The 72,089-nt window shown below is 45.0% G+C and overlaps 1 protein-coding gene across 2 annotated transcripts; it reads right to left on the bottom strand.

Annotated features, from left to right (window-relative positions):
* Positions 1-22,748: 22,748 nt before the first annotated feature.
* LOC120957291 (uncharacterized) lies at positions 22,749-63,140 on the bottom strand. Of its 2 annotated transcripts, none has more exons than XM_049608496.1 (3): positions 62,758-63,140; positions 59,769-60,001; positions 22,749-32,817 (listed from the first exon to the last, which is right to left on the bottom strand). In XM_049608496.1, exon 3 carries the CDS (start codon positions 31,689-31,691, stop codon positions 29,064-29,066), a length of 2,628 nt encoding a protein of 875 aa, XP_049464453.1. In that variant the 5' UTR covers positions 31,692-32,817; positions 59,769-60,001; positions 62,758-63,140; the 3' UTR covers positions 22,749-29,063. The 2 variants fall into 2 exon arrangements, with proteins under 2 accessions (XP_049464453.1, XP_040235345.2); XM_040379411.2 differs by having other exon boundaries at positions 59,769-59,998; positions 62,758-63,139.
* Positions 63,141-72,089: the final 8,949 nt, after the last annotated feature.

The following is a 72,089-nucleotide window of genomic DNA, read 5'->3' as shown; positions in this document are numbered from 1 at the left end:
ACCGCGCCAAGTCAAGACGCTAGGGCCGTTTGGTCGGTCCCCATTCGCTTCTCGACCTCTCCCGGAGTTGATGTATTCCCGGGAGCGTAGCACGGAAAGTGTGCGCACAAAACCAGGCGCAAAAGTTTTGTGAATGTTTTCTTTGGCATAGATTTTTCCACACCGTGTCGGTGTTTTTTTCTTTCTTCCTTTTCTTTTCCTTTTTTGTTTTTTTAAAGAGCACAACTTTCATTAGTTGCTTCACCACGGCGCAAGTAGCATCCGGTAGGAAAAATTGTCGCTGTCAGAAATTTTTGAAAAGTGTTTAGCCGAAAGCGCGGACTGTTCCGTTTCTATCGGTGCTTGGGGATTCCACACCGTCAAGGCATGGGATGTTTATTTGAGTTTTTATTACCGTTTTTGTTGTTGTTGCTGTGTTGCTGCTGCTGTTGCTGTTCGTCATTGGTTTTGCTTTGCCCCAAACGTCGGGCAGAAGAGGTGGAAAGTGCAATCAAATTTGTCCCTAATAAGCAGCCCTCGGTGGCAATTTGCTTTGCCAGTGGCAGCTGCGGAACGATGGTCCAGAGGGAGTTGAACAGCAAGATTTGTACACGTTGTTTGCTTTTGCTACTTCCACGGAAGAAGCAGACATGTGCAGGGCGAACACTTACTATTGAAAATTAAAGGTACGAAATGGTGTTTCTGGTTCATTAGAATTCGAGTGAAACGAGTCTATGTGATTTGGAATTATTCCCCCAGCTAGAAAACTTCAAACGTACATTTATATGTAAATGAAATCTTTTAACATGTTTCTAGTTAACGGTGCTGATAATTAGAAATTGATTCATGTGGCATTGGGGATTTATAAATTTCGTTCAAATTCAGTTTTGGAAAAGCAATCTCAGCAATTCTTTGGGGAGACGTTCACTTACTTTAGAAATGGTAGAACAAAATACACAGAATATCGTTTTAAGCGCTCTTTCAATAATATTCTGATAAAAATGTATTTTTTCCGGTAATGATGTTGAGTTTTATAATTCAAGCGCAAAATTATGCAGTTATCATAAGCATCAAAACCAAGACTGATCAACCAAGGGATGGGCACAACATTGAACAACAAAGTAGTTTAACAGATTTAATGGGACATGGTATGATTAAACGGAAGATATAGTTTACATTCAGATACTTAACAAATTAGAACAAAAAACTCGTTTTTAACCGTTTGTAATAAATATTTTTGGTTGTAAACTACTTAACTTTTTAAAAGTTTAAAATTTTGCTAGTTATGGCTCTTCTATTGTTGAGATGGCGAAATAAAACAACTTCATCACATTATTTTATTGAAAACAGCCATCGTATTGTATCAAAACCATCCCGCTGACCTGCAACAATCGTAAAGATGCCAAAACCCACCACCGCAGGTAGCGTAGCACCATGCCGTCAATTTCGTATCATAAATTTTGCATTGATCGGTGAAGTTGCTGAAAAGTTGACGGACCAACTCGGACCACCGACTACGACTGGGGCCTAATCTCACCACCGCGCCATTATCGGAGTGCCCGTAGAGTAATCCCCAAAATGGATCGTTCCCAAAGCGGGACGGAGGGGAACAACACCAAGGGTCGGAAAGGAACTAAATGGGAATTTCATCGCCTTGACACTGCGATTGTGGGAGAAAACGGGGGAGACGGAGGATTTTTTGGCGAGATAAAGCGAAACCGACTGAAACCGGTAATGCTAAAAGTTTGCCTCGTTTTCGGGAGGGGCAGAAAAGGAGCAAGGAAAAGGAGCATTGCAACAACAACAACAAAAAAAAGGGACAGCTGGAACACTCTGACAGTGGGCAATCCCAACAACCATGGGGGTGGGGAGGTTTAAGGACGGCGGAAACTTTCTCTATTTAGCTGAGTAATTGATCAGGTGGGAGCGATTGGATCGATATTTATTCGTCTCCCAGGATTGGCTCTTGATCCTCCCTCCCGACCCTCTGTTAAGAGGAAAGCGATGGCTGACTCCCGGGAATGTGGGGATGGCTGAAGAAAAAGTTTCGCCCGTTAGCTTGAGGTTGATGTGCTGCTCGATTGGAATTTGTTCAACGTCACCGTGTTTGGCAGTGGTTCGATCGGTTTTTGGAAATAAATACATTCAAATGCGCACGAGCCGAACGTTTTGCGGGGGTCCTAAAGCTGAACAACAAACCGAGCAACAACTGGCTTCAAAGAATGTTTGAATTTTTTTTCTTCTTCTTTGTGAACACATCAAACGCCACTGCGACGATCTAAAAAGGGAACTTGGGGAGAACTAGGTGCAGGAGAGGGGGTAAGATTTGCTGTCGTTATTTAGAAGCATTTCTTGTACGCTTAAGCTGATGTAAGCTGCAGCATATAAATTGGTCCCAAATACATCAAAGACAGGCGTTTGAATGAAAGTAAATCATCTTAGTTTTTTTCTTCTTTCCACTTCAAATGCACAAGTGTTGTGTATTTTCACAAGATGTTTACAGCAAAATAACAAAACCAACAATCTGAATTCAGAAATTCAGGCTTCAGAATTAGCTCAACATAGCATCCAATTCACTATGAATAGCTGTTTTCGCGATCATTACAGAGAGCTGTGCTTACTATTCTTACCCCTCGCATACATCGCACTCTCCAGCAGATTTTACCCCTGATCAAACCTGCTAAGATCGCTCGAGATGCGAATGGCCGCCACTGGTCCGAGCCGAACGTCTTTAATTAAAAAGGTAAACAACTTCTGGCAATCAGGAAAAATTACACAGACACCCTAATTGTATTAGCCACAATTAACGAACGAGCAGCACCCGAAACTAAGAGAATGACACGCCCGGCACACCAACCGGACAAGAACAGCACCCCGTACCCCGTACCTGGACCCAAAACCCGGTCGTTCTCGGTTGAACGAGCAGCAGAGAATCGGAACGATGATGCCTTTTTCGATGCTAACCCGTGGGCTATACCACTGTGTCTCTGTGTGAATGTGTATGTTCCATCCTGCCGGAGACTCACTGCTCCGGAAACCAGTTTACGGGAAACTACAAAATGGCTGGCCGGATTTAACACACACACACACACTCGATTTGGCACACTGTCGTCGCCGTCGTCGTCAACGGTGCCAAAGCTTTCGCCGCACCGGAGGCTGTTTTATTATAAATTAAATACAGCTTCCTACGAGAAGACGTTTGGCTTTGGGGCACCTTTTCCAGCTTCCCGTACGGGGTTTGTCTCTGCTACCCTTTTTAAACACTTCCATCTGAACCGGAGTTCCGGTCAAGCTTTTCCGCTCACGAGTAACAGAGCCCATCTGTCAAACTGGTACCCTTTAAGCTGAAGATATGTTTCTACACTTCCACCTACTTTCAGAACATGGCCGGCATAGCATCAAGGTGGTGTTGTGCAAAAACTAACAACATCTACCGGGCAGGGGCCGGGGCCCATCACCGCGACCGCACTAGAATCTTTTCAGCATTGGGGGTTCGTGTAAGCGCATGGAAGCAGCGAAAAAATGTTTGCTACTACCAGCAAACGCTCCAGCTCGGTACGGAAGCACACACACACACACACACCGGCTCACGCCCACTTATAGATAGCCTCGGGAAGGATCTGGCACCTTCAGTTTGCACACCGAACGGCAGCGCAATGCAACGAAACCAGCCATAGCGATGGGGAAGGGCAAAAAAAAGCACGCAAACACGGTTGCAGAAAGCGTACTGTGGTTCGCTGCTGGTAAAGGAACGGAAGGGGAATTCCAAACAACGTGCATGGTAAGAGCTGGCAAGATTGTCCAAATTTAGACACATACAAACCCCAAACCTCCTGGTCTGCTTTTTGTAGCCATTTTCCAATTGCTTCACCTTTGGGCCGACAGTTCGTTAGCTTTGCCTGTTGAAGCCCTCCATTGCACGGTGTTACGGTTGTACAATGCACCCACACAGAAGTGCATTAGAAGAGCATCGGTAAGTAGCATCGAAACGCAAGAAGATAGTACACAATAATCAAGCATCTTTTACCGTAGATTGTGATGGAAAGGAACTAGCAATGGGAGAAAAAAAAAACTACGAGCTGATGCTACACTGAAGGAACATTCGTGGTTTCAGTACAAACTAGGGCCTGCGCTAGTGCTTGGAATGCATAGAACGAGCGCCAAATCAGACACAACGCTACCCAAAAAGCTATCGTAGCGAGAAAATGGTACGCCCCCCTCGAACCGACAGCCTTCAAGCAAAGACTCGTAGCTGTTTTGCAACCATACAGCAGCAGCAACAGCCGCCCGGTGAATGTATTTCAACCCCAACAGTTGACCCCATCAAACCGGGTCGGCAACGATCGAGAAGCGCAAGGTTTAAATACCACTCCCGGGGCCTCAGCATCACCCGGCACACAGACACGGGCGCTGCAAGTATTAAAGCATTGCTTTGGGAAGGGAAATATTTCTTCGGTAACTCCCAAACAACCCCGAACACATCAAACAAACGAGTGAACGGGTAAGGCAAAACAAGACAAGAAAAAATGTTATACCATTCACTACACTACAAGCCTTTACCGGGAAGGTTGTACCGGTCGGGTTGTGTAAACACATGTTCCGATCGTAAATGTCTGCCTAGCTGAAACGCTGGCAGCTGATGATGTGCTTCCTTCGTGAAGTCACTGGAAGAAAACACAGAACGCGAGCGGATTTAGCAGGAATCGATTGATACTCGTACACTGTACGTTACCGCTTTACGATTTGGCTTCCGCTTGATGAGCAATTCGTGAGATGAGCTACGTTGCTTCGGTTAACCCCAATGCACGCGCTATCACTTATTAATCTGACATACTTACTATTGGATTCGTTTTTACGAGCAGGAGATGTGTTTGAGCTCGCAACGATAGGTGTACCGTGCCATCATTAACATCAGATAGAACCTGGTATCAGTTGGGTGCATTCGATGCACCAGTAATGTATAACATTACTGTGTAATTTACGCGGCGAAGCGTCTTCTCTTCTTTTGGCGAGGAATTTGATATCATTATGCAATTTGGTTGATAACAGCGTGATTTGTTTCGCTTACACAATCCACACGATTAATCCGGGAGAGAGTTTTGAGATTTAAAGTGTACATTTTGTACAAAGAGAAGCAAATAATTTATCATAGGGATTATCCATCAACTACGTGACGCTTACGAATACTTATACTTAAGAGTACCATTTAACGTTACGATTGATTACAAAGGTGGGAGGGAAAGCTACTGTTTTAATAAAAGACAAACAGAAAAATAAAAAAAAATTGAAAAAAATCCAAAAACTGCTTATTGGTATAAACTATTGTATTATTCCTTCCATGAAACGACAATAGTCCTATGACATTTAGTTTCAATATATTTCATACATCCACGTAAAAGGATTTCCAAGGATTTTTGGTTCTTCTTCGAAATTATTTGGATGATTCTCACATGTTTGTTTGAATAGTTGCCGCGCTTTATTGAGAGTTATCCAGATTTAGTAGGATGATTTATATTGGTTTTCAATACTACGATGACCAATCACAGGAACCAAACAAAACTATGAGATACGGTGAATAAGTCGTGAGAAGAACAACATAATTATGAGAAACAACTAATGAATCGCAATAAAGTAAAGTAAATGCAGACATTCAAAACTTAAAGAATTAAGTAAAGAGTTGATTCTCGACGAATGATAAAACTCTCCAGAATCGCGCTAAGTAATTTGATCACTTTAAGCAAGTTGAGGGTGTGAGTCCGAGTGCTTCATGCAATACCTTTATTAGTGTTACTTAATTTCTTAATTTGTTGTTTCTTATTTTGGAGTATTTGACTTAAATTTGTACGTTGTTAGCAGTAACGAATGCGTTTAACTCGCATCAGTTTGATGGTAGAAATGATATTCAACGATTACCACTCACTTGCACAGATTGCTTGTTGCTTAGGATTCAATATCCCCCTTTCAATGTGTATAATTCATCAAGGATGAAGCTTTTCTTCCTGCAAAACAACCACGCCACCGACAGCAGCAGGTGCGTTAGAGAGATACATTCACCGGAACCATGGTCCCAGCTTGTGTTTCTTCCACTACAGTGCTTAGCATATACACGCACAAACACACTTGTGCATCGCCCAGCCGAGTACGATGTGTACTCCTGCCTTTGCGCAGAACTTGTTGTTTGTTTCCCGATTATTCCATTATAGAGATTTCGAAATTTAATTAAATGTTTGATATGACAAATCGTGCTATATTTCCGACACATGCATTTATTCAAGTTTAATTAGGTTTGCACCCGTGCGTCAAACGCTACCGGTCGCCCGATGCTTTCCATGCACCCAGCAACGTGCCGTGCGACGTGCCTTTGCAGGACGTCCAAACAGCCATCACTGCTGGTCGTAGGTAGAATAATAAATCCCACCCATTTCCATTTACTCGCACCAAACAGGCCGGCTCGAGCTGGAAAATCACGGTGCGATCGGGAGTGAAATATAATTTTCACGGTGCACGGAATTACTTAAGCCCCTCCGCACCGGTACCCACGGCTCGTTGCGAAAACGGATCCCATCGAATGGCTGCAATTTGAATGTGAGGTGCAAATTAGATGCCGGTGCGTGTGCATGCGTGTGATGCAAGGGATGCGTGTTCATTTTTCGAGGTCAACGATAGATTTGATTGCTGTCCAACGGTACACACCGGGATTCGTTCCGGTGGGTGCTGGGCCGTTGGAAGCTGCCACTGAAGCTGACAGCGAGCAGTTGGACAGATTTTGCAATCGTAATTTATCACATGCCGCACGCAAACAGTGCCCGCTGCAATGCTGGGTGAGGTATTAGAATAATTTGTGATCGGTAGAGAAAATAATGCAAGTCCCCCTTCGGAATTACTGTGGATTTGTTTTTTTTGTCTGTGTTGTATTTTCCCTACCCGCCATTTAAAAATCCAATACGAACTAATTTTGAATGGTGCTGATTTAAATAAAACCTGGTATAAATTTAACTACGAATTATGGTAAAACATTATCCATACAGACTACTTAATGCTGCCGGCATTAAGCAGTAAAGCTCCCGCCGGTCCGTTCCCATCCGGGACCACTGGGGCTTTCATAATAGATTAGCGTCTGGTCGGTACCATGACCACTAGGATTAATTGAATGGATTTAAATGATTGATGAGCGTGCGTTCGGGCTAAGGGCCGGTCGTATCGTGCAGTTTGGCTTTTACTGTTGATACTATGATTTTCATGCTGGCGGCAATCCATCAATAGTTTTGCAGGAACCTGAACAAGCTTCCCGGTAGAAGAGTGTGTACTTGCGCTGACTGTGCATTGTGTATTTTTAGGGAACGTTCCTTTTATTCGAATTTCATTGACCAGCATCGAAGATTTAACAGAATGTTCCATATTTCAAACCATTGATTGTTTGATCCAATGTTCTATAAATGTACATGTGTGTGACTCTAATGTATTGTTATAGGTTATAAAATTATACATTTAGAATAAAATGAATTCTTTGGATTGTGAATGAATACTTGGAGCAGTTTGTAACCAAATAAATAAAACAATATTACGCAAAAATTAAGCTTTAAAACGCACTTAAAGTAAATGTTTGCATGCCTTCTTTACATTTACAAATACATTCAATTCATATAAAATAAATAATTTATTACCATTTGCGAGAAGTAGAGCACAACCAACACAAACATAACTTCAAAAGAAGAAAGAATCAAATACAAAATTCATTGGGTCCTCACAATATGATGTTTTATCATTAGAAAACTATATTGCAGAAATAATGTACTTAAGGAAAGTTTGCTGAACCATTTCCTACGTACCGTGATCGTGACTCTTGGGTAAGCGGCAAAAGCTCATTTAAGCTCACTCTAGCACCAGGATTAAGAGGTGTCCACTGAGAAACGGTTTGTTCTGCAGTGTTGCGTTGCAACGTAGACGGGACACCTGCAACGCACCTTTTTCTCGCGGACCAAAACCCTCAAGAGCTCATACTGATTAACAATGGAATGGGCGAACCTTGGTGGACTCGTGGCTTTCCCTTGTGAGCGCAGCCGGTGTGGCTCAAGTCACGTCAAAGTTAGCTCACACTAACGAAGCGGATTTCGAGTGGTCATCCACCCGGTGTGTTGCGTGTGCTGCCGGTGACGTTCGTGATGCCGTGGGCCGTGCGAGCCATCCATATAAAACTGCAGCACCGTACCAGGGTAGTACGGGTAGCACCGTGGGACACCTCTCACCTGAGCATGTCACTAAGAATCGTGCGTGTGTTACTGGCAGAGCTGTACGATCGCCGTACGCGGCTCCCGCGCCTGGTTCCCAGTCAACAAAGGCAATATGCATATAAAATCGCAATCTACATTTATAATCAATTCCATCGGGAGTGCCGCAAAGTACTCTACGGGGCCGGTCCATCCTATACTGAACCGAACCGAACCGAACCGTCCGAAGAAATGAAATGGCACATCATCGTCATCATCATCATCATCATCATCATCAACCTCGTCGTCGTCGTTGTGGTGAATGCAGCGGACCGATCGAGGTCCCGGAATCCCAGGGTCTCCCAGTGATTGTGTGATGCACGTGCTGCTAAATGAAAATTGTGAAAACTGGCGGCATTTTCTTTTGCGAGCAGCGAGGCGCAGCCTAACCTCCCAGCCCAGGTTTCGCATTGGATAACGCTCTCTGCATATCAATTAAGCGCTAGTCAGTCGGATAAATGGATACCTTGCGGTGGATTTCCCACCGCACAAGAAGCGCACTCAGCAGCGAGGAGCATTCGGGACCGGTCGAGAAGTAAGAATGCACCCGAAAGCAGGACATACCATTGCCCGTTGCGGTGGTTTAAGTGGCTTTCGAAGTAGACCGAAACCACCCAAAACGAAGTGCCCCTGTCCGGGGCAGTAATCTTTCACCGATCGTATTTGGTGGACCATAGCAAAAAATAAAAAGGATCCCTCCCGATTTGCTTACACAGACAGTTTTCTTTCTTTGCCGTTTTGCCCTCCCAATGTGGTTCGCGGTTGGTTTGTTTGCTGCTTTTGTCAGTTGCAGTCTTTGTTGCGCTGTTTGCCGGTCATTTGGTCACCGATCAGTTCGCTTCTGAAAAGTGCAGCAGTAGCATTTGCGGCCACATTTGCAACACACGAGCATTTGCATACGAGTAGGGTGCCTTTTTGGCTGGTGGGTTGTGTTGTGTGCAAAATATTGAGATACGAAGAATATTCATATCCCTCCGCTCTGTTCGCTCTTCCCAGCCCAGCGGGGACCGTAGTTTTCGCGGGTGTTTGCTGTTATTGTTTGTGAAATGATTTCATGAATTTATACAATCCACAAACATTGGGGTGAAAATAAAAGGAACACAAAGAGGAATGCTTCTTCAGAGACAAAGAAACCTCTTGCTTAAGGGAGGGCCAATGCTTCGCTGCAGCAAAATCTGCAAGCCAAAACTATCTTCCCGGGAAAGTGGATTAGGTGCTAGTTAATATTCTTCGATTGTGGTTGTACGGTTTTGTATGGTGAGATTTGCAGTGCGGCAATATCATTACGTTAAGCGACAGATGAAGCAGGTTGGCTTTATCCCGCATAAAACTATTAAGCGCAATGATCACTTAAATTATAGTCCCCGATGGGCTTTGATCCCTCTTCTACCGAACGGGCCCAAAAGTAGCACCGCCTTCATCTATTAACTTTCTGACACGTTACGACTTTGTGAATCGATCGTTTTTTATATCACTCCTTCTCCATTGGTTAACTGTGGACAGACCAAAAAAACTCTTACATGTGTCGTAACAAACCCAACAGTAAGGAAACATTCAATTCCATTTTGGCCCGCGCTCGGGTGGAACTTTTCTAGCCATTTTCTATCCGCAGTCAGTCCATAAATTGACGTGATTTATCTAAAAGCCAAATAAAAACTGAAGTTACTTCCGTTCAGTCGTTCCACCCCGCCCGCGGAACAGCCGGTGACAAACAGCAGCGGCTCCCGGGCTGAAAGTCAGCCGGCACATCCTGCTGCGAGCTGCGTAACTGACCCAGGACAGGATGAGCCTACTACTGTTAACGCTAACGTTGGGTGATTTCGGTTCGATCGAAGTTGTGTGGCGTTCTTTGTGGCGTTTTTTTTTTTTGTTATGCTGCTCCACCATATGTAGTCGTCTCGAGCCCGCTCGAGGTGTCTTATAAATGTCTTTTCACCGTTGCTTTCACTCTTACACCGTTACACACTCGATAGAGATGAAGCAAGGGGATGATTGTGATCCGATAAAGTTGAACCTTTTTTGTTGTTGTTATTGTGTTGGACTCTGGACTGCGTGTTATTGCTAGTCGCACCATTTTTCGACCTACGAGCTACGCTTCGACAGGCGACGGGGCTCAGTGGTAAGCGGTAGAGAAAAATCACCTCGTACGTGGCTAGAAACACAGCGAACCAATCAGGCAAAGTAGAATAGATTTTTTGTTTTGTAGTTGGAACGTACTATCGAAGGAAGGCAACCTCGGGACACTCTCGCTAGCCCGAGATTGTTCGAAGATAGAGAGGAATACATGGGACACCGGTAGGACAGCGTTCAATGCACGACATTGTTCCCCGAGAACGGACGGTATCTTCACCATCAGTGGCCCGGTGTGGCCGAGCGAGAAAGGCCTCCGTGCCCTAGAAGGAGCGTCCAGAAAATGTCGACCCGAAAACTCCGACCGTTCCCCCGGAAAGCTAAACCCGGAAAGATAGCATCGTGTGATTATGTGCCGGGCGAGCACACGGGCGAACAGAACAGAACAGCGGCAAAGGTATTTATAGACACCCGAAAACCCCGGACAGCGAATGTGTTTCTTTGGAATGTGTCCCCGTGCTCTCCGCAAGCTGGTTGCTCCCAATCGTTCAACGTTGCTCATAACTCTTCACGGATGCCCCGGCCAGCCGCCGGTCGGAAGGAAAGAAGGATTCGAGTATCAATTTTATCCGTATCGTGGCACAATCTGATCCTCCATTCATTTTCTTATTATAACATGCAGTGTAGAGACGGAGATACGGAGTGCGGTATGGTCCGTGTCCGAACATGCACGGATGGGGACACATACGCCGGATCAGAGGGCTAAAAGGCTTTAGCTTGTGGATAGAGAGTGTGTGTGTGTGTGTGACCGTCCCGGTTTCGCTGAACCTTCAGCTCATAGCTCCGGAGTGGACAGTTGCGGGGGAGAAACTAGGGTCTCCCAGTACGTTTGCTACCGAATGTACCACACCATAAGACACCTAAAAGAATGGGAGGATTAGTGCTGGGAGATCTCTGGGACTGTCTGCTCCCCCACGGGAGAAGCGAGTAAATACTGTTGACCTGGATTGGTGATTTTTTTTGTCTCTCTGGCGAAACAAACTAGCTTTTCCCGAGCGAGCAGAACAAGCCAATTTCGGGTGCCAGTTTCACCGTGATCAAGATGCTTGCGGACTGTTTTGCAATGTGTGATTTCTGTAAAAAAAACTAAATTTCATGTGATTTTTCACTTCCGATTAGGAATTGAGCGCTGTTTGTATCGCCGTGCCGAGTTCGTCTCTTTGCTGAGCTCTTGTTGGAATAGCAATGTCTCTTCTATTTTGTGCGATTTTTGTCACTGTCTTTATTCCATGAAAGACAAATAGCCTTTGGAACCTGTATCCTTTCTTTTTTGCTTAGAATCTGATCCAATAACCCGATGGATGAGCCCAGACAAAGCTGACCGCTCGCTAGGTGATAGCTGTCAAACAGTTCTCACAGTAATGGTTTTGTGGTGTTGTGACATTTCATACAGCACCCCAAAAGCCACCAAGTAAAATCTTGCGAGAGGGATGAAGAGACATCTGCCTAAGCCACTGTACGGAAGCAGACATGGCAGTCTGTCCGAGAATCATCGCTGTCGTTGGCGTTATTATTAACACGAGGCTACCATCCGCCCGTGCGGCAATCTTCTACCATCGGTAATGATGGCACGCTAACGCTTTCGGCAAACAAGCTTATCGAAAAGTTCTGGTCGAGAGTTTCCCTTCCCGAATGCTCCTCTTGTCATTGTTCGAGGCCTGCTGTCCTTCCCTACCATTGACGAATCCCACTCACAATCCACGGTGGAAATGCTTTCGACTGTCAAAGAAAGAAGCAGAAACGAGAGAAGAAATGGTGAACCTGGCAGGGGACAACAATTGACAACTTTTCCACCCTCGGTGCGGTTCCTTTCAGCCGGTGACAATGTTTGGTTTGAATGGTCGGCGGGAAAAACAACTCATGTGAAGCGCGCCTACACGACTCTCGGCTACTCTGCGCCGGAGCGTGCAAGGGACCTTCTAGTGACTTTTGGGATGGTAAATCTTTGGAAAGCGAAAAAACACACGATCGAACTCACCACACATCAATCTGTCGCATTCCCGCTGTTTTGACACACAAACGCTGGAGCGGTTCGGCGGACAGATTCCTTCGCCACGTGCGCCTCAAACTGGTGCCCCAAGCTGGCACACCCGATGGATGGAAAGGAAAGATCGATTTGTCTTTCTTTTTTGCTGTTGCTATTCTTCCACTAAAATAGGACACCGGGCCGACCGTTTCGGTACCGTTTATCGGTCCCACGCTTTGCTAAGTGGTTCAAACAGTTTTCACTTAATAAAATTGGCATAATGACTTTCGCGCCCCTCTCGGGGCCCCGTCGTTGGTGCTGGTGGTTGTAGGATGTAGTGTGGTTAGCGGGAAACAACAGGGGTTGTCAGTTTGGGCGCTGTCCGTTCAGTTTAGTCCGGTTGGTTTGTTTGTTAATTCGGTAAGAATACGTTTCGTTTTGTATGCTAAGCGGGAGCGGGATGAAGCTCTATTTGTGTTGCCTCTCAACCGAAACACACGGCGCTTATTGGAAGGCACAACATAAAGCATGCTAGGCGGGGGCAGTGGTTGCTTTTTTCGATGCCCCAAAAGCTTGGGAGGGTTCGCTTTCGCTCCCTTTCTTCTGACCGGAGGATCCTTACATCAGTGGAAAGTAGTTTGTGTTTGTGTCATCCGGAGGGGTGTTTTTATATTATTTTCTTTTGTTGCTGTCCAACTTTCGTCCCTGGCACAGAGTTTTGAGTGCTTTGTGTGTTTGTTGATTGGTGACCGAGAAAATGACCGTATCCCGGCGTATTTGCGGCGCAAGGAGCGTGGGCGGTGGGGTTTAAGATTGTGATTTGAATTGTGGACAAATCTTGAAGTGAAAAGTTCCACCCTCAGGGTTACGCCAACCAGCGGAGCTGCCTCACCCCGTTCTGGGGTGTGCGGCTGGTTGAATCCAATTCTAGATCATCTGCTTGCCGCCTTCAAATAACGAGACCGCTCGAATCGTATGCCATCGTTTCCAATTTCGCTCCCGTCGTTTCTTTCGCTCTTTATTTTTCTGCTCCTTAATTTACTTGTTTGGCTGAGAACACTTTCCAAACCTTTAGCCTTTGTGTCATGTTGGCGGTGCGAGGTCTGTTTGGGTGTCTCTTTTCCACGGTCTCTATTTTCCTACTGAACAACTTTCTAGTTTACGATCGGGAGCAAAAGTTTGCCCCCCCCCCCCACTCTAACAACCCTCCCGAACTTCATCCGCCCGTCCGATTTCCGCTGGGAGTCGTTAGTTTTGATGAAACGCTCTCGAAACACTGGAGACAACGTTAAGCTTCGGGCGCTTCCCGAGCGGTCGCTATCGATGTGCCGATCCTTCGCTAACGAATATCAATCAAATTATTTGCAAAGTTTTCTCTCGAGTCAATTCAATTTCGCAAAGTTATAGGTCAACGGGAGTGCGCGCTGAGAGTATGCGGGAGACAGAGACAGAGCGGGCAAGGATCGAAAGTAGCCAACGGTGGTGAAGGTGAAGTTAATTAAAATGTTTTGCAGTGAAAGAATGGCGAAAGCGATGGCGATGGGTTGGTGGAAGCTGAGGGCTTACTTCAATTTAAACAATTAATTTTACGATGTTAAATTATCTATCGTTTGAAATTTGCGCACAAAACGTCAATGTCAATTAAAAGAGCGCAAAGCTTTCATCATACGGAGCTCGGACGATGCTCGAAAGGTTGGTTTAAGTTTCTTTTAAGGTCAAACGTGTTCTTAAAGATTTCCGCATCCGAGCTATTTTCAAAGTTTGGTGCAAAGCATCAAACCATCAGCGGACGTTGTGGCTATTTATCAATTTACCCTTAACAGCTGCTGACACTTTGACATACACTTTATCGCATCGCAACATGCGCTGTTGTGCCGGCTACTACGGGCTAACTACTGTTCATGGTCATCCCGCAGCAATAGCTTCCTAACCGTCCCCGAACCGATCAGATCCAAATGGGTAGTGGGAAGTGGATTCTAGCCAACAGAGCTTCCAACCAAGAAATGGCTTCGTACGGTCGCTATTACAGCGATGCGAACTCTGGCATGCATCCTCGCAATCTCAGCGCTCGATGATGATAGATGCATGGCGTGCATCGGTTGGTCGAAGCAACGGTTCCAATTCCATCGACGTTGCAGCGGTTTGTCGGTTTCGTAGAATGTTTTACGGCATATTACGGCAAGCTCGCTACACAATGATGCTGCACCGTGCTGATGCAGCCTGCAACCCTTACCAGCTGCGAGAGGAAACAATCCTTCTCGCTGCCGCTTTTCTTCGGTGGTGCGCTCGCGCGCCCGCATATGTAAGGTAGATTCTAATGGAAATTGATATTAATCTCCTTGTTTATTAACACCGAAAACAGCTCTGCCGGTTGAGGGTAGCTGGTAAAGCACTCAGCAACGGTTGCTTATGGCCTTGGGTGCGCTGTTGTTGGGATGTTTCTAGCAATCGTACAGGCTTCTAGGACATTGTGATCGAAGTATCGAAAGAGGTGAAAGTTTTTAAAGATTCTCCAAAGAAGCCCATTATAAAGTTTGCCTTCCATGCTTTCCAAGTTTCTGGTAAGTCTTTACTACGATCTGAGCCAGTGAGAGCTTTAGACGTCTTGCTTGACAATTATCTTTGTTTGGACAAACATGTTAGCTTGGTAATTGTTAAGGCTAACAGGACGGCAGGTATTATTCAAAGTATACAGTCGTTGCCACCAAATTTTGGCTCTAAAGCATCAATTTTTGTCTGTAAGTCATCAATTTTTGACTCTTGTAGGAATAATGACAATTTTACAAGGTATTTAAGCAGATTTTTAACAATTGTTATTCCACAACTCATAAAAAATACAAAAACTGTGTAAATTGATTGTTTCTTGAGAAAAAATGATGAAATTTTAGAATTTCTAAAGCTTTTGTGTACAGCTGAAAATACGTGCCAATTTTTTTCACTCCATCAAAACTGCCAAAATTGGCAAAACAATTGTTTTATTTTAAATTCTATCAATAAAATTATTCACTATTTAACTTAATTTCAATCATTTCAGAACACACAGTTTCAGAAATTACATAAAATTTTGTAAATAAAGCGATTGCCTCACAGTCAAAAATTGATGCCTTCGAGGCAAAAATTGATGCGCACTGTCAAAAATTGATGCCTTCGAGGCAAAAATCGTGAAATGCTGTCAAAAATTGGTGCCTTCGAGACAAAAATAAGTGAGTTAGAGTCAAAATTTAGCGGCAACGACTGTAAGTAAAATATTTCAACGAAACAATATACCTTTAAACTAAACAGTCCATTTCATCGTTTTCTTTATCCCTTAGCTCCAATGACAAGGTAACTCGAAATCAATGTTTACCCAAGGCACCAACCTGTCAACTAGTGAACCCAATCACTTCCCTTACCCCAAGGTGTCACAATTGTGTATTTGTAATAACATTTCACCACGTGGTAGGAAAATTCTGAGCACAAATCAACAGCACACTTCCAGCAAATCGTTGTACAAACCACCAGCCTAATTACTTCCCGGATTTCAAAGTCAATTTCTCCCCTCATATTCCAAAAACTCACACACCAAACCTAATATGTGTAACGAGAAACATAATTTCCTCCTCCAACGCAGAAGGCAAACTTCTGCAAAGCAAGGTAGCTAGCAAAGGGTCCCTGGAAAGAAGCAAAAATAATCCTTGCTGGACTGGGTGAGGTCGGTTCACCTTCGTAACAACCACTGGGTTTGACTAGTTTTGGAAACGGGCCACCCCAAAACCCCAAACACTCGGCTCCCTCGCTGGCTGGCTGCCCGGGGGCCGATCGGGTGGATTTTAATAATTCATCACAATAATGATAATATATTTACGCCTAATGGTAGAATTATGATAAACTACCCGCAGCCGACCGGAATTTCACCGCTTCTTATACGCCAACGCAGCAGCGCTTGTGATGCGAGTATGTGTGCGTATGTGTGTATGTGAGAAACCCTTAGAGGGGTTCCGGGGCGTATTTTCGGCATCCTGCTATGTCTGGCACCACTTCCGGGACCGGCAGGGACTGTACCGTTTCGCTCCCTCCGTAGTTCCTTCCAGGCGAAAGAGTTTTGCACAGAAAAAGTGCTTCGCCGACGGGGGATTTTTCCATTGGTCTGCCCGCGTTTGGCGGCGATGCGTAAGACGAATTTCCAGCATTGCCCAAGGATTGTTTCACTTGCTGCTGAACGCATCGATATACACCCCGATAAGCCTGGCGGGTGCTTTGCTTCAACTCCCCCAGTTCATTTGTTTCCGCCAAGCATACGGATGTTGTGCCGTCGATGGTGGAAGGCTTGCGTTTGGCATACGATGGTATGCCCACGCACAGCAGCCACCCACTCCACTCCGGCAGTCCCACGAGAGTTCATGAGTGGGGTTTAGCTCCTTCGCTTTCACCCCCGCCAATGCTGCTGTTGGTTATTTTTCTTCGCTTATCAACACCATCATCATCATGCGCTGGGTGGGGACTGAACGTTCCTTATGAATGGGAAGGGGAAATGGGGGAAAAAACCCCGGACGGAACGTTCTAGAGTGGGGTGTGTGTGTGTGTTGTGTCGGATGTTGTGTAAAGAACATTATACAAAATGCAAAAGAAAGGGCACCATCCGAAAAAGGGCGTCCAGCTACGCGCCAAAAACGCGCGAAACGGGCACATACGCACAGTAAGATAAATTGAATTTCAAGGGTTTGCCGAAGGGAAATTGGCATATTTCGCTTATCCCTGTCTCAGGCTTGCCTTTTTACGGATTTTCTTTCGCTGCTACCGAGCAAGAAGTACACTGGAGATCTCTCTGTACGGGACAAACAAGCTGCTAGCTCCAGTTTGGGAGAAAACTGGCAGGGGACTGCCTGGTTTTACCAGTGAGCTATCCCGGGACCTAATCCCAGGAGCGCTCAGGATTAGGCCAGAACGCAAACGCAGCAGCTGGGTTTTTGTTGTTTTCCACCGCCAAAGATAAATGATGATGGGCTATGGTTGCTTCGTCGATGATTGGAATGTTATGATGGTTAAAAATGAAAACGCTTCATCGATCTTTGCGTGCGCGGTGCGGTTTTGGCGTGCCTGGAAGCAAGCGAAGGATGTGGCAAACAAATAAAAGCGGCACCGAGCCGTGGGTTAACCGTGCAAGGCGTCCCGGCCCTTTACGCGATGCGTGTTTGCAAATGCGGGCCAGATACCGGGAAGCGTAAGAAAAACAGTTCACGAAATTATTCTTGCTTCAAGGTACTGTTTTCGAAATGGAGCTTCCAGTAGGAGTTTCGCTGGAAACGATGAGATTCTCTTGGCTTACGATGTGGGATAATGAGATGCATTGTTGGGATGATCGGCCCCATCATTCTACTCAGTTTCTGTGGCCAGCACAGCCAAATGGATCTGATAAATCGGAAATAAACTACTAGCAGAAACAAGAAAATAATGATTCACAATGATTGGGTCCAAATCGGTGTCAAGGTCCAGTGTGTAGTAACCTTGACAGAGACAACCGGTGATGAAGCATAAGCTCTTTTCGTAGATGTAGATGTCATAGTAACATTGTGTGCCTATTTTGAGCAAAATAATTTAGAAGCATTAGACGATTACGGATTGAAATTACGAAAAAAGTATGGGTACGAAGAAATTACGAATAAATTATCAAATATACGAAATTGCCCAATTGACGTGTTAGCTATCCTTGAGGCTTGCTCGTGAAGCTGGTTGATTCTCTGCGCTCATGATTTTTTGGGTAATATTATTACTTGTAGCGTATACTTTAAAACTGAATTCTATAATGGTCACGCCTTTTTATAAACAGCTCATGCACATCATTATGCGGTCAGAAATTTTAAAATGATTTATTAAAAGACTGATCCAACACAGGAAAAATGTATCACCGTAAAAACATTTATATTGCCAGCGAGAGATATAACTGCAAACTATACGGCAGATTGCTAACTACTGGGATGCTTCAGCAAGCTCAGCACCAAAAATATTACAATTTAAGTCAATTGTGTAAAACCATTCCAGCAACCTATGTTACCAGCCATTGCCATTGAGCTGGTTGCAACATCTCCGTTTTGCAATAAAACATGTACATTTACTCTCCACCCATACGTTTTCTACCAAAAGCATCGAAATATGATGGGCAACTGTTGACACGTTACAACATGTTGCTTGATTCCTTCCCAAACAGTAATCGAATTCTTATCACTACTGGTCAGCAGCAGTGGAAGCATTCACCCTCAGCAGCCTTCACATATTGCACCTATAGCGGTAAACATTGTCAGGCCTCAATCTGCTTGCGATTGGCTACAATGTATGCAAGACAAACTTTCTGATCCCATAGGTAGGCAAATTTCGGCATACACGCCCAAGGTGTATTGGTCCGTTACGCTGCCACCTTTGCACCTGAAAACCTGCAATAGAGAAAACGGCTACGACATATCTTGCCAACCATTCACTGAAGGACTGCGGCGGAGGTGTTTTTGGTTGTACGGTTGTACTGTTGTGAAAACTCTCAACTCCTGCTACATACGGACGGGCTCGGCTCGAGGAAGAAGCCCATCGTTAGCTTGGCACTGCGTAACGAGAGGCTTCTTTGCACGGTGTGTTGCTGTTGTGCTGTGAGTGCGTATGTTGTTTGCTCGTTTGTCGATGTGTTTTGCATTGGGAACGCGCTAAACCTTCCCACCTTCACCTGCTTTTGCTGCTAACCAGTATTTTCCCACTCGGCCTTCCGTTCGAGTACAATCAGACGAGCAAATAGCATTTGGAGTGTTTTCGAAATTTAAATCAACACATACGGCTCTTACGGACACCCCTTTTCGGTTTGAAGGTTGTCGTGGCGGCTTCCCCCGTAGCCCGAAACGTGTTTGTGTTTCGGAAAAGGGAAAATGTTTTGCATCGGTAATCGGACAGGGGCCCGTGGACCACACATCCGGTGCTAGCCATTAAACAACCCATTGAGGGGCCGGCTGGCTGGCTTCTTCGGGCGCAGTAATCCTTGCGTTCCATTAGAATGGCGACTTTCGATGTGTGTTCGAGTGATTTTGTTTGCGCTGGGAAAATACAACGTTCTGGGTGCTGTTTCTGCACACGGTGACCTAATGGTTCTGTTCCAACCGTGCTATCACCGGTACTTCACCATCGGTTAATTTTAAAACCGAGCAACCCGGCAAAAGACACTCGTCTGTTGAAGCATAACGTGTCTCATCAAAGTGAATGTTTGAGGACGAGCCTCGTTCGAACGGTTCAAACTCGAAGTAAATTGAAGTAGAATTATTTACCTACGTAGCTTTAAGCGGTTGCTTGATCGGAGAAAGGGTTTGCATGGAGTAGGGTGTGTCAATAGCCCATTGCAGTACAAGCTTATTCACTTTATATGTTTAATCGTTATCGATTGAGGACACTGGGAGTTTCATCACAATGTCGAGAGCTGTCGCACTCGATCGAATGTTGACTGTGAGTTTGATGTTAATTATTTCGTAGAGCATTGGTGTATCATTCGTTGTCTGATGACAGGTAGCTTCAGAAGACGTTGAGGCACTAGATAGATCTAACAGTCAGAGACATTGCTGATTCTATGAATATAATTTAGAACAGAAAATTCCCAGTTACATATCATTGTTGGTAAAATTTAAATCTCTTTCTTTATTTGCTCTTTCACATGATGTTATGATTGTTTATGGTTTTTATTTAAGCCACTTGCTAAGCTGTATTAGGATCCTATTGAATTGTGCAGTAGTGTAGAACATTATAAGAATTTGATAGCATAACAAAACAGATTGTTGTTAAATTGAATTGAATTGAATTGAAGCTATTGATAAGAAGTAAGTAAGTAACGGCTATGAGAATCGTCTGAGAGACTTTAGACGACACAACATTTTTGCACACTTTAGGATGAAATTATACTTGAGAATAATTCATACTCAAAAATACAGAAAAAACATCATTACGGTTCTTTAAATTTTAAAGTTCTTTGCACTTTAAAGTTGCTTAGAACTCGTTGAAACCTTTATCAAACCTGCTGAAACTCAATCAGCCTGTAACTATCAACAAATTGAGCCTGTTGACAAAGATCTCTACCTTACTTTGTTTGTATAGCTCATCTTTTTTTAGCAGGAAATAACTTGTAGTGATGACTTTCATTCCACTGCACACAAAAAAAAAAAACAAACTTCTCAACACAAAAGGTGCAACAAATCTAACGACATTTCTCGGAAGAAATCGAGCTGATTGCTACCTCTTAACCAATCTGCTTCGCAGCTCCGTGCTTCCTACCCGAGCCGGATGAACGTGGCTTTACCGCAGTATCAGTAACCGAAGTACTGTTAATTCCTTAAATCTCGTTAGCAAAGCCGTTGAGATCCTTCAACACTCGTGCACACACACACACGCGCACGCTAGCATACACACGCACTGCCACGATCGACCGTTGCTGGGATAACACCCAGCTCCATTGGTGTATTCTTCATTGTCTGTGCTAAAGGCTCCGATGCTTTTAAGATAGCACGGACACGTGTGCGATGCATTTAAGAGCCAACCCGGAACAAAAGCTCTCTGACACACGCACACACACACACACACACCCACATACACAAGGGTAAAACACATACACAGTGCTTAATCCTTTGATTCACTCGTTTCGCCTACGTTCGCCTTATGTCTGACATTATCGTCTCAGCTTCAACATCAAAAGATTTGTCTTGGATTTCGGGCCCGACATGGAAGTGGTATCTTTTCCACAGTACCGCTTTATCGTCTGCTGGTAATCAAATTCATCAACACGATCCCGCAACAACGGAACAGCCAAGCGGTGACGTACATTGTTGTAATTTATCGCGCAAGCCAATCCACGGCTACGGGCCCTGCTGCACGTTACGTCTACCAAATCAAACAACAGATAGCGAATGTATTGCGTCGTTGACTTCAAAAGACGACCTTTACGCTTGCATAAAAATAACTCTCCTTCTTGTAGGTACGATAAACAAACGAGGCCATATTGTGAAAAGGGTGCACCTTTTTTTTGTTCTTCTATTTTAACCAATACGTCTTAACCAGAGCAATTTACGCTTTGCCGCAGGCGGAAGCAGCAGTCGATTGTTGTGCTCATTGTGGTGCTAAGGTCCTAATTTTCTTTGCGCTTTCCAAAAACGGGTTATCTTTCTTTTTACGCAATTTCACCCATCGCTCCCTTTGTTGACGATTTTAACAATCACTCGCACCAAACGGCGGTTGATCTGTCGCCGTGGCGAAACTTTGAGAGTGGGGCAAAAAACAATGACACCAAACGTGCGTGTGGGAGGTTAAAAGCTCGCATCCCCAACAACGTTTGCTTCCCTTTGGCGAAAATGTATAAATATATTTTATGCCGGTCGAAAAAAAAAACAGGCGTTTAATGGGCTTATTTTCTGTTCGGTACGCTTAGGACGGTGGTATGAAGAGACGCAGGAAAAGGAAAAGGGGAAAGAAAGAAGATGTATTTGTGTGCCTTCCCCCTGTAGCCCTAAGCCACGCACTGCTGTTTTATGCTTTGTTGCATCAATTTACGAAACTGCTGCACGTTTTTACAAGGCGTCGTTTGGCAGGGTAAGAGGAGTTAAGAAAAAGCCATCCACAGAAAAACGATCCATTTTCTACAGATGTTTTAAAAACCAAAATGAACACCAGAAGACAACAGCCACAATGGCCGAGTGTGTGTGTGCGTGAGTGCGTTTTGCAAATTGCCGTATGTCTTTTTTTTTGCATGAATCTTTTTCTCACCCAACGTGGTCCCTCCTTTTCCATAAAGTGGCTCTCGGGTGCTCTGCCGAAGAACTTCATTATCGAGCAAAGGCGAAAATTGAGACATAAACCATCGGCGTGGCATGGTGTAGTGAGGTATTGAGGTGAGGCAAATAAAACAAAGCACCACTAGGACGGCGCGAAACCAAGGGGCTGCTTTATCGTTACCATTTTGTTCGCTCGATTTGAAGAATGGGAAACAGATTAAATCGTAAATGGCAGCGAATTGAAAGAAGCTGAGCAAACATCCACAGTGTGTGCGTGTTTTTTTTCTTCTTTCTCTCGCCTGTTTCCGGCGGCGAAAAACAAAGAAAAATCAAATGAGAGAGGAAAAAAAGGAAGCACGAAATGAGCGCTAAATGATTCCGACCCATGTGGTTGTAAAAATGCGTATTTTGATTAAGCACAAAAAAAAGGAAACGTTAGAAAGAAGACGAAATGCAAGCAGAGAGGATCCAAGGGACAAAAAAACAAAGCTCCAGCGTCGGTTACTTCGTGTGGGATAAAGCTGTGATATCTTTCAGAAAAGAAGAGCAAAACGAAAGAAGAACCCCCAAAATCGACATAAAATCAAAAAAACGAAGCTGAAAAGAAAAAAAAAGAGAATGAAACGCTCACAAACGCCCAGGACATAAAACAGTATTTTTTTTATGTATATTTTGTTTCCAGTTTTTTTTGTGTTTCCTTTTTCTTCCCTCAATAAAAATTACCTTTGTTTTATAACCTATTTATAATTTGTGTTCAATTTTATCTCCCGCTTCTTACTGCAGTTTTCTTTATGCTTTATTTTCCGTTCTCCCTTTTCCTGCAGTCATCTGCACACGCATGCTAGTTTCTTTGTTTTTTCTTCTTTTTTTTCTAATTCAATGTTTGTTGTTATCGTCGTTTCGCTGTCGTTTTTTTTTTGTTGATTCTATTTCCTATATGCTGCTTTCTTTGTTTTCCGTCTTTATTTTGTTTTTGTTTTTTCTTCTTCTGTTGTATATCCACTAACTCCATCACCATTTACCATCGCTCTGTCTCTCTTTACAGCTTCCATGGCTTTGTTTGTCATTAGGGTTAGTGTTTTTGTTTCGCTTAATTTTACTTCTCCGTGTGTGTCTTTTTTTTTTACGTTGGTGAAGTTTTCATAACCTTTTTCGCTTACTGATTTGCTCTATCGTTTTTTTCTCTTCTTTTTTTTTTCCTACACGATTGAAACTCTAGTTTTCCCATCGGCATCGGAAGTATCGTTTCATTTTCTTCTTGATTTATATATGCTCTTCTAAATGGGTGAGTGTTTTTTTTCTTCTTTTTTCTTTCGCTTTGTTGCTGTGCAACGAATTCGATAGCCGTTTGATAGCTAATTTGGAATTGCGTTTGATTACCAGCTGCCGCGGGGGACAGGATTTCACGTTTATAGTTTCTGTGTTTCTTCTGCCGTCTTGCTCAGTTTTATTTCCTCCTTACCCACGCATTTACTTTATTACCAAATATATTAACAGCAAGGGGTTGGTGCGCACGCGCCTCATCTTTACAGCCCGGTGTGCATGTGTGCGTGAGTACGGTTTGGGGTTTGTTTTCTGTTTTTGTTTATCTTTTTTGTTTTGTTTTGTAGCGTTTCGCTTACTTTATATCATCGCCATTATCAACGGCTATCGTTATCGTTACCGATGATCATTCGATCCACGCTTATCGACGCTGAATCAAGTGTGCCAGCCGATTATCTTTATTTTTTTTTGCTGCTATAGATTATGCCACACGGACCTGGGGGGATTCGGGTGCAGGGGTTGTTCGGTTTTATTCGACTACCACAGACTGCTTGCCGTCTTCGAGGTCAATTGCTCATAATTTCTGTCAGAATAATAATCAGCAGTGAGTTTGAAGAAGGAAACAAATCCGAGGTCGAACGCATCCCAGCGTGTGTGTGTGTTTGTGCACGCATGTGCTCTGTGTGTGTGTGTGTGTGCCTTAAGTGGGCCGTAAGTTTTGTGTTGCCCAACGTCGAAAAAAAAAGGATCGCAATCAGGCTTTCGCAATCAGCCATAAACGGGGCCGTACATTTTTCGTTTACGCTCGGTACGCCTTTATGGGGAGCCAGCGTGTACACCTTCGTCTTGCCGCTTTCTTACCGACTCGGTCCTGCCCGGCACCGAAGACCCGAAGCCGGTGTAATCATTCACACATAAATGCTGCCAATTTGAGAAGCATTCCAAAAGCCCATATTTCTCGTTCGGCCATGGTCGAACGTTGCGTTAACACACACACGTGAGCGAGTGTGTGTGTGTGTGCGTGTATTTTCCCCGTCCTAATAATATATTTTTCCTACCCGAAGGTTTCCCGTTTTTTCCTCCCCATGCCGTTGCTTCGTTTACAGCCCACAGCCACAGCCGCTCTAATCGGGCCCGGTGTGCTCTTTTCGGTTTATATCCCACCGAAAAAGCTCCCTGGAAACGCACAAATCAACAGCATGTGTGAACAGCTTGGTTTGTACGCTAGTCCATCCGTTTTTCCTTCCGACTTGGCTTGCGTCACTGCAAAAGGAAAAAAAAAGGAAAAAAACGAAAGGCCCGGGCCTGATTTCTTACCCCGGACACACCGTAGAGTGCTGAATGTTTTGCCATGTTTTATGCGTTTTCCCGGGGTAAGTGCGCATTTGCAGAAAAGCAATTGCGTATCTGCAGCTAACAACTGTCGAGCGCCGGCCGCCGCTCCACTGTGGAGTGTATTTCGCCCGGGTTGAAACATGCAGGACAGAACAGGGCAGGCAAGAAGGCAACAAAAACCAGGCAGTGCAAGAAATAAGCATTTTTATGGCAATTGGCCATTTGGTTTGTGTTTGTTTTGTGTGCCCCAACGAGTGCTATGCCGAGAGAAATGTGTTTTCTGATGGACAGCAAAGCAGCCCGGCAGAAGCGGCCTGCGGCACGACAGCACGTTATGTTTGGCTTTTCTTATGTTGAGCATGTGCTTTTAGTGGCAATTAAACCGTAAATTTATCTGTTGCCCCACTCCAATCAAACATCAAACAATCGTGCGCTTTTGGACCGGTCAAACCATTGATTTTAAGTTATTTTTTCCCCCGTACCATTGACACAACGAAGGAAGGAAGCAAACATTGTACTGTGCACAACATTTTATTGCTTACACATTATCAAAATACCCGCCCCCAATCGTGTTGGTATGAGTGCATTCAATGTGCAATGAAAATCGTTCTCTGCAACTGATTACACACAGCAATGTGTTTGTGTATCTAAACAGCGTTGGCTGGAAAATGGGAGGTAGCAGCAATCCTATTTGCGCTGGAATTAGTGCAATAAATCAGCTAAAAGCACACGCGTTAATTATTGGCAGCCGGTCCGGCCGTTAATGACATTCACGCCGCTTGATGCAATTATGGAGATGCTTCAGCTCGAGCGCGCGACGGTGCATTGCGTGCATCACACACAGACACACACACACACACAAAACAACACCCATCACTGCCCACTGCCTAAACGGATGCAGATTGCATATCGAGTGAAGCGAACCGAAGCGTTGATAAATTAAAATATGATTTTAACAATTTTATCGAACACACATCCCACATGGAAAGCCCTGGACTGGAAGTGTGGGTACATGTGTACCGGACTGCTAATAGGCTCATACATCCATGCAATCAAATCGAAATTTGATCAATGTTTGTAACACTTTCCGATAACACCTGCACAATTATGAGCGCTTATGCTTAAATACTCAAATAAGCTTGTTCAACCATTGCGTGAAACATCGGAATCAATCACTGGAAGGATAACTTAAATATGTCTGTTTGTATGTTTCACAACGCTTTGTTTTTTGTCGGTCCAACCACCTCCACAGCCATGGAAATGTTTGTTTGTCCGCAATGGAAATGCAAACAAATCGCTAAATCGCATTAAAAAGTGTTTCGATTTACCGCGTCCCGTTCTTTGCGCCGATGCATTTTCCGATTAGCTGTGCAGCGGAAAACCGTCCACGCCACACTCCACAAACGCACTCAGAAGGAATTTATAATAATGGTAATGCAATTCTAGCCCCTTGTTGGCGAGTAGTGTATATGGAATATGGCTTTCATTAAATAACAGGAAACATTCCCTTCCCTCGTACATAGGTGTACGGAAAACATATTGAGCCTCTGTTATGGCTAACACAAGGTAGCAAGGGATTTAATTTGTAATAACGCATAAAAATCCTCATCGGGTCGTAGTTTGTATGATGTTTTTTCCTCGATGCACTGTTGCAAATAGTGTTAAAACATGTTCCAGACGGAATGCGCCATATGCCATAAGCCTTATGGATAAAAAGTTTCGAGTTTAGAAGCTTTTTGTTGCACTTTTGCTTACTACTTGATGGTTTTTCAAGCAATCACTGATAACATAGCGTGAGTTAATTCATGTATGTACTAAAAACACGAAATATCCAGCTTTAATACGTTTTCCCCTTTCGCTCCGACGCTGAAATTAATCCGTGTGTAACAAAAAAAAGAATATAAAGGAACAATCATCCCTTTGAAGCTGACTGGTACCATTTAGGTAACATTTTCATGAGTCACATATTTACTGCACTTTTCCACATTTTCTCCGTACCCCCCAGTACTCAGTGTGGCACAATCTAGCTCGCGTGTTGTGTTGCGACTTTTTGCTACTGCTGTTGCGTACATTTCCATCGGCTTATCTACAATCCATTTTCACCTGCACCACGCTCCCCGTTTTATTTACAATTACCCCTTAATGCATCTATTAATCGATTACGCATGCTTACCATTTCGTCCCGCACAAAGCGGGTGGCTTTAAATCGACCGCCCAAATGCACCGACCTCATACAAGTGCATCTCTTTCCGTTTTTTTTTGCTCCTAATTTCATTTTCCAAACTATTATGGCGGTAATTTGCATTTCCTATTTTTTGTTATATTGTTTTTCCTCCCTTTTGAAATCGCTCATGACTTTTTCGACCACGCAAACACAAACACACACATACAGGCCATGATGTTGGACATTCTATCACTCACGCCCGAACGGGCACAGCAGCCATGGGGAGGAGGGCGAAATGGTATAACAATGCTGTCGGCTACAGTTAAATTTTTCCTCGCGCACGCACACGCACACTCACACCGAAGACACTCACAGTTTGCGTTTTGCGCTGCATCTCGTCGGTGCGATATCAACGTCAACCATTTTACACATTCGTTCACATACATACACATACCCATGCACACGTTTCACACCTCTGTACAGTTTAGTGAGTGCTTGCTACAACCGGAACCGTGGCACTGTTAACGTAATTTTGGGTTTACATGTTTTTGTTTTAGTTCTGGGAGCTCGTTTTTTAGCTCGTTCATTTCCGTTCCACTCTCTAATCGCAAGCATGCTTCAAACGGCAAAGGGGGAGAGGAGGAAAATAAAGCAAAACCATCACACCGTTCTGTTCATTGTTTCATTTTTGCATTCGTTTATTCGACTCTTTTTTTGTAGTTTCTTTTTGAGGAAGCTGAAGGCTAGATTCCGTATTTTACGGGCCTAAGAAGAGGAGGTTCGATTTCAGGAGTTTCTGGGGTCACTTTACACATTGTTTGAGCCTTTAGTTTTAGAATATTCAACATCCAAAGTGACATGCTTTCGCTTTCCGCAAACATTACTACTTTCAATCAATTTCAACTTCTATTTACGGTTGCGCTCGTTTACTTGAATTAATGTACGTTGTTGTGTTGTTGCTGTTGCTTTGCGCTTTAACTGGTTGTTTGTGTCGGAAAATAGTAAATTAGAAAATAGTAAAGGCTACTGATTGGAAAATAAAACTGAAAACTATTAACTGAAATAAAAGTATGACGATGTTGCTGTTCGTAGTAATTTCGCACTTAATGTTCGCTACTTTGAAAAGAAATCCTTCATCACTTTACGTAATGCTCATAACCTACAGGATCTTTTCGCTCTTTCAACGTTTCAACTGTATTCCCTTGTGCGTCCAACAAGTAGCTGCTTTATCGCATCACTAGACGGCATGAAACCTGAAGAAATGATCTAAAGTGTATGGCGAAGAAACGATTTGATCCAGTAAGAATGTAAAAAAGCAGTCAGATTCGATTTATTTAAAAGAGTTTGTCTAAGCGTGTGCAGATAAGTACACAACAAGGTAAAACAAAATGGAAGTTATTATTTTAAATCATGATAAAATGACAATAAAATGACAAAAAATACAAGAAAAGACGAGTTGTGAAATGTATGAAGATACACATCAATATTCTGTTTAAACGTTCTGTAAAACTATTGTTAACAACGTAAACTTTTCGAAGAATTCAACTTCATCCTGATTAATGGAATTTATTCAAATTATTGCAATTACCTTAAGGACTCTTCTCAAATAATAAATCAATTAAAAGCTTATGTAAATAGTACTATGTTCAATCTTAATCAATAACTTTGACATAATGTGTTCCTTTTCCCTTGAAATAAATATCATTTTAAGCTGCCAATAATGACTGGTTATGATACAAAAACTGATTTCATCAAGCTAGTTGCCAATTTTACAACAAAACTACCTATTTCTTTGAACCAAAACGATTCTAAGTAAAGTAGCAAAGTTTTAGTGCAGAATTGTTTCCATTCTAAACCTAGGCTATGATTCACTTACCCCGTCAAACTACTAACCCAAGCACTTGCTGCACTGCTCACAAACAAACACGGCAGCACACAATTGAACCGCTCGCTCGTTGTGTAAACACCCTAGCACGGTTTTTCCGATCAGTTTTCCCCCTCCTTACACGTTCTAAGTGGCGTTCTACGTTATGCTACAAATGTACAAAAAACACTAAAACCCGCACGGCACGGGACCTTACCGCCCACCGCTAGTCTTATAACGGCACATCGTCCGATTCGAGCTGATGCTGCGGGTGCCGGTGCTGCTGCTGATGGTGATGGTGCTGCAGCAGGCCCGGGTCGTGCATGGGTTGCTGTCAAATGTCGCTCGTCTCGTGGCTGTCGCCGACGTACCCTTCGTCCGGGCTGTCCGCCAGCGGGCCAGTCAGATGCCGCAGCTTCACCGTACTACCGCCTCCACCCCCGTCCTGCTCGTCCTCCTCCTCTTCCTCCTCCTCGCGCTGCTCCGGTATGACGTCCTTGTCCAGCTCGGACGTTTGCGCACCTACCGAACACTTTTTGAGCGCACTGCCCGGCTGCGTCTGTGGACTGCTCAACAGTTGCTGCTGCTGCTGCTGCTGACCGCTGGGGGATGGCATCATGGGAGAGGCTAGCAAGGCACCGCCGGCCGGTGCCATGATGGGGATGAGCTGCGGATGGAACCCGGGCAGAAAGGTGGGCCACTGCTGGGGCGGCCCAGGCGCCGGCCCCACGCAGAAGCCGGCCGACGCAGCCGCCGCCGAGCTCATGTAGGCCACCGGGTGCACCTCGCCCTTGTAGCCGTCCGGCGGGGAAGGGAACTGGCCGTGCTCGTGCTGCGGGTAGCCCTCGGCCGTGTACCGCACGTCGGTCGGGGCGTACATCTGATAGGCGGCTGGTGATTGTGTGCGGTTAATAAACTCGGCATCGTTCGCGTACCGCGCGATGGGCTTTCCGGGGCCACCCGGCTGCTGCTGCTGCAACTGCTGCTGGTGCTTTTTGTGCGGTAACGTGCGGTAGTAGTTGACCGGTGGCCCGCTCGGGGCCGCCATCAGGCTCAGATCGACCGGGTAGCCGTTCTGGTCGAGGAAGCAGCCCGGACTGAGATGGATATCGACCTGATGCTGGTAGGCGGACAGGTCCTTCCCACCGAGCGCTGCCGTTCCACCGCGCGGCAAGGTGGAGAGCGCGGAGGAGGCGAAGCGCGGACCCCGCAACACCATCGGTGGATAGTAGGGACCCTGTCCCTGACCTTGCTGCTGTTGCTGCTGTTGCTGGTGCTGCTGCTGCTGCTGGAAGCTAACCTCACTGCCACCGTCCTGCACACTGCTCTGCTCGTCCGAGTCCTTCTCGCCCAGGTCCGAATCGATCGCGTCCGGCCGGGGCCGCGCCTTGTGCTGCCCACTCTCCGCATCGTTGATCAGGTCCGGGTTCTGGTCCTGGTAGCTGCGGGCCGACGGTGGGCTGCAGAACTGCGCCATCGCCGTCATGTTGTTCAGCGCCGCCTTGTCCAGCCCGTTCGGGTTCGCGTTCAGGTAGAGCACGATGTCCTGCGGGTTGCTGCCGTCGCCCAGCCCGAGCGCACCGTTCAGCTTGCCCGCCGTCAGCGGCTCCCCGAGGTCGTGCGTAATCGAGGCACACTTTTGCTGGCCGGCCGGTACCCCACCCAACCCATCGGCGGTGGCACCCTTGGCGCCGCGCGGCTTCTTCGCGCCACTGCCCGAAGCGCGGCGCGCTCGGGCACACTTGCAGGCGACGATGCAGCAGAGCAGGGCGAGCAGCACGGCCGTCGCTGCACTCGCCGCCACGATCGCCAGGAAGTACTCCTCGGAAAACGTCACCTGCTCGACCACCGGCTCCTCCTTCACGATCACGTGCAGCGTGTAGTTGGTCTGCACGCGGCCGGCCGAGTTTTCCGCCACGCACGAGTACGTTCCGTTGTCGTCCGCGTTGATGTTGTAGATGAACAGCTCACTATGCTTCGCCCCATCCAGCTCGTCGACGAAGTAGTACAGGTGCAGGTTGGGCGACAGGAAGCTATCGTTCAGCAGCACCTGGCCCTGGAACAGCCACGCCACCGTCGGCTCGGGCGTTGCCACTATCCGGCAGTCGAGCGAGATGTTACGCCCCTCGGCGATCTCGCGGTACGACGTTTCGGGCGTCACCACCGGCAGACAGGCGAGATCGTCGAGCGTCAGCGTCTTTACCGTTTCGCCCGCCAGCCTCGCCGGACCGCTGCACTTGATCTCCTCGCGCTGCGGCACGTTGAAGCTGTTCAGCCAGGTGTACACGTCCGTCAGGTGGCAGTCGCAGTGCCACCGGTTGCTCTGCAGATTGATGCCGTGCAGCGACTCGGGCAGCACGTGCGCCCCGCGTATCGTCGCAATCCGGTTGCCGTCGAGCCGCAGCCACTCGAGATTGTCCATCCCGATGAACGCTTCGTCCTCGACCAGCTCGATCTGGCAGTTGCTCAGCTCGAGCGTCGTCAGGTAGGACAGCTGCTTGAAGGCGCTCGCACGCAGCGCCCGGATCGGGTTGCCGCTCAGCGACAGCCGCATCAGGGCCGCATAGTCCTGGAACGTTTCCGTCGGCACCTCCGACAGCGTGTTGTCGGACAGGTCGAGCTCGACCAGATTGGTGAGCCCCCGGAACGCCCGGTCGTGTATCTTGACCAGCTGGTTGCGGGCCAGGTAGATCTTCTGCAGGTTGATCAGCTCCATCTTGCGGAACCGCTCGCTCTGCAGTATCGTCAGGCTGTTGCCGGAGAAGTTGAGCACCTGCGTGCCCGGATCCATACCGTCCGGCAGCCGGTTTAGGAAGCGGCCACCACACTCCACCGTCTGCTTGCCGCCCTTCCACTTGCACACGCACACCTCCGCCGGGCAGCCGGTCGCCGGGGGCAGCGCGCTCCAGCTGACCGTCAGCGCCAGCAGTACCAGTGCGTACGTGTCCCACCGGTACGGCATCGCTGAGGCAGGCAAACACTGGCACCACACGTGCAGGATCAGGAAATGAAGCACGATCCTTCCTGTACACACAACTCCCTTCGCACACACACACACAGAGCACCGACTCGACCCGTTGAAGGTTCCAGAAAAGGGAAGAGACGGCACACGCACACACGTACACTCACTTTCTACACTTTCCCGAGCTATCGCCAGCGCAATGCTCCAAACGACTGTTGGAGCCTCATTTTACGAACTTTTTTGGGAAGTTGTGGCAGTTATCGAATGTCCTCGTACCGGCTCGGTACAACCATCGCACCTACACACACACACACACACACACACACACACACAAGTACACGTTTCACTCCCACCACAACGGTTCGTTCACTGCGGCCATCCTCCTGCCTTGGTGCGTCTTTGAAGAAGTAATTATGAATGACATTTCCAACGACAGCACAAACCACTGCGAGACACGTTCACACCGCTTGCTTTGATTTACATTTGATTTGCGCGACCGTCACTACACGCACACCTTTTGGTCGGGCACAGAGAGAGAGAGACACACACACACACACCCACTGGACACACTGCTTAAGGATGAGCACGTACCACGGTGGGATTCTTTCCCGTTCTTGGAGGCCGGCCGAGGATCGCCTGGAGCAATAAAGTGATTTTAATTTCGTCACGCCCGGCCACAACCCCGAAACAGCCAGCCCAGCAGCCTCAGCTAGGCAACACAATTAAGCGCGTGCATAATACGCGACCCACGACGCCACGCCACGAACGTGCTGCTGAACCGGAGCTGGTGTTGCTGGTGTGATGTTTAATTCCGGCACCACTTGAAACGCGAGCGAGCAGGTTGCTGTTGGGTGGTGGTGAAGGTGGCGTGAGCTATGAGAGGACATTCTGCCGTCCTTCCCCCAAACGGGAAGAGGGCTCTCCAGGACCGGTCGTGTTGATTGTTGGGCGCTTGTTGGCGTGTCAAGAAGTCGTTCCGTGGCACCCACACAGATGGTGATAATTTGTGTCCGGGTTGTGTTGTTGTTTTTTTTTTAGTGCCACACTAGCCACGCGCGACCAGATTGAAGCCTCCGGAGGTGCATCGCCAGTGTCCAGGAAAGCGGGTCACTGCGCCGTGAACAGGCTGGAAAAATAGGGAAGAGAGAGAGAAAAAAGAGCATGAGATATAAATAAATATTCGTGTCACCGTGGAGCCAGTGCTGGTGGGAAGTGGATTGAGTGGATTCGAGAGACTATTTCGACAGCTATCTGGATTCCGGGGAGCATCATTGACAGCAACAAAAACAGCCTGAAGTGGAGTTTTTCAGGTCACTGGTTTTATTCTGAATCGTTTCCCGATCGTCATTCTGCCCGGTTTGGCAAGAAGCGTTTGGCGATGGCAGAAGAACAAACGAGGCTTTACGGTCTGAAAATCGATTAGACGTTCGAAATCATTTACACCAATTGACAGCTTCCACTAGCATTTTTGAAGTGGTTTTGTGAAGTGGTTAGCCTCTTCAAATGACTTCTTGGCTTGGGAGAGAGAAAACAAATGTCAACCGAAGGAAAACAGTTTCTTCGCACGAACGCCATGTGAAGACGAAGTAAACGAGGGAAATAATTAAATCCAATTGTCTGACCAACCGTAGTCTCTTTAAAGTGTGTCAAACCGTTCCAATCGAACGATTACTTAATCGATAGTAATTTCCCCTTTCTCTTTCTCTCGCTTCGTTGTCTTCTCCCATCGGGGAAAACGCTTTTGTGTCAGCAGTATAATTACCTCCGATCCGTGCATTTCCCCCAATCGATCGCCCTCGAGGTCAAATGCAATAAATCCCAACCCAACTAGCTACCAATGCTCTTCCAATTGCTACCATTGCTTGCCGAATGTTCTTCGATTCGGGCGATCCTTCACCAATTCACCCATTCACCCAAGCAGCGATAAATTTCGCCACCAAGCTTTTCACCAAGCTGAGCACCTTCACTGACCCACTGGTCCTGGATCTACGCATTAGTTACAGTGTGCAGTGTTTCGGTAATAGGATTATTTCGGACTGTCGCATTGTCTGCCTGGTTTGGCGGTGGGAGCGAGTCCTCGCAATTGTTGCACCGAAGGATTTAACGCACTTTAGCATCCGCCGCCCGGTCCCGGTTGCGTTGGGGCAAAGTAAAAATGGAAGCCGTGCCACAATACTGCAGTACTGCATGCGTGAACGGGAGAGCCGAGCCGCATTCGGTAATTGTTATTAAGAACGGTGCAATAAATAATCAATCGGATGTGAATAATGGTATTTGCGTTGGAATTGGGTTTACTTATAGTGCACAGCGAAAGGGTGGTGTAGAGTAGTGCTGCTGAAGAAGATATTCGAAAGCACAACACGGGCTTGCAGTGAATTATTTCCAAAAAAAAAAAAGCGAACAACACAAAAGCCAGTCTGCTTTGGAAGGTAAGCTCAAAGCACTCATTAAATTTGACATAATTATATCTGCTTTGGAAAATCTGGATTATGAGCCAACATCTATGAACAGGGAAAGAGGGGTTCCTTTGGTTTTAATTCCGTCCCCGAACTCATTACAACCAAACCGGCTTACTTTTTAATCACCTCTTCATCTCGCACACCCTCACCCGGTTCTCCGGGCACTGGAGTGCTTGTTAATTGAGTTAAGTTTAATGCAGGCATACACGCTACACGACACTCTGCTGTGTGGTAGTGCATTAGGTAGGTACACCACAGGGCCTACAATCCACACCCGGAAACCCAGTGGAACGCTTACGGGCGTGGCGTAAATCAGTGCCACCGTCATTTCACTATACACACTCAACTCGTTCGTGTGTTTGTGAGAGGATTCGCATGAATTTGAAAGACACACAGACGCCGGCATTCACCTTATCGCCAGGATACGCTGACTTAATCACGCAATCCCATTATCGACATTTGCATCTACTGCTCCACAGCTTTGCCTGGGAACTACCGAACGGAACCGAGTGCTTTGGTGAGTGTGCGTGACATGTGGGTCACCAAAACACACCTATCGACTGCTGCTGCTGTTGCTGCTGCAGTCACAGATTTCGATCCGGTGCCTGTGTGGTCGATGCTGTCGCTGCCATCGAACTTTTTATCACCACGGGCGTAGACGTGTCATCTGGTACTGAGGTTTGAAATTTCTCGCACAACCTTCCAAAAACCCTCGAACGATGATCAGGAGGATTTGGACAAAAAAGGGAAACATCAAGCAACACCTAACCAGGAGCCTCGGTGGAACGTGTACAAAAAGTAGGACTAGCACAAGTGGCAGATGACTTGTACGCAAAGCTGGTGAGGAATTCACGGGAAGCAGCCGGCGATACGGGAGTGACGATGGGTTTAGTTCCATGCACATCCGATGCCCTGTAACGGTGATAGCAAAACGTTCTCAAGCGCAGAATGTTACGCTTGTGAGGATGTATGTTTTTTCTCTCTCTAGCAATGAGAAAAAAAACCTTTTGCCTTTTTATAGCAGTTAAACCAGCTAGATGGCGCTGCAAGCACGCAGTGGATTACATTAAACATGTATGCATAGTCCCGGGGTGAACCTGGGTAGCTGCGTACTGCGTTTTGAAGGTGCAATCGATAGCCCCGACATGGATACGGTGCCGATGGATACGGGGGCAGCCACACCGGAGTGTATGGGAAAGTTCGATCGATTCTGGTGGTGAGTGAATATTGAGTTTAGCAACCTTGGTGCAATGGATGAAGCCACAGTAGTTGTTCTTAATGGCTCATACTACAGGGCGATTAGGGACGGGCGATGGCTTAAGGTAGCATGTATCCTGTCTGAACGTAGTTATGATGGTCGAGGGACAACACAGAGGCTACATCAATCGACGTAGTTACAGTAAAGTTCACAGCTTACATCATTTTCTTTTTTTTTATAAATACACAGAATTTGTCGGATCTTAGGATCTTAGCAAGTTACATGCATAAATTGCGTAAATAAATTGCATAAATATTTCCATTCAATTTGGCAGAATTTTCAAACAATTTCATGCAATAAAATTTGTTGGAAAATTATTGCATGAAATGTATTTGTTTGATGTTGTATTGGAAAAAGCAACCATAAAAACGTAATGCTGAAAATTCTCTGAAACTGAGGTTTTACACATAAAAGTATGAGCAGTAAATGTTCTTTGTTCCATTTTTGAAACATCAAACAAATTATTATGCGTAGCGTTATTGTATGAAACCTTATTAATGTTTTGAATGGCATTTCAAGATTTTTTTTTAAAATGTATCGTTTGGAAGTAGAAAAAAATCCCTTTACTAACGTGAAATGAACATTTTCCCGAGAAGCAACCATACCTTTACGTATCATGTTTTGCATTCACTTCAACCAAACCAACTGCTTCAGCGTGTCAATTACTACATTAAAATCACTGCTTGTGACACCAACGTGCACCCAGCTGTCACCGAGCAATGTCGCTTCATCATTCACCGCACAATCATTGCAGCGTCTCTACACTTGACACACGGTGCGATATCACGCTGATACGTCCTTAGCACGAGTGCAAAGTTCATCTTTACATACCGCGCCATTCTGGTCGCGTCGAGTGTGTGTGTGTGTGTGTGTGAGTGATGTATTTCTCTTTTTTTGCATGCACTTTATTCTCTTTTTTCTGGCAACCTCACTACCACACTTTTGTACGTCAGCGTGAAGCCGCCCGGTAAATGGTGAATGAAAATATGAATACCTTTTCTCCTATTAATAGTAAAGATAATCTTTTCCACAAGTAAATGCACCCAAACACACTCACACAAGCAACCACGCAAAGAGACAGTTCAACCCTGGGTTTGCTTTTTTTTCCTGGATACTGCTCGCTCATCTTCAGGTTAATGGGATGTTATACCGTGATGCTCTCAGGTGCATTATGGTTGGTATTTTATTCCCACATAAAATGCAACTTCCCAGCGCAAAGTATGTGAAAAATATTTGCAATCATTTCAGGAGAATGCAACACACAAAAAACGACCCACATTTTTTCCCAGTTTTGGCTGGTGCATCAGGCAGTGAGGGGAAAAAGTCCTGTAAACGACACGGCACGTGGAGGGAAAACTGCATCCAACAGCAAATCGCAATGGCGCCGAGAATGGTGAAAAATTGTGATGCTCCACTATTTCTGTCGCAGGAGAAGCGGCCGAAAGCGAAGAAAGGGGCAAAGCGTAAACGGACGCTCCTTGCTGAAGGCTTCATCTTTTACTCGTCTACTGTAGCGTCAGCGTCAGACAGCGACGGTAAGCGAGGACGGCAAAAAGTTCACCGAAATAGAAGGTGCGCTGCTGCTGCTGCTGCTGCTGTGGAGGGACTTTCATCTCGTTAGAAATCAACACGTGTGGGCTGGGGCTTCCAGCAGAGGGCGAGATGTTGGAGAAGTTGTGTCGAAGCCGATGCTAGCAATTCGTGGTAGAAAAATGTGCTATGTTCACCACCGTTGTTTCCAAAAAAAAGTTAAAAAAAAGAAAGAAAGGCCAAAAAGAAGCGACTGATGTTCTAAAACGGGAGAAGACCGAGTTCGCTTTCACGATGACATATACAAAAATACACGCGCACTCGGCTCGATCGTTTCACACACGGCACGGCAGGACTGCGACAGTGTGGCCGAGACGAGACGGGCAAGCTGTGCGCAAAAAAGAGGGAAGCAAAAAAGCGACAAAAAGAAAGGATACGACACGAGGACGAACAGGACACTGCAGCGCGGCCCACGGTGCGGTAGCGCAGTCGCCATCCGTCGTCGTTATCCGGGGAATGTCTTTGCTCGCGTGATTTTCCACCAGATTTCCATTTTTCTTACCGGCTGCCGGCTGGGTTGGGGTTCGGGGATTATGTTCTCTAGCATGTGATGTTGGCGTACCGGTGACGTGATTCATACTGATTGCCGCACCCTTGAAACTTGCCGCGGATGAAACGCACACTCACACACGCACTCACCTTTACATTAGCATACAGTGGCGGAATTTGGTCGTGCGTGGGTGTGTGTGTTCTGGCAAGAGCGGCGTACCGACATTCTTGCACTGACATTCGTCCGCTCGCAGCAGGTGCCGGGAAAGGATTTGTGCGAATAACATGCTGGCTGGTTGGCTTGGATCCCGTTCGCTGCCGGTATGTGCCGGTGTACAAGTGGAAATTGCATGTTTTGCTAAGGTTAAAATTTTGATTTAACAGCAGACCAAGCTACAGCAGGGTGAGATAGGTGGGGTACAAAGGGCACCTGACCTGAGCGGATGCGTCTCGGGTGTGCTTTGGTGTGTGCTTTGGTGCCAAACTGGGGGTTTGTTATGCTTAAACAATCAAGTTGCGTAGCGTAAGGCGGTTTGTGGTGGGGAGCGCTATGTTTTGAATAAATTTAATTTCATCTCAAAACATCAAACACTTCTCATCAAAGTGTGTTTAATGTCGATATACACTGAGACAGCTTCATCATCAATCAGAAAAGAGTTATATTGCAGCATCTCTCTCGTAAGGCTCTCATAGCATACGTAGGAAATTGGCGTTAGTATGGATGCAAGACTATATCTTTAGAATGTTTGATCTCAAATTTTGGGAATTGTTGAATCAATCTTCAACATTTGAGGATTTTGAAGGAATTAGGAATCGGATAGGAATCATGAATAAATTTACTAGGTATCTAAGTAGATTTTTGAGAACTGAAATTTTAAATCACAAAATCATTTTAAAAAGTGTAATTTTTTTGTTTTTTTGTTTGCAAAAATGCCGATTTTGTCACTCCGTTATAACTTCCAAATTTGGCATTAAAAGTGTTAAATTTTGAAATTCTATCAATGTAATTATTAGCTACCTAACTTATATTTAATATTTCAATTTAATATCTAAAACTGATACGTCAGAGACAAAAATTGATCCGTAGTGTCTAAATGACTGATGTTAACTTATGACTTAGGGGAAAAAACTTTACAAGCTGTCAAAAAATAATGTTTTAATAGAAAAGAAAAGCTGGTGAGTTTGAGCTATAATTTAGTGCAAACGACTGTAAAATGGACAAAGAAAAGGTATCGTAAAACCTACAAATATTGGTTGGATTGGTGTATCTAATCGAATGTGTTCGCAATTTTTCACTCGAATTGGACGTTTTATTTAACTAAAAATCATAACCTTTCTTTCAAATGTTTGCATTGAAAGATTCAGTAGTTAATTGAAAAACTGTCGGATGAATTCTCTTAGTTTAGATGTTATTTATAGGATACCTTCCTAAACTTCTATCCACATCCCATCATCAATTAAAAAAGTTTGAACCTTAAAATTCATACAATATTTTGCCATGATTTCTACACTAAAAAAAATAACTTTATGTTTTTATGGTTGAAAAGTTAATGCGTAAATTTATGTTTTCCCCTTGAAATATTACAGCAATGTCTTTAGATGTCTCAAAACCATTTCTATTTTAGGCATCTTCAAGATAATACACCTTAATAACAGTGACCTACATTTTAAAAGCTTAAAATTCATGTTCCTCCCATCTCAACAAGTACGAAAAAATGCTTCCTCCGCCCAGCAATGCCTTCCCCAAAAGCCCAAACATGGCTGAACTCTTTTAGAGGCAGAAATTTCACTTAAAACAACATGTGGCACCATTTGCAAACAGTGCCGGCAGTTGGGAAAAAGCCGTCCAAGCAAGAAAAAAAGGTAAACCACTTCCATGCAGCAACTCGTTTGTTCTTCCTTTTTCCCTTTTTTTGCTTTTTCGGGAATACTTTCAAGAAAAAACAAATAAAAGCGTACAGGCGGGCACGTGATGGAACCAGTCATGCGGAATTGTGCCCATCCGGTACCCGGCGTCATTTGATGCGGAAGTAGAAAAACGGCATAACGGCTTGAAATTGAAGACATTTTCTGAATAGGATCGGAGGTAAAAGCATAAGATGCAAACGACGCAACAAGGAGCAAGAGTGTTAAAAGGGAAAAGAGTAAAATAGGAATCTCCTCCCGCTGAAAGAAAAGAATCCAAAAATTGTTCAGGTTTGTGTGTGTGTGTGCTTCTCCTACGGTTAGAATGGAAACAATTCCTTCCTATTCTTTTACTTCGAAACCGGGAGGCAAATACATTACACTCAAACCTCTCGTAACAAACCTCCCGTCCGGTTCATTGGAAGGGAAATGGAAACAAAAAGGTTTTCGTGCTAAAAGTGGGCTGATTGGATGTCGATCAATATCAATATCGCGCGCCCACGCGCTCATGCAAGAGCAGCGGTAAGTGCGGAAAAGAGAGTTCTCCTGTGTCTGTGGAGCAATTCAGTGTAAATTCTATCAGCATTAAGATATGTCGCTCCGTCTGCAGCACACGTTCTGGTTGCCATTTGGCACGCCTCTGTCCTCCATTTCATCCTCACTTCGTCCTGTAGCTTGCGCGTCGCCTCAATTATTGCACCTCACGCTTACATCCCAACCTTGTCCTGCCTGTCTGCCCGCCCAAGAACGCAACGAAGCGGGAGGTTTTGGTCTTGCAATCCCACTGTTTGTGTGTGTGTGTGTGCCTTCGCTTTCTCGTGCGCTTGTGTCATAATAGAGCCATCCTCCCTAGCTTTACCGTACATTACTTCACGTTTCGACAATTTGTATGGAAATTGTTATGTTATTGAGTTGAGACGCCGTTCAGCACTGTATAGTACCGGGCCGTGTTCTATCTCCGCGGCACCGGGACGGATGTGAAATTGTGTTTGAAACGGGAAATGCAACACACACACACACACACACGCACACACACACACACACACATACACACAGCCAGCGTACACAAGATGTACGCCAGACGCCAGCCGGCTAGACATCGTCGACGCTCGCAAACTGCCCTTGCCCTGGGATCTATGCCACGGATGTGTTTTTCCCCTCTTTTTCAAACACCCCCCTGCACCGGCTGGCGACAGCTCGTGGCTAGCAGCCGGAGCCAATGTCAGAACGATCGCACTCGAATGCATTCCCGTCCGCGCATCCGCTTCCGGGGTGGGTTGAAGCGAAAAGCCACAAACACACAGCCCACTGCGAGCTCACGCGAGCAAGAAATAAATACTCAAAAAAGAAGGGGCTTGAAAGAATTCCAGGGCCTTGGATTTCGGCGGTTATTGCTTCCGGGACAGTGGCAGTACAGGGACATCCCATCGTACATACCCGCGCCCGTGCACCACACAACGAAGGGCCATCTTTTGTCGGTAGCACCATATTTGTCTTTCACTCGTCGAATTGATAGAGTGCTGCTGCTGCTGCTGTTGCCGTCGGTGCTGGTTGTTTGGTCCGCAAAAGATGATTGCGAGTAGACAATTTGGGGCGCTGCTCTTCGATGCTGCTGCCCTATTGCAGATGAAACTGGCCCAGCCCAGTCGCATATCGATCGATAATGCTGTCCGTTTGCCAAAAAATCCACCTCTAATCGGTGGGGGATAAGAGGTGAGGGTGTGTGAGAGAGAGAGAGGGGGAGAAGAGAAAGAGCACATTTTTGCCCCTATTTTTGCCCTTCCCTGATGGCTGCCAGATAATCGGATCCTGGGTGGGAAATGGTTCTGCTGGTTATGGGTGGATCGGTGCTAAAGCTCGCCAAAGCTCGTTATTTGCTTGCTTGATTCCAGTGTGAGCACTCCGAGTGGATTGGTTGTGGCTCTGTCGGTGTGTGTGTGTGTATGTGTGGGAGCATTTTCACGACCTCATATTCGCTCGATTTGCGGTACGAGCTGAAACGATAACGAACTGGCCAGCCGTACGTGGGGACTGTTTATTTTGCACTCTGGCTGCATTATAATATCGTTTTGTTTTTATTTTTCATACCATATTTTTGTGTGTGTGTTTTTGTAATAGATGAATGAGTAACGTGAGGTGAAAATAGGTTCAACAATTTGGCTAATAATTTTATTCCATGGTGCTCCATTCACGATTTCCTGTTTTAAGTTGTAATGCAGACGTTAAAGACACATTTTCTTAGGTTTTGTAAAAAAAAGAGACATCTTTTGTGAAAATTTTGCTTACGCTGCAACGTTGATATGCCTATAAGACTTGTTTAAGAGTCTCTGTCTGGTCATTTGCTTGTATTAACTTAGATGAGGGAGCTCAGATTATTCTTTTAAGAGAGGGGATTTTATTATTCTATTAAGGGAGCATTTTTATTAAGTTGAACTAAATGAATCGGATTTAACTACAGATTTGCAATCAATGTTAATGTTTTTCCAATAGTTATGATTTTATCATTATCTTCAATTTTTAAAATTTTTTAGAGCATTTTAAATTATTTTATTACAAAAAATTAAGAATTGTTGACCTTAAAGCTTAACCATACAATCATTAAAGCTATAATTAGTTTTGAAACATCATTAATGTTAAAGAGTCATTCTTTCCAACTGATGTTCATTCGGAATGCTTTTTTCGATGTAAAGTCATCACTCATTAAAAATAATCAGCCTCTGTAATGAATACCTTAAAAATTAGAGTGAAAACGCAAAAAAGAACATTGATTCTCCCGATTTTTGAAGCGCAATATTCATTTATCATTAATAATCAGCTTGTACAGTGTTTAAATGAATAGTCGATTTTTTTTAATCCTGGAGTTGATTTTAATTGTAAATAAGTTGTGAAAAAATCATATCCCTCAAAGCTTAAAATACTGTGTATGCACACACACACACACTCACCGAAGCACATTGGTTATATTTATTTCATGCAGAGTCGGAGTCATGCAGAGTTTACTGCACATTCCATTGCTGTTTGGACAGTATCAATAAATAAGTTTCTGTGTAAAAATTCCACCAAACCAATCGTAAGCTTTAAAGCGTGTTAAACACTCACCGCACCAGGTGAAAAAATGATGATCATTAGCAACGCTTTAATATGTGTGGACGAGCCAGAGTTTTTTACGACCCATTTCAGCCGGACATTCGGGCTTTGGGGTATTTACGACCGGGAAATCGTATTTTGAATTTTGACAAAGTTAAATCGATCCGAAACATAACAAAAAATCGCGCGAAAATGGACTACATTAACTTTAACTGGTGGAAGCTTGAAAGGGAAAGTTTTTTTCACATTGGCCACCCCAATTTACCATAATCTACTTTTTTTTTTCGGTGTGCAAATTGTACCCCCAAATAAATATCTTTTTTTTTTTATGATCCAGCGCCCTTCCCTGGCATCATAATCTCGCGCTTGAGTAACCTATAAAAATGGCTAATTTTTATGTGCGAAACCAGCGTAAAATGAACCACCATGCAACCTCCCTCTCCCTCCGCACGGTCATTACGTACCGGAGGGGGAAGCGCGCAAAGGAATTACTGCTTCACCGGTTATCTCAATTTCCTCGACCATCATTAATTTAACCGCAGGCTACAAAAACCAATCGATCTGCTGCAGCACTGAAGCGTGTAGCGAAAGCAAATCAATTCGATGGCACTGGCCTCGGAAGGCCGGGACGGGTGAGGGCGAAGGGAAGTTAACGAAGTTTAGTTTACAGCCGCGTTTACAAACGGGCGCGGGAGCTTGGAAGCAGGTGCACATCGGGCGCACATCCTGGGTTCGATTCGGGACCGCCGACGCTCTAGCTGCCCGTTCCAGGGAAGTTCTCATTACTAAGGGTTCGAAAGTGGCGGCAGTGGCGGGAGGATGCAGGCTTGGGAGGTAAAAGTTGCCGCTGATGAAGCGAAATGGAAGTTAAATACGATTTTCCTCGCTTGGTCTAATCTTGTGCCGCCCACTGCCACCATCCAGCGCTGCCTGGGCAGGGAAAATCCGAAACGGTTCAAAGAAATTACATTTCTCCTAACGAGCGCATGTTTTATATAAATTTTCGATCGTTACCAAGCGCAAATGGAAATGTCCTGCCAACCCCGGGCGCTCTAGTCTGCGGGTCAGCCCCGGGTCGAATGTCGTTCGATTTCGTTTCCAATTCGGTTCGGCGGTCGCAGGACGTTGTGCGTGGCTCGAGCCGCCCCAGTTTTCAAACGATGGCGATAATAGCTGCAATTACCATTGTCATCAGTATCTTCATCAACGTCATCGTCGTTCGCGGAGCGTTTTATATGGGTGTGTATTTTTTTTTATGTTTTACTGTCCCTAGTGGTTCGAGTGAAATTGTAGTCAAAATTGAGTGCTCTCCGGCCATTGCCGTTGCCGTCGTACCCATCGCACAATGCTCCGCACATTAACCGCCGATACAGAGCCGTCCGATTCGGACATTTAATTGACGACTTTCTGCAGGAACGTGCGTCTATCGTGTGTTTGTGGGTGAGATAGCCGCTCTCTCTCTCTATGATGGAAAGATGTATCAGCAGGAACGAACTGTTTCGCATTATCGTGCAATATCCCTCCCCACGGCAAATAGATTACGATCGATCGAACCGATCATGTTGCGTGCAATTTCGCAGTAATGAATTCCCATTTCGGAATCGATTTTATGGACCCACCCAAAGTAGTGGAATGGTAGGCCACAAAATCCGGCAGCAGTCATTACGGGGTAGGTTGCAAAAGGAGACGGAGATCGCCCAGGACCGAACCTCAACTCGAACGATCGGAAATGGATTTTAGTTTTACCGATGAACACTTAAGCGCACTCGTGTGGGAGGGGTAGCGGAAAAGTTTGCTGACAGCGGCCCGACCGCCCTCGACCCTCGACTGTGCTGTGCTCGGCCGGGAAACCAAACTCCCCTTCCTTCCCGCTGGTGGTTAGGAAGCGCTGAGCACACTTACGGGAAATCTCGAAACGATGAAGTAATATGATAATATTTGCACACTGTTTTCCACCTGCCGCCACGGTGCGCTGAAGTGGTGCTCCGGCCGTGGGTAGATGAGAATGCTTTTCAGCGGCACCGGCTCTGACGACTGCCCCCCCCCCCCCCCTGCCTGCTCGTGGTGAGGCTTTTAATGAAAAAGTTTGCAATTCTCGCCGGCAGCCAGGTCGGCGGAAGTGAGATTTCGGTTGGAAAAGTTTAACCGTATTTCCGTTGCGAAAAAACAAACACACGCACACACTCACACACATACAGAGCTTGGCGTAAGGAGGGGTGGGAAAAATCGAGCAAGCAGTAGTGGGGAGCTAGTGAAGGTTCCGTCGTCGTCGACGTCGTTGTTCGGGTAGTCAAGCTTGCTGGAAAGGATGTGCTGTAACTTTTTCAATCGCTCGTGTACGCTTTCTATGAGCATATGTGAGTATGTGTGTGTGTGTGCCTTTGTACGTGTGTTTGTATGAGTTTGCACAGCAACTGATTGTGCGAACGGCGTCCTTTGCTTGCTGAAATGTTTAAGAAGTTGTTCGGCTTGCGTTTACAGATTTTATGGTACGTTAAGCCGTTTCTCATGCGTAATGGAGAAAGAACGTTTCTAGCGAACGGATCAACTGAATGGAATTCTTGTCCAGTGAATCGTTGAAAGTGATGTATCTGTTTAAGGAAAAGCGGGAAAGCAAAAGAAGAGTTTTGAGGAAATTATACAGTTTAACCATGTAATTGAGATTTGGTGTCTGTCCCGTGCCTATGGTTTAACCGATAAGTGATTGATAGACAACAATCCGTTGGTGGTTAATGGAAGGCCTAGACCCATCGCAGACGTTTCACCAGAACTGAAGATGAAGATTCTGATGTACAATTCTTTTTAAAAGCAAATTATACGGAGCCTACTTTCGTGCCGGAAGCGCTTTTTCCAAAGTGCAATTCAATCTATCCATTATTTCGGGATGTAAATATAGTCCATTCAAAGGAAATGGAGATCCATGTAAAAAGAAATCGAATTAAACTGTGAGATCGAAGAAGTTAATTTCAATAAAAAGGTTAATTTTTTGAAAATAAATATAGTCTTTGTGTCTGTGAATCCACTAGCAACGATTGTTTGTTCCATAGAAGCGTAAAACTTAGTTTGTAAGCTTGTAAGATACAAGATTCTATTTCATTTTCACTTTGTTTTAATCCACTAATTCATAGAAGCACAGGCAATAACTTTAATGAGTTTCCGATGAACAATACTTAAGTTAAATGCTCGCTTCATGATTTTAACACGATCAGTAGTAGTAGTAGTAGATGTAGTATGTAGTATTAGATAGTCATTTATCATCCGAAACAGAAAATCCTTGTATGGTCGATCGTTTATAGGTCGTTATTTCGATGAAGTGAACTGTTTGGATGGAACACATCAAAACCCACAGCAAAAGGAATGGTAAAATTCTTGCATCAAACACCATGGACATTCCAAAAGACTTCCTCATCTCAGCACAACAAATAACCCCATTCCAAGGAAGACTGCACTGATGCAATGTACATATAAGTCGTATTTGTACATGATACATGATGCATTATCCGAGCACATCATATTGAAGCCATTCACTTACAATGATTGCCATCCCCCCCTCCACTGCAGCACACCGCAAACATGCTGCCGTAGTGCAAACCAGCCCTATTTCTTCGAGCGAAACAACTTCCAACTGCCGAATGCCACATCTTCTCACCCGGAACGGAATGTTGTTCCCCATTCCATACTTTGCCATTCCATCCGGTCCCACACCGCCCGTTTCAGGGTGGTATTTTTATGAATATGCAACAGCAAAGAGGAAGCAAAAGGCGGGGGGAAAACCCCCTGCACAAACTACAAGCAAAAACTTTCACCATCGACATGTTCGTGTGCGATGTACCTTGCGGGGGCTACATCGGGGCTTGCCGAGCGAGCGATTTTGGAAGCAGAAGAAACAAATACTTCCCGTGTGCCTCGGTACGTGTGCCACATGCACGCAAGAAGTTGGCCACCAGAACGTGGCCCCGGGAATGGTAAATCGTAGAAAACGGTAAAGGAGGGGGGGGGGGGGGTCGGTTCGGTAGTTACAACACTTGCCGTTTGCGGAAGCTGAAAGTGCAACTTTTGATGGGATGGGGCGGCGAACAGTGGACCAGGCAGTAAAACAATTAGTCAAACGACCATCAAACGAGGATTATTGCAATCGATTGTTGTTGTGCTGGCCGGGATGGGGCCGGTTTGCTTACGCCGCTGGGAAACGTAATCACGGCTTTAGCTCGAATGCAAACAATATGGTTCACTTTGCGCTAGTTGTTGGTGATGAGAATAAATCGTTTATGGTTTGTTTTAAGTTCCTATGTGCATGGGAATGTTTACATGATGGTAGCATTTGCTATTTAAAAAGGCGGAAGCGGTACAGAATTCACGGTACAGAATTCATTCGAATTAACATCATCAATAATATTGTTGTTTTAGCTTAGTTCGAAAGTTTAATAGGATAAATTGCTTGTTTATCCAAATTAATTATCATGATTTTTGTTGCGAAACGATTAAAAGAAGGTGAAAAATGTAGATATTTCGGTGTTGAAAAATCACAAATTTAGTTTTTATTCCTCCTTCGTAATCTGTGGCGCAAATAAGAGGCCGAAGGCGTTTCCTTCGGCTCTATTTATACCGCTTCGTTTTCTCCCGACATCGCCCTTTCCGTTAGCAATGGAGGGCACTGTAGCCCTACGATTACCTTTGCCGCGGAACCCTACAAAGTCGTATCATGACGAGAAATTGTGTGGTTCCGCCAACGTAAACAAACGACGTTGTCCCACCAATTTTAAATACATCGATGCTATTTTCCCCAGGAAACGATTTCGAAGGAAATAACTCAGTCAGAAATTACTGATTCAAGCAGATTAAATGCCCCGACGACTGAGACATTATCGAGAAAAACTAATTTAGCAAGCATGTAAGGAAGTGAGGAAGGAAGTGTTTTCGTGTATGTGTATTTTTTTTCGAAAATTGAAAAAAGCACGATCATGCATTTGTAAAATTGACGATTCGTTAACCTAAGAAGTCTTCCAAGGCTGTGAAAAGAAAATCAATCAATCATCAACGTTAATTAGTGCCAATTGCAGTAAGCCTTCTTCGGAGAGGCTCAAGAAAGTTGTTGTGCCTTGGAAAAGAATTCGCATAAAATAGGTATATTCTCGAGAAAATAATGAAGTAAAAGCAATGAATTACATCAGCTTCTAGTTTGTGACATATTGTAATTAATTTTACTAAAAACTAAAAAGAAAATATATTTTTTGCTACCAAATTACCTTAATCTTACTAGTATGTCATTGGCCATAGTTTGAATGCCAGTCTGCCATATTGAGACAGAGCATCTTTATAATTTACGAAACAAACAATCACACACATCAATTAAAAAGGAAATGTACGTTGTGCTACAAAAACATTTCATCAATGACATCGCTCTAAAGGCAAAAGACGCATGTTTACGCTTCCAGTTAATTAGTGAAATCATCTCAAAACCCATCCACCCATTGCTTCAACCACAGGGAAGCAATACACGCCGTTAGAGAGCGAAAATGTTTGTGTGGTTGCGCTTCACTTCACCCACGGCCCGGGTCACAACCGGTCGCAAAAGGAAACCGTCATAGAGCTTACCAAACTGTCATTCCACATTTGCCGTCCCGTTTGCTACATTCCTAGTAGCGGCTGTTGGGTGTGTGTGTGTGTGGCGCACACAAAACTCGCCCAATAAATCATTTGCAATCGATGTCCGATGATTAGTGCCCGTGAAGCGTGAAAAGGAAGTCAACTGCCATTCGAAATTGGCCATAAATCAATCGTGCGCCGGGAACGAACGCAAGGGGTTGGAATTGGTTGGAAACGCGCGTGTTGCTGAGTGGTTGAACTTATTTTTCCAATGGCTCCTACACACACACACCCGCATCATCACGTGGTTGGCTCGAGGGCCATATGTGCAGGGCCACATAAACTCGCGGCTCGAAGGTCGGTTTGGCGTGGCATGTTGTGTGTTTGTATGTTTCCGAGAAAACGCCATGCGCTCCTATTGAGTGTGATGGTTAGGGGGGGCAGGATGAAACCGTTGGGTGTACGGTGGTAAATTTAATTTCCCTTCACTTCACATCACGTGGCCGAGGTTTCACTTTCATTTCACTCTCGGTGGGATGGGCAAAATAAGCAGCATGCAGGAATGAACTAGGGGAGAAGTATAAAAAGTATAACGCAAGCAAAATAGCGAATACATAAAACCCCTTCGGTGAAATATTTCCCATGAATTTAATTTTGAAGCCATGCGGATAATTCGTATCGTATGAAGCCGGGGAAGGTTTTGTGCGAAGCGCACCTCCACCCATACGCGCTGCTTCGGCATTCGCCGGCCTCGCCCAAACCGTGGAAGGCCTTTGGCGAGGGTTTTGCGAGGGTCCATCACGCACCGCGTCAATCCATAGCACCGCGAGGCTTAACGTATGCGCACATGCAGGCAGCGCAATTCCCCGGTGGAATTCCACCGATGGATTTTGTCCAAAAACCGTAGTGTAAGCGAGGGATTTTCCCGGAGAGGAGTGAGAGAGAGGGAGAGTTATTTTGTTATTTATTTTGCCCCCCCCCCCCCCCTCCGGACTCTCCGGACTTCTGCACTCTAATACGTAATACGCGCTGTCTTACCCACCGATGGTTAGGAGGAGGATGTTGAAAAGCGAGCGCACATACAACAACAGCAGCGAAAACAAAAACTGATACGAATCAACATTCTAGCTCACATGCGAAAAGTTCCTCTTCAGTTGCAGAGAAGTGAAAACACACACACACACACACACTCACGCACACCGCTCACTAACAAAACTAAGCTTACCCTTTTTGGTAATGCTAGAGGCGCGGGTGGGCCCGTCACGTCAGGCACGTCGACCCGTCGAGACAGAGTCGCCTGTCTGGAGTGGCATGGGCGGTTTTGTATTTTCTCTCTCTCTCTATCCATCTCTCTGTCCCTTTCCTTTGCTCTCTATTGAGTGGAATAATTTAAATTTCTGTGCCCCTGTCGGTCCTCAACCGCGCTTCATCAAAGCTTTTTTTCGCCCCGTTGGTGGGTTTTTTGTTTACCTAAACGAGCTACAGCGCCATTTCGTGTGTGAGTGTGTGCGTACATTCCATAGTGGGTTTTGTCTTTTTTCCCTTATTTCGGAGATTTTTTTCCCCCACACAGTTTCTCGCAAACGAAAGCACGTTTCTCATTTAGAAAAAAACACGCGCACAAGGTTTTTTGTGTTGCGGCGAGGCTTCCCCCCCCCCCCCCCCCCTTCTAAAACAGCACACCGGAACGAAGCTCACCCACCACGATGAAGCCATCTCTCCGATGACTTCTTCTGCTTCTGGGACGCCCCAGGACAATCATGCAGTTAAATCAATTCCGAAGTTTGGTAGGATGGTCGTGTTTTGATGTGAAAATTTGGTTGGGCTGTCTGTAGAAAAAAAAAAAGACAGCGCTAACGTCAGAGAGAAAAACCGAAATTGTTGAAAGAATTGGTAGTTTCTGACAGCAGGATGTGTCGTTCACTTTGCTTTTGAAGACTGTTTTGCGCTCTCTTTACATGTTGGGTTGGAAAATGTTACAAAAAAGGCAGCATGGAAGCAAAAACATGCTTTAGCTTAAGGCAACCATGAGTTGTTGTCAAGTATTTGCCAAGGCAATCATTTTTCGAGTACTTTTCCAGTAGTTTCGTTTCAAGCAAACGTCGAAATGAGTACTTTTCGAGTAACTTTGTTTCAAGAACAAAGGGAACATAATTTTTTTTTAGTTTTGTATTTATCTTCTGCGTATATTATGTGATAAATCATAGGTGTTTTTTCACATCGAAATGAGTTCCCCTTTACTATTAGTAGCATATCCAATTCGATTATCCGAATTCTCTGGGATGAATTCTTGTTGGACAATTGACCATACATTTTAAAAGAACTGGTCTAAAGAAGCCATATTTCAGACACTTGGAGCCTATGATGCTCCATAACCACAAGTAGATTAAAATTCCCTGTGTAGTTATCAATTATCATCGAGCTTAACCTACATTTCCTCTATAATCTCGAATTCATACCATGGAAAAATATCATGCCTTTTTTTGCAATAAAGACAGCAACAGCAAAGAATCTAATGAAAAAAAAACAAAATTATTTAGTTCACGTTCACGTGTAGCTTGTCACACGCAGAACATGTTCATATTCTGTCATCCAAAAAAAAAAACGCTTGAAAAATGGTTTCGTCCCATCGCAAACCACCAAACGCCGGTAAGGACGGTGTTGCCCGCACTGCTAATGCACTTCCGATGTATATCCTGCGTCGCGGTGTGCAAATATTTTCCCAGTTTTCTACGCTTAAAAAGCATCGTCAACAAGCGTTCTTAACATAACCTTGCACCATCTCCGGCAAACGATATTCTGCACCACATCCCTCCCTCTCCCCATCAGCCTACATTTGCGGCGAAAAAAAAAAGTCTGAAGCTGACATTAGAAGGCCAAAACCGGCGGCAAGATTGAAGACCACAAATGGGAATAGCTCCAGCATGTTCGGTGTCCCTGTATCATGTTGCAGATGATATACGATACAGCACGACATGATGCCCACAGACACACACACACACACACACACACACACACACACACACACACTCTGAGTTGTCGGGTGAGCGCATCGGGATCGTATGCATTCGCCCACGTACGGCGGTTACGAGCCGGGGCGGATGCCATCAGCTACCAGCGCTATCTATCTTTTCGCGCCAGGCCAGGGCCAACCTGATCCGCTACCCAGCAGGCGCGTCATCCTGATGATGATATGGGAGAAGTTTCACAGCCGGGTGCAGCAGGGCAGGATGAGTTGCATAAATCCATCACAAAAACAGATTAACTTATGACGGTGTCCGTCTTTTGCCGGGGTTGCGTGGGAGAATCACTGTGCTTTCCGCTGGCAGGCAACGCTGCACAAACACCATCTATCTACGCCGCACAGTTCCGTGAAGGATAAAAATGGACCTTTGCCGCAGTCTTGGCGGTAGTTGAGTGACCAGCGTTGCCGTGAGTCCGCAAGAGCGGCAAGATCACACACTTTTTTTTTTTTTTTTTTTTAACAATTGCAGGTTTTATTTCATATAAAAACAACGACGTCAAACCTACACTCTTGACGTACGGCGTCGCCCGCCAGGGATTTGCCGTACGTATTTCCGTCCGTTTGGATGTCGCTATCCCAATTTTTTTATTAGTTCATTGCGTATTCTTCAACCTTTTTTTTTTTTTTTTCTTTTTCAAGGAACGCTTCCTGAGTCCGCATGACTCCCTCTTCCCTCACCTCAGTCGTTGTAAATTCCCCTCTTCTCAACGGCCCGACAGTTCCGCTTCACTAGCGGAAGCCTCCTCCGCGGGCGTCCAACGCCGACCTGCAGCCAATGCACGACGGCGTCTCTCATTTTCGCGTCGGTTCCGTCGCGCCCGAATTATATCCGCCTCTGTTCGAGTGGACCGACGACGACGCGTTGTAGACGGACCCATCTCTTGTACTCGAGCTCTCCACGCTCGCTGCATAAACAGGCGACGTTCATGCCGAGCCCTCACCGTCTCCGGTGAAGGTGGTCTTCCCCTGCTTCTCCGAGGAATTGGAGGGGGAGCCCGGCCTTCGCGCTCCGCCTCTGCTGCCGCCCGCAGTATCTCATCGTCGCGGGCTTCCAGCAAGATCACACACTGGTTTTTCGTCCAGCACATGCCAGTGGTGCGATGGGACAAGGTGGAGATATTATTTCAAAAATCTACCACCCGAAAATCTCGTCACATTGTAGCCCGGATGTGGCAGGCTTGTACGGTTGGAGCCTCACCAAACGGTCGATGATGGCATCTAAGGTTAGCATGCTATGTTTGCAGGGCAAATTGGGACAGGTAGGTAGTGCAAAGTGTCCCGGGAAATCGAGAGGAATGAACATTGCATTAAACATTGTTTTTTTTTCTATTTTGCCTTGAGTTATTACAAGTTGCAATTTTGAAGAATTTGTCATATGAACTTTGCTAAAATTAACAAATACTTTTCATGTAATTGTAAACTATTTTTGATGGCTTTTTCAACGAAATTCTTTGTTATCTTAAAAAATCACTCATCATGTATTTGTTGATGTTTTACACATGTTTTATTAACTTCTTTAACAATATTCCGTTAAATTATATCTTCTTAATCTATTTCGTGGTATTTTTATATCATTTTGCTTGCTACTGGTTGGCTCTTTCTGGCCCAATCTGCAACCAAGCAGCATTTGCTTGAATATTTAAAGCCTTCCAAATCCATTCCTCCCCATACACCCCCAGACTAATCGTGTCGATGACCCAAATTCACTTCCCACTTCAACCATTCCGCACATCCCGCCCCAGTAAAGGCTCAGCAGGAGTAGGGCTAATATTGGGCAAAACAGTTTCTTGCCCAAAGCTTAAGACCATAATCGAGCGAACCGTTAAGATAGCGCATAGCATTTGATTTTGTTTGTCCCGTTCATGGCGTCCTTCTTGTAAGCCTAAAAGTCAGCTAAAATATACAACCAGCCTGAATGGTTAAAGCTCTACGAAGTTCTCCAAGCAGCAAAAAAAAACGGAGCTGGGAACACGATTAAACATTTACAGGTGGCCGTTAAGGCAGACGGTCCTTTGCTGCTGCTGTTTCTGCTGCCACGGACATCTTAAACCAGGGGCCAGAGTTTGTTTGTGTGTGTGCGTGTTTGTTCTGGCGAATGTCATCAAAAATTCAACAATCACTAATTAGCTTTGTTGCGGAAAGAGGCAAACGTGTAATGGGGATGAAAACTCATGGCCAGCCGTGAACGTGAGCGTTCACAGCTGGGACGGTGCGATGGTGCCTCCGAATGGTGCCGGTGATGAAATTGTTCGTGATTCGGCTACATCAACCCATTTAACAAGCGGGCTAGTTGATGGTTTCGTGTTTCTTCGTGGGCCAGATTGATTTTTGATGTTAAACCTAACACCTTCAAAAGTGAGATAGAGAGTGAACCTTCTTTTAGGCGACAAAAAGAAAGAATATTGCTATATTTTCCTTAAATGTATTTGAAACAACTTTCTGTGCACTCAACGGTTCCAATTAAGCAAATTGGAAAAGTATTAGCATCTGTATATCGTTAAAGCTTTTAGGATATCATTTAGCGAAACTTGAATTTCAGTACATATTAAATATTAATGTTTCATTTATTCCCATGGATTTTATATTATATAAACTTATGAACTACTTTTATACCGAATAATACAACGTTTTACCGCGCTTACCCAAGCTTTTGAACAAAACACCATGCGTCTCCATGCAAAACAATGAAAACCACTGGGCGCCTCCACGTACCACGTCAGGGACTCACTTTTTTATCTTTAGTTTCTAGTCAGTTCTTCATTATTTACCAAGCCACACTAATTGCTATTTTGCCTAGTCTTATCTCCCTCTCTTTCTTCCTCGGTCTCCAAACGGCTCTCGATTGTGCCAAAACAGTTCAGATTCAACTCCAACTCATCCACTGCAGAGACACCCCAAGGGAGGCTGTCGACAGCGGAATGAAACTTCTATTAGTGGCCGTACCAGCAACGTACATTGTTCGCAGCGACTGTATAGCAGCTGATAATGACTACCGTGGCGAGTGAGCAACACAATATGGCCGCGGAGGGGTAATGCATTGCGGTTGCAAATTTTCCATTTTCCATTAAACGAAACCTTCCTACCATTCTTTTTTTACAGAGGAGCTAGAATAAAAAGGAAAAAAAAACACACACACACACACACACAATGAAAGCACCCCAAGTAGGCGTACAATGCCACGCCACGAGTGTAAAGAAAATATATTGCACACAAATTGAAACAGGGTGCAAAGCAAATGAGACATTGACCGAAACTTTTGCAAGAGAATGCAAAGGAAGCAGAAAGCCACAGAACGCCAACAACCCGGTAATGAATTGCACAATGATGATGAACACTGATGGTGGTGCGATGTGTTGGGCACCGATTGTGGCAAACCACACGCCGCACTTCCCCTGCAGCCGAACGACGGCAAAGTTGCTTGTCTTTTGCGATGGAAAAAGTGAAATCATAAAACACGGGGAGAACGATTCCATTTCGCGCCCCACAAGGTGCCGAAAGTGAAGCACCGTTTGGTGTTCGGTGGACCGTAAGGCTTGGCTTTACGACCAATACAAGCGCTTGCCTTTTCCCCCCAAAAGCAAGGCTAACACCTGCTTCCCACGCAAAGGAGGGGGTTTGGGCTGTGGGGGATTCAGGGGGCGCTGTGCAAAATATAAATTGGAAATGATGCGTGACAGCAGTGAACGGGAAGCAGCTTCCGGTGTTGAAACATCTACCATTCCGCACTGCTCTTGGCTCGTGCTGACTTTCTTACTTTGGGCGCTGTTTGTTCGCTTTTGGTCGATGCTCACTCGAGCGAGAACGCGGCACGACTGTGGGCGGGACGGTCTGAATTGGGGGATGGTTTGAATTCTTCGCCAACACCATCAAGCAGTACGTGACGGCATCCACTTGACGGGATTGTGATAACGGAATAAAAAAGTCAATCAATTCTGAAACGATGGTGCTACGAGTTGTTGATAGAAAGAGAAAGGGAGAGTGTGTGAGAGAGACAGAGAGAGAGAGAGAGAGAGAGAGAGAGAGAGAGAGAGAGAAAGCGAGAACGTCTGAAATCGGAAACAGAAGCGCATAAAGTCAATGATGGGCTTTACCAATCGCTTCAGCCTTCTGCTTGTTTTTTATGATCTTGCAGGGGTCAGACTGATTCGATTGAATTTTGAAGCAAAACCACCCGACCACAGGCACGTTGACGCCGCCGATCATCTGACATCCAACAGCAGCAGCAGCAGCAGCATTCGAGCACGATGTACGAGCAACGCTCTTGCCCTTTGCTTTTATTCAAACACGATTCATCCGGCCGGATGAAGCTTTTTTGGTTTGCGAGTTTTGTGAGTGCCGTATGCTAGCGGGTGGAGTGAAATATAGGCCTAACGTTGAATTGAGTCATTTTCCAACGGCCAACAGTGCAGGAATAGTTCTTCGAATCAGCTCGTGCATGATTGATTCTACGACACCTCAGTATGGTGGACAGAAAAAAAAAATTGACAGCTCAATCTGCTCGCCAAACACGACGCCAAGCTCAAGGATGCTTCACTTTATGACTGCTACATACGCACACGCGCACATTTACAGAGAAGCATTTCGAATTGCTTTTCATCGAAGAAGAAGTCAAACCTTTGCTCGAGAAATTCCCCAGTTTAAGGCACGGCGCACGCAGACAGGGTATGGATTGAAAGATAAGGGCCTGGAAGACGCCCTCCGGTTGTCACAGGCACGCTCGCTTGATCTTGCCTCACTGCTTAGCCTCGTGCACTTTTCTTTTTTTTCGAAGGCCACTCAGCCAGAGTCAAGCGGGTTTTCTGGGAGATTTAGGACAAAACTGTTATTCGAAACAGTCGTATTTGCGTAATAATAGAGTTTCCTTCGGAGAAAACAATTTCCCTTTTCGTCGCATGCCGGCCGAAAGCAAGAACCCTTTTCTGCAGCGCACAGGCACACACTGTATACCACGAGAGCGGGATGATGGTTGGTCTGCAAACCTGCCAGGTAGGGTCCCCCCCCCCTCCCAAACCAGATGACAGCAGCTGCTGACGAAGGTTTTGTTTTCAAGGAAAATTTTCTACACCTTTATCAGACCGGTGCCGATCATGGTGCCGACGGTACCATGGGGTTCCGAAACGTATTTGCCTGCCCTTACTGTCACTGTGGGTGTGTGTGTGCGTATGTAATCGAGAAGTGTTGGTGTGGAAAAAGTGTGCTGTACCCTTTGCCGGGTGAACAGTTGGCAAAATGGAGGGAAAAAGGGACTTTTATGGGTCATTTTGTGCGTACGTGCTTATAGATTTAAATGTGTTACTGAATGTGATCCGTAGCTTGTCATATGCAATCAAGGTTCTTGCCTTGGTAAGTAAAAAAAAAATTCTTATTTAAAAAAAATCTTATAAATACTTTAACTTGAAAATCATAGTTCAATATTTCAAACAATGGACTCAGCTATGATGGTTTTACTTATTCAAACGATCTATTGTTCTTGTTATAAAACAAACATTTTATGATACATATTCCTTGCTGTCTGTGGCTTATACTCTTGGCAGGATAATAAGTCTTTCCGTGCCGAGAGCTTGGTCCGTATGGTTACTAAACGTATGATTGATATGTCGTTAGGGCGTGCTACTTGTTAAACCGTTCTCAGAACTTATAGAGCTTTATGTTCGTTGCTCAATGAGTTGTTTAATTTCTTATGATCATCACAAACATCACTACTATCATCCACATGTATTGCATATTAGTTATAATAGACATTAGATAATGTGTTTCCCTGTTTGCTGATGTGAGATGTATTCCTTCTTTACTAAGAATGCACAACAACAGATTTCAGAAAAAGGCAGCCATAGTAAATCGTGGAATTGATAATCTTGTTAAGGTATGTAAACTAGAATGAGTACAAACCATGTTTGATCATTGATACTTCAACATGTTAGCTATTGTGTCATGTTTTTTTCATAATCGTTCAATTATCTAAAGAAAAGATACTCTGTAGTTGGAGCACCCTGCATACTTCTTTGTGTTCATCCTAAGCGACAAAATCAACATGCTTTCTCGCATTCTCGGGTTTACTGATCTATTGCATAGAATGAGAAAGCATGTCGATTTTGTTAGTTGGGATATGTACCTCCATGTCATACATATACTCACAAACTGTCTATATAAACACCGTCACTCTTAACCTTCATAGAAAAAACGCGGATTTTCATATAAAATCGTGTTTTCTATTTAAACTGTCTACGAGTACGTCCAAATCGCTTCCAGAAAATATCAGCCGTAAAATCATGACTATGAGGTCCTTTCTGTTTTAAGTTCGTACTCTGAAATTTCAGCCTGTCAGCAGTTTGCATTGTATAGCAGTTTTCGAGCAGCTATCGAATTGAGTATAATATACAGGTGGGCTTATCCCAAGGTGTATGAATTTAGAAGGCTGATTTTTATCGTTTCTGTTTCTGAAGGAACTTTTTAAGAATGTTTTATGTATTCATCAAGCCTCCAGAAATCTTGTTTGAACAAATGTTTTGACCCATCCTGTCAAAAAGTGATATTCAAATTTGTTTGAAAAACATGCTATGAGACCACCTGGACTACACACACTTTGATTCTAGATTCCACCACGTGATCTCTTTAATGCACCTTGGGGTAAATGTAAACACCACCTTGTTTTGCCATTTTTCGAGCAGGTACTCGAATCTAATTCTAGCTTTGAGGCTAGAATAATCTAGACTGAAAATTGCAGGCTAGTTTTTTGTGTGGTTTTGTATGGATTGTTTACATGATTTTAGCCTCCAACTGTTAAACTCCGTACAAATAACTGACTAGAATCGTGAAGGGCCCCTTTAATAGAAAAAATCAATTTATTTGTGTCATGATATTACAAACTGACATTAAAATGAAGGTATGAGGGATTCTTTGGTTTTGTCGCTTAAACACGGTCAATGGTTTGTATTAACATTTCCACGTATTTCCACCATTCGCTGGTCATTATTTTGAAAAACTTCGCTTTGTTTTATCCACATATAAATTTTACTCAGCCACTGCCACATTTTTTTTAAATATGCCACTGTCATGGTGCCGGAAGGAATTCATCGAACTCTGCCATTTCGTTCCCATCTCATTGTTACTCTGCATGACCACTTGGGTCTTTATGGTAAAATGAAGAACGAAAAGTCAGATATCTTACCATTCCTGAATAAAAAACAGACGAATCATGGCGAATGTAATACAGACAAAAATGTAATACTTAAATAGAAAATGTAAAAAGCAGAAATGGAAAAGTAAAAACCCCAATGAATATTGGAATGGATTGCATTCATTGTAGTATTTCACATTCAAGCCCAATCCAAAAAGTCCATAAAACAGGGAGCTATTCTGTCCTCCAAGTAAGGTCCACCGTGGATTTCTACCCCTTTTCCCTACTTATGACAGGAACTCGAAACAGGTTCTCCTCACTGTCCGAACCCGTAACCCCGAACAACCGCTTGCGAGATGAATAAAACAAAAGTCTCTCCCATAAGCAATCAGCGTAATGGATGTTAAACGTTGTACGCACGTGTACTACCCACTGCCCACGGGCCCACTGCCACAGACAAAGCTGTCATCCCGCCAGTCCCGCCCGGGCAATGTTTTACCCAAATAGTTCATCCAAGTAATTTAATATTCCAACCAGCTTTAATCGACAACGGAGTTGTTGTTTTTTGTTATTGTTTAAATCGTCTCTCCCTTCAATACTGTACTGTTGCTGCTGCCCCTGGTTTTGCTTAAAAATCTCTTGCCTATCGCTTGTTTGCCTGACCGCAAGCGTATAAAACATTTTTCCTAAAACGAAGCACGTATTGGCAGCAACTGCAACGCCACACCCCGAAAAGCCCCGTTGCTTGATGTTCGTGCACATGTAATGGTTTTGGAACATGTTGGCAAAGCAGAGGTTTTCGGCCCACTCTGCCACTTTCCCACTCCGCTCTGATCGAACAATTTGCTCCAGCTTCGGGCTGGGTTTAGGGTGTGTATGTAAAGTTTTCCCAATTATAACACCCGAAAGACACATACACACGCACAAACACACACACACACACACACACACACACACACACACACACACACACACACACACACACAAAGAGCCGGCACCAATGAGCTGGTACGGTGCCAGAAACCGCAAAAAGCTTCGTGAAATTTTGCCACCTTCTCATCCGCTTCGGTCGGTGTGCAAAATGCCCCATGCAGCACGATGGGGAATAAAATAAAATGCGAGACCAACACTCGCACACACACACACACACTTACATCGACAACTCGGCTGGATGGGGTGCTTGGAACGAGGGGAAAAAGTTTAACACCAGCCAGCGGTCAGTCCACGCGCGGGCCATCATCGGTTCGCGCAAACGGATTCGGCAACATTGGCTTGCGGTTTCGCTTTGCAACTGTCAACAAGCCCAGCGGGTGGTGGACAGGTTGTGTTGCGCAGGGTAGTTTAGTTGGCAGGGATTTTTTGCTCCGTTTGTTGGTTATTTGCTCGTCACAAACTCCAGCACAGCGGTTCGCTGGAGTGTTTGATCCCGGGGATGCTAATTTTGCCACTCAACCTCAAGCCCAAGGAAGGGTCAGAAAAAAAAGAAGAAAAATAGCCTCGGGGAGGAGGGGTGGGGGTATAGAAAAAAGATTCCAAGTGTCGTCTTCTGTTTTCAACTTACCTTTTTTTTACCGACCGGGGTCAAACGGGTCCAATATTGCAATAAGATACCACTGGCCACTGTTCTGGGGATCGCAGCTACTTTCGCATTATCACTTCTGCCATTTTGCTGTTCTACGTTTTACTTCTCACTTTTCCCCTCCATACACTCCCAGGGCAAAGTTGTTTCACTGGCCAGGGGGCTTAACCCGTTCTGTCAATTGCCGCCCTCGCTACAGAACGTTCTGAAAACTGCTTTTCAAAAAAAAAAAGAGAAGGAAAGAACGCGTAAGTAGGTGGTGGCGCGAAGAACCGGTCGGTTGAAAAATGATCCCTTCGGGAGGTTTATCCTTTTCAACGTGCGAGGTAATGCTTATTTTTATGATCCTTTCCGTCGCCTGCCCGCCTGTTCGCCCGCCAATCACACTGCCACTGCCTTCCAATATATATAAGCACACAAACACACACACAAACAAGCACACAAACGCACAGCTACTTTGAAGCAGGATTTTTTTATTTTCGGTTATTGTATGCTGTCACAAACACGCGCACCGTGCTACGTTTGACACATTGAGACGTATTCTAGGAAAAAAAAGGTTGTAAAGGGAGGGGGAGGGGGTGTGGAGAGTGGTGGCTCTAAAACTGTTTTTTAATCCATTTTCCAACGTTGGCGTTCGCGTGATCGCGCCCCGATGATGGCGTTTGCAGGTGTGATGGAGGCGATACTAACGATGGTTCCTTTAATCCTTCGTTATTGAGCGATAAATCCTTTCGCTCGTCACAACCCGCTCATCGAACACACAGACAGGCACAGACACAACACGCACACACACACATACACATAATAGATAGACGCGTTGGAGTATATTGAGGGATTGGGTTTTTTTGCTTGCGTGAAAAACTCTTGGTAAGAAAAAGCACTACACTACAGGTAGGAGGAAGCTTAGGTTCGCTGATCGGATTTTTTTTTCGTTTTTTGATGGTTTTTATGCTTATGTTTGATACTTGGCATAAAATAATGTCACATTAATCATGATTTGCTCTTTTTTATATGCTTTGGATTATTTCCGGTGAAATGTATGTTATCTTTCTTCCTAGTCCATAGTTACATTTCCTCTTTGCTTCATGTTCTAAAGACATGCTGCTAGTTTCCTGTTTGTGTTTTCCCTAGTTGTACGAAACTCCACTTACACTACTCCACGACACACTCAACACATTCGACCTAAAACAACATCCATCCATCAACGACCCACCGTTGTGCCGGTGTTGCCGTGTAAGCAGGCGCAAACAGGCCCAGCCGGATGAGCCTGCTTGCCAATCGTTTGCCAACCGTCGTCCTCCCTTTCCCAGACGACACATTCGACACCGAGGTGCTTACTTGCTCCCCACCGGAAGCAAATTATTTCACGCACCGGGTGGCAGTCGGCTCTGGTCCGTTGTGGTGTATCGAGTGTGGTGCAAAAGCCGCCTGTCCGCCTGTGTTTATGATTATGGAAACAGCACGCACGCATGGGGTTGGGATGGGTTTCGAATGGAGCCTGCTGGGATGTTGATGAATATGTGTGAAAAATAAACCTACGATGGAATGAGAGACAGTGCCGCAAGTGGGAAGGAGGGGATGGATTGGGGATGAAATCGAATTAGCATGTGAAAGTGATGGGTTCGTTGTCTAGCGCAAGACTTCTGCCGGAACTGCTGTTCTGGAGCTCTTTCGATGGGACTTTTGTGTGTGAAGGATGTAGAGGTACTAACGCAGCTCGCCAGACTAGTCTACACGCATTAAGGGTTCTATTTTAGGGAGGGTTATTTTCTTCACAAAACACCCCAATCAGGCCGGCTGAAATCCAGACGAAGGTGGGAAACTGCAGGAGTGATTTATTTGCAACACAGTTCCACATTATTGCCTCGTTTCATGTTCACCCAGGTGGAAAGGCAACCGTTGATGGAAATCTTGACACTTGCACACGGTGGCAAAGGGATGTGTTTGATTATATTTTTTTCTTGCTCCTTTTCACAAGCTTCTCCCTTCACTTCAGAGGGTCGATTTTCACCGAAATCGAACGATACAACGCCCAGTCGATTGATTTTCTGGCGAAACGAACAAGAAGAAAGGGGGCGCATAAACCCACCCCGGAACGAAATCGATGCTAACAAAAAACACTCATACACACGGCCACGCACACACACATACATACACCAGCATCACGATTCAACGGTGGATGCCGTTTCCGGCAGGTTCCGGGCCTGTTTCACCGTTCTTTTTCCCACTGCGAGTCACGTTTTCACTTTCCAACTTTCCACTCGAATGCGTCTGCTTCCTTTCACGCACGGGAGCGCTCTTGCTCTGTCGCTCGCAGTTGCCTTTACTCGGCTGCAGCCACCGGCAGCCATCGAGGCGCCTTGATGCCTGTTTCCAGCACCGCTACACTATACACACACACACACACGTACGTACGGCACCCATATATCCGCCCACTCATACGCTTGCTGGTGCGGTGGAGCATGGGAAACGGTGAAATAGGGAAGCGCAAATAACAGGAACAAAACACGCACACCACACGGGCAAGATGTCTTGACTCAATTTGGGGGCCAGAATTTCACTCAACCACTTGGGTTGCTGCCCTGGAACCGGAAGCAAAACCCTTCCCGAGCCGCGGGTGGAGTGTTTAATCGCTTTTTCCCACAAACTCGAGGCTCGAAGCTGCTTGTTTGTGCCCTGCTGGTAAACAGCATCCTGCAGCATTGGGCTGCACGATGCGGCAACAGCAAACAGCTCCACTCTCACACATTAATCGTGAAGCGAACGAGTCAAGCACACACACACACACACACACACACACAAACACGACACAGACGTTTCGTTTGAAGGGTAAACGCCGTCGTCTTTGCTTCACTCAGTGGTCACTGTTTCCGTTTCATCCGGCAGGATCGTGTTACTTTTATTCTTTCTTATTGCATCTTTAACTCCTTTTCCCAGCTTTTCACAAACCCACATGCACACACACACACACCTGAGGGAAAACAGCGTTTGCTGTTGTTGTTGTTGTTGCTGCTGCTGCTGTTGCTGTTGCACTTCGTCACCTCGTCACGAGATAGGTGGCCGCGCCGGAACCGGTCGCGGGTTTTACACGCAGCTAGTACACACCTACAAAAACCCGACCGTGTGGCGTCTTTCGCACCGAATGTGTCTGCCAGTACTGCTGGTGGACAGAACCGGGCTGACCGACGGCATTTGGCGATGCTGCACAGCGGGCCCGATCTCCCGAGCATCTCCCGAAGCGGGCACCATCGAGAGCCATCTCTTCGGGCGGTTTGCTGGTTGGTGAGAGCGTGATGAGTGTTTTGCTCTCGCGAGCGCTCTCCGTTTTTGCTTTTTTTTTCTTCTGTCCAGCACCGCGGGACCTGTTCGGTCGTACGGTGGCTGTTCGGCTGTTGTTCGGCGGGAGAGCGCATGCGTTTGTTGTGGGTAGGTCGCGCAGCGCCACTGTGAACGGTGGTGGGAAATACGGGAACTAACTTGCACATACATACGCACAAAGAGAGAGATGCTGTCGGAAAGGTGAACGGGTTGTTTTTACTTCCGAGTTTTGATGATGGTGCTGATGGAGTGCTGAAGCGATGGAGCGGGTCGGTGAAGAGGCGACAGGGAAAGCGAGGATTAGAGCGAGGAAAAAAGAGAGAGAAAGAGGGAGAGAGCGAGATAAATGCGATGAGAAAACCTTTCTGACAGAGAGGATGTAAAGTTGAAGGGTGAGGTTATCCAGAATGGGTCGGGAAAAAAGAACACACACACACAGAAACGCATCTCTTGGTTTTCGATGCTTTAATGTGGGCGAACATACATTTGAGGGTAATTTGTACTTTAAAAAGTGACAGTAGTATGGACAAGTTATGGAATTGTTATTGATATTATTTGTTACCTTCAGCAGGTGCAGATCAGGTATAGGCATTTTAATTTAATAATTGTGTAACAATTGATTTTTCCGTACAGAGCAAACCATATTTGCAATTAAGATAAGGAAACTATCTGAGGTGGAAATCTGACATCCTAAAAAGAATGCTTATTTTGGTGATTTTTTTTTTAAATACTTCATAAGCTCTGCCGAGCAAAGGGAAGTATTTTTTCCAAAGCCATTATTTTCGTGAAAATTTATTATTATACTTGAAAAGGAATGATTGGATTTCTCTAAAACTGTCTGCAACAAAAATATTAATAAAAATCAAAACAAATCGTTGAACGTTCAACCAAGAATCAGATCAGATTAGAAAGAAAAAATCAGCATAATGTTTTACTTTTTTTGTGCTCTACCATGTCTCAAGAGCTCCCACAGAAAAATGTTCTACATATTGTAATACAATGACCCAGTATTCAAAAAAAAAACGAGTGCGACATCGAAAGTTATGCAACAATGTTTGCTTCAAAGAAAACAATACAAAAACTTAAAAAATCCTGATATATAACTCTTCAAAAAAAATGTTAACATTAATAGCAGCAGCGTCATCTATTAAAATAACAATAATACCAATCAAATATTACAAATTTTAGTAATAACCGAAGTTTAATACAAACTGTGTCTCACAGTTTTATCCTGACAGTTGTTCCAAACTGATCCCTGCGCATTGGTTGTTGAAATTCTTAAATTTATATTAAAAAAAAATCACAATAAAAGCTTTAAATTACCAAAAAAAAAACTCCCATTCGCCCTTCGGTCGTCTCATAAAGCCACTTGAGCGCATTTGCACAGACAAGATGACACAAGAACAAAAAAACTGCGCCAGAAATGACAAATCTCTCCCACTCTTTATGCTTCAAAATCCATTTCATGCATTCCCGTAATCATCTCACATTTCAACCACCCTGCTCCTCGCTCTTCACACGATTCCCTATCTTACGCAGCCTCCGTTAGGGTCGCTTTCGCCCAAAAGAGAGCGAAACTACACTTCACGGCTGGATGGCAAGCAACCGGATAATAACAACGGTTTAACCGACCATCAGATCACAACTACCGTATCCTTTTATGCTGTGCTACTGTGCAGCAGCGGGAGGGGATAGTGTGAGAGCTTCCGGAGGGGGTAAATGTTTGGGAGAAGAAGAGTTCAAAATGTTTAAGCCAAGAATGCCTGCTTGCTGCCTGCCCGGGTGTGAGTGTGTGGAAATGAATGTGAAACAAGCAAGAGAGAGGGAAAGATGGAAGCAAAGCAAATCAAGAAAGAAAGAAAGAGAGAGAGAGGGAGAGAGAGAGAGAGAGAGAGCGAGCGAAGGGCAAGTAAAAGTCGGCAAGGGATGGTAAATGAGTCGTACCGTGATCGTTACACAATGGATGGACTTTGACTTATGCTTTTTACGAGCTTTTTCCCTCCCTCGCTCCCTTGCCAGTGGGTGGTTGTTCAGCTGCTGATTCTATTCATTCAATTCTAGACATTGGACAGTGAATACGGGCAAGTGTGTGTGAGTGTGTGAGGGAGCGTTCAAGCAAAGTGGGATGACTATTTTTCATAGCCCCGTAGCCCCGTATCGTCTGCTCCACATACCAGTTGGTCAGTTTGGTCACTGTGTTCCTCAACGATGTGAAAAATCAAAAGAGCAAAGCGCAAAAACGCAACGAGAAAAGCTCTCGAAACGAGGGATACAAATTTTTCAACCCACCACTGTGAAGGGACGAGAACAATAAAAGGAAACCTTAAAGCGAACAATGGTGAACAGGTTCGAGGTCGGGGAGGATCCCATCCGCAGCGTAAAATGGTCAACCACCGGGAACGGGGCGGTTGAATTGAAACAGTAACTAATAGATGCATTGCGGGCCAGAGTTGACCCCCGGCTGGGAAGGGTAGTGAAGCGTTAGCATTGGAAAAAAAAACCAATGATTCCCGGATTCAAAAACCAAAAGATACGCTCTAGAGTACAAACTTACGACTGGAAGAACTTTTTTTGCAAATATGTGTTCTTTGAAACTGAAAAAAGGGAAGAGGTAAGCTGTACGCCTCGAAATGACGTTTCGAGTGAGTGAAATCGGCATGACGCATTACGCCACGGTAGAACAGGAGTACGAACAGGAAAATCTGAATCACACGGCAAAAAAAGGAGAAATTTTATCTTCACAAGTGCAGCAGCAAGCGTTCGATGGACCATCCGACCAGACCGATCGTGCCAGTGCTCGCCGGCCCGAGCTTTAGCGCGGGTGATGAACGGCCAAAGTTATTACCACCATAAACATTGATCGGACATCGTAAAGTTGTGCATGTTTCGAGGGGTCGTTAAAGCGTCAAGTGTAATGTTTTTATGGCATAATGTGACAGCACTGGAAAAGTGCACTGGCACACAAACACATACACTTATACCTAGACGCTTCTGCAACTCTTTCAACAATACATCCGCGGGTGAGGGGCGCCGAGAAGCAGCTTTTAAGATAAATTTTGCAAAAGCTTTCGGATTTATGACGATCATTGCCCGCAATGATAAGCTGCTCTGTGTGAGGAGAGGTAAAAAGAAAATCGTTTTTCCACATGAATTTCTTAAAGCTTTCTAAGTAGATACCGTCGGGACACTACCCGTCAAGAGCGTTCTTTAGTCCGGCACGCTTTACCTGCCCTTCCATTTTATCCTCATCGACGCTGCATCTTGATATGGTGCAGAGAAGAGAAGAAAAAAATTGTATGTGTTTGTGTCACTTTTCTGCATCCCCCTGTTGGAACAATAACAGTTACACCGGTACATCCCAGATACGCCCTTCGAGTTTTTCTCGTTCGCTCGTCACTCGAGCGCTCTCAACACCTTGGGGATAAATTTTCGGCAGGATAAATATCTTTCCCTACGCCGTGTGTACGAGCCATGCAGGAGAAACCAATTTCAACGTACATCATTTGACAGATATCCAATTACGATGCCCATTGAAGCATCAAATAGAGTCGTCTTCGTCGATAGGAAAGACTGGATCGAAAATAAATGCGCACCAGCCGCATCGCGGCGGAGAGGGTGGCAGTAGCAGCAGCAACAGAACAGTAACAGAATGCTAGTGTAAAAAAGCTACTGCTATGCGCGTCCCATGAGCAGAGCGTCCCCCTCCGGCGCGCCCCTGATTGCTGCTGTCTGACAGCAAATGTCACCAGACAGTTTTTACCATTCGCTTGCCCCGTTCCAAAATAAACTGGAATTTCTTCATGTAGCTAAGTAATCACGAAAACGAAACAGGTAGGTTCGTAGAGAAGATAGGATAAAGAGGCACATTGGCTGGGGTGTACCGGTTTATGAGTGTCAAATTACAACCTCGCAAAGCAGTAGCAGCCAGTTATTGGGCGGAAGAGAGAATGATGAAAATATGTGTGATGTTATTCAATAGATTCGAGGAAAGATTTATCATCACTCTTCCTGGAACCGGAGAAGCACCGTTCTGCTGTGGAAGCCAACATTGATGGCACCGGCTAATACACTTGTTGTGAACATGAATGTGTGTATGTGTATGTCTGTGTATTCTATGCCGGCTAATGAACGCCCCTGGCAGCATCAGTAAGCCAACCAGAATGGATAAAATATATGTAGGCAAGCAGGTTCTTAGCAATATGCGATATGTACGGGTTCAGTTTCGTCAGAAGCGTCTTCACAACCAGCCTCAATAGTGCTTCATCATTGCTGCTCCCGGCATGCTCCCGGGCATGCTACGTCTAATAGACCCACATAATCTTGACGATACTATTTTCAACACTTCCCAGCTTACCAGGCCACCGCACGCCGAAGCCGAACAGGCTCAAGTGCACGGTGGCTTACGGTCATGGGTGAGGACGGTAATGGAGAGGCATTACAAAATGCCACGTAAGGAGCATCAGCAGCTTCTGCAGCACGGGGGAAGGTACGACGAGGGACAAAATATGCTTTATTGATATTGTGTATGCATTTCGGGGAAAGAAGAAGAATCCACCAGGGACAAGGGCTAGGAGTTGAGCAGATTTGAAACGAACATGTTGTAAAATTGTATAATCCCATCTAATTGCTACTTGCAAATGACGGCACTTTTTGCGACACTGTTTACAGTGGTGACTGTAATCGTAGGACCGTTGCTACTGGTTATGCACATTGTTGTGATTTTTTAAATGTCAAGTTACAATGTAAATTTAAATTTGAGAATTTAGCTTAAAGGACTTAATTACATAATTAAATGTTGACCTTTAAATCCAGTTGAGTTCTCATGTCCCAAGGTTTTTCAGCTGAGAGCAGTTGAACAATGCCCTCTGTTATTGATTCTGGTTGCAATTATCATCCATTTTTGTCTATAATCTTGTCTATTTGTGTGATTCCAGATAATTTAGTTACGTATTGAATAAAAAGAATCAATTTTTGACGCTTTTTAATGAACTAGATAAGGAAATGAGCAATTTTAAGGAACGTAGATTGTTTTGTAGATTGTTATTTATTAGTTTAATTTTACTTTTTTATAGTTTGCTTTTTGCGCATTTTACGTCATCAAATCGTACGAATTCATTGCAAAAGTATGTTTCTTTGCGTTAATATGCGCATTATGTTTTCGCAGATTACATACATTTAGGCGAAAGTGTACTTACACAGAGAATTGCTTCTTGTATCGCACTTTTATTGCTGTTACTAGTACAAACATCACACTACTTGCCCATGATGGCCTCATGCACGGGTGAAATGTGAACCATAAGCAAAGTTTATGCCAGAACCACGCTGGAAAAGCATTTAATGGGTATCAGTGAGTACGTCGATGAGTTCTTGAAAGTCTTACACGCGCGCACCAGTCATCCAAAGCTTTTTCCCGCACACGCTGCTGCTCGCCACGGAGTGGAGGTTGCGAGACATGGGGAAAGAAACTTCACAACTCTTCGCCCCAAGAGTGCTATCCATCCATGCCATCGCTCATCAACCTCCACACTCCACAGTAGACTCTACGGGACGGGAAACGAATGCCGCGCGCGATCCACAATAATGACTAGCGGATTGGTGTGTCAGCGTACAACGCACCCGATGTGTGTGTGTGTGAAGTTCGCTGGCTGCGTGGATAAGTACTGCCGCAGGCATACTGGCGGCGCTTACGATGACAACGAAGTGCCTAACGACCAGTCGTCACCAGGTTGAGATGGTACCACCAACTCTTGCGCGTTGCTAATAAGCGATGCCGTGCTACGGGAATGGATGGTAAAGAAACAGCTAACTACTATCCCGAATCGCCTGAACTACACCCCGCGAAACGCTCTTCACCTTCTCCTGGCAGTGCACTTGCGCACCCCCACTGATACAACCCCTGATATAATGATGATATATGTAGAAGAACCGTTTACTTAGTGGGTTGGTTTCGCATAGTTTCGGAAGATAAATTGTACACGCATAATTTACTTCGGACCCCTTTTTACCCAGAAATCCCGGGGCCCGGGTCCGGGTTCCGGAAGGTATGAGTAATGGGAGTTGCTACTTGCTTACGTGCCCCCACCCCCATCCGGCACCAACCAGTGTGTGTGTGTGTGCTTTATGGATTGTGGTGTCGCTTGAAGTCGGAAGCGTACTTTTTCATTAGCCCGCTTGATGAAGTTGCGTACAAAAACGATCACGGAGCGTTTCTTACCGAGCGTACTGGCAGCTTCGGCAGAGGGGATAGGAATGCACAGTGCACACACAGAGGATCACATCTGTTTGGAGTGCTTTTTAAGGAGAGTGGTCGGTGGGTGGACCAGTGTAATCGTAAAAGGATTAGATTAATTGAACGAAAACAATCCGGAGACACAGGCGGCTAATTAATTGACGGATTAAGCTTAAGAAGCGGGATGGCCAATGGGACACCCTCTTCGTTTGCCTGCTCCCACCCTTGGACAGGGTATTTGTGGTGCCAAAATGCAGCCGATAAGATTAGACTGCTGCTGCTGCTGCTGCTGCTGCTACGCTCGAAATGACCCAACCATCAGTCATCCTTCGAGTTGTGATCCCTTTGGAAATTTCACTTCCTTTCCATTCAACAGAAAGCACCACAATGGGATAAAAAGTGCTTGCATGTCCGTGTGTTTGTCTTGTAATCTTTTGCAAATGTGTACTTTAGGAGCAAATCAGCCACTCCCTTCCCAGCACCAATTCATTGTCCTTCTTTGTTCTAGCGGGAGGAGCTTTAAATTCCACAGAGCAGTAACTCATCGTATTTTAAACAACGGCAGCACCCTCCAACAACCACGACAAATCATAAATTCTTAGTACAATCACTATCTTTTTTGGGGGGTAAGCTATTATTTACGTTTGTGTGTGTGTGCGTGTTTCTCTTTTCATACCCCACAAACAGACACACCAAAGCCCAACAACCGCACCGCAATCAATATCCTTTTGTTTGCCGAACCGAAAACCGAAATGTCGTCTTTTGTTTGTGCATGTGTATGTGTTTTGGGCAGTTCGCTTTTCTTCCCATAATGTGGCTCTGTGTTTGTGTGTCTTTACTCGACTGTGTCCAGCGCTCCCAATCCTTGTTTTTTTTCCTCCGGCAGACGTAAATCAGCAAGGTAGAAGCTACCTACTGGTGCGTTTCTTAATTTGTATTGTGATCGTACGGGAGCAAAGCAAGGCGAAATAAACACGCAACGCGAATGCGAAATCATTTTTCATTCCCATTTGGTTGCGTCCATTTAAAGTATGGTCGTGCTGGAATCGGTACGGGATCGTGCGTAGGTTGTGGAATAAAAATATGAATGCCGGAAAAACATTGCCACTGGCCGGGATGAAAGAGAAATGCCAAAAACCATCACACTGGCAGTGATTTGGGTGACGGGTGCGTTTGTTATTTTGCAGTAACAATGTCAAGTTCATGGTTGCAAGCTGTGTTTTCTGTTTGTTCTAGCATTTTGTATGGAAAATGTATAAGCTTCAATGCATGTTTTGGAGAAAAAAGTCTGAATTGATATCTGAAATAAATAAATTAGGCATAAGCGACGCTATTCGGCTCATAGAATTCTAAATATCAGCTTATTTTTATAAGTGGAAAATATCTTACGGTTTTATTTTATTTTTTTCATGAAAAGAAATAAATTTTTAATTGAGCAAAATATACACATTGAGTACATACAATACAAGATTACAAACAACTATGCAAAGACAAAAAGGTAGTATGTTCTCATACTCAATTACTCTCAACATAGAAAGCACCAAACTTAAGATTAAAAAGAATAATACAAGTTGTTTGCTTTTAAAACAACCTTTTTAAGCAGAATAAATAAAAATAATAAAAATAAATGTTAAAGTCAATGGAAAGTTAGACAACATTCCTAAGAGAGCCAACCTTTAACATACACATACAGAACTGTTTTTCAAATCCTGTTCACATTTTTTGTTTGTTTTCTCGTGCATTAAAGCTTGGTCTGATTTCAAAAGCAAAGTATCATGATCAGCTTTCCCTTCTTGTTCTTACCTCGATTACACAACTTTCAGCATCCAATGAACATTTCGTGGGGTGAAATTTGGGATGAAAAAATCAATCCCCTGCAGGTGTTTCATTTCTTTTTCCCCCGTCCGCACCGACTTATCATCTTATTAGCTTTCGTTTGTTTGGTTGTTTGTTTGGCGTTTCGTGCATTTGCTCTGCTTTTCGGTACATTTTCCATCCTACCTCCCCCTGGCCGAACAAAGGACAAATGACCGTAGCATAAATCAAAAGCGAGCCATTTACACGACCGTACTGTTTGTGAGTGGTACCGGTACCGGGCAAGTTGCGGAATGCGGGCAAGAATTCCCCTTCCCGCTTTCTTTGAAAACAATGGCAGAGGATGGAGACGGAATTAACCGGAAATGCGGTGTCATCCTTACACAGAAGAAGAAGAAGAAGCAGAAGAGGGAGAAAAAGCAGAAACAAACGGCCCAGCTGCACCAGGATCTGCTGCTGGTCGTCATCGTGAACTGTTTGACAGGATCAGAAACATGGCCGAGGGCGGACGGGAAGGAGGTCGTATCAACATTTGAAGCCTAAAGACGGGCGGAGAAGGGATGAAATTAAAAATAAACAGAGCTAATTCCTGTTACAAAAACATATCATAGCAAATAAGCATAGGGAAGGGGGCCTCGCACACTAAGACCCAAAAAACCCATCCCTGATGGGGAATGGGAAAGGCTGGATTGAGGTCATTTTGCGCTAATCCAGCTTGGCTTCCGTTTCCATGAACTTGCTCATCGTTTTATTTTCTCTCTCTCTCTCTCTCTTTCTCTCTCTCTCTGTTTTTTTTATTTTCTCTCCCTCTCTCTATTTCTCTCTCTTTGTTCTTCCATTATCTAGTTGTTGTCCTGATTTTAAGGATTTGTGAGCGATGACAAAAAACTGCTGCTCCATGCCGAGTGCGTTAGCTTAACGCTGGCCGAATTCGGTTGGCA

The sequence above is a fragment of the Anopheles coluzzii genome, chromosome 3, assembly GCF_943734685.1.
Source record: "Anopheles coluzzii chromosome 3, AcolN3, whole genome shotgun sequence".
Lineage (NCBI taxonomy): Eukaryota > Metazoa > Arthropoda > Insecta > Diptera > Culicidae > Anopheles > Anopheles coluzzii.
This window is presented reverse-complemented; position numbering and strand designations above follow the sequence as displayed.

Excerpts from the sequence above, each read along its gene's own strand:
- LOC120957291 (XM_049608496.1), bottom strand. The coding sequence starts at position 31,691 with ATGCCGTACCGGTGGGACACGTACGCACTGGTACTGCTGGCGCTGACG.